At 39.9% G+C, this 72,089-nt stretch overlaps 3 protein-coding genes and 2 long non-coding RNA genes across 5 annotated transcripts; 3 read left to right on the top strand and 2 right to left on the bottom strand.

Moving 5' to 3' along the window:
* Positions 1-8,753: 8,753 nt before the first annotated feature.
* Positions 8,754-9,526, bottom strand: LOC119725305 (eukaryotic translation initiation factor 5B-like). The gene has a single exon (XM_038196681.1). It carries the CDS (start codon positions 9,522-9,524, stop codon positions 8,865-8,867), a length of 660 nt encoding a protein of 219 aa, XP_038052609.1. The 5' UTR covers positions 9,525-9,526; the 3' UTR covers positions 8,754-8,864.
* Positions 9,527-17,036: 7,510 nt separating this feature from the next.
* On the top strand, positions 17,037-19,370 carry LOC119725889. The gene is made up of 3 exons (XR_005270751.1): positions 17,037-17,714; positions 18,208-18,365; positions 18,657-19,370. It is a non-coding gene; the product is annotated as an uncharacterized LOC119725889 (long non-coding RNA).
* Positions 19,371-38,628: 19,258 nt separating this feature from the next.
* On the bottom strand, positions 38,629-41,375 carry LOC119725241. Its single transcript, XR_005270696.1, has 4 exons — positions 41,109-41,375; positions 40,718-40,894; positions 39,407-39,506; positions 38,629-38,726 (listed from the first exon to the last, which is right to left on the bottom strand). It is a non-coding gene; the product is annotated as an uncharacterized LOC119725241 (long non-coding RNA).
* Positions 41,376-50,425: 9,050 nt separating this feature from the next.
* Positions 50,426-51,544, top strand: LOC119725479. Its single transcript, XM_038196887.1, has 3 exons — positions 50,426-50,695; positions 50,955-51,138; positions 51,437-51,544. The coding sequence occupies exons 1-3, from the start codon at positions 50,478-50,480 to the stop codon at positions 51,542-51,544; spliced, it is 510 nt and encodes a 169-aa protein (XP_038052815.1). The 5' UTR covers positions 50,426-50,477.
* A 333-nt stretch (positions 51,545-51,877) lies between these two features.
* LOC119725478 lies at positions 51,878-54,114 on the top strand. Its single transcript, XM_038196886.1, has 5 exons — positions 51,878-52,178; positions 52,381-52,540; positions 52,757-52,934; positions 53,288-53,389; positions 53,827-54,114. The coding sequence occupies exons 1-5, from the start codon at positions 51,878-51,880 to the stop codon at positions 53,974-53,976; spliced, it is 891 nt and encodes a 296-aa protein (XP_038052814.1). The 3' UTR covers positions 53,977-54,114.
* The last annotated feature ends 17,975 nt before the right edge of the window (positions 54,115-72,089 follow it).

Raw genomic sequence — 72,089 nt, 5'->3', positions numbered from 1 at the left:
GCCGAACATGCCACATCTCAGGGTAACCACTGAAATCACAATCCACCAGATTCTCCATGCGACTCACCGATCGAGCGATGTACCTCACATCCCGACTGTGAATGTCAGAACCACTCATATCAAGCTTTGTGAGGTGAATCATCGACTGCAAACTTGGCGCCCATGTATCTGCGTTACCACCCAGGTCCTTATTGCTTGAAAGTTTAAGATCGGTCAAGTTTGGCATCTTCCCAACCGATGTTGCAATATGTGGTATATCTTGTTGATTTATGTCACATGAATGTAAATCAAATGATCTCAGGTGAATCATCGACTTCAAACTAGGCGCCCACGTTACAGCATTACCACCCAACTCCTTATTGCTTGAAAGTTTCAGATCGGCCAAGTTTTGCATCTGTCCAACGGATGACGCAAGATGTGTCATATCGTGTTTATTGATGTTACAAGAAGATAAATCGAGTGATTTCAGGTGAACGATGGTCTGTAAACTACCCGCCCACATTTCTCCATTACCACCCAAGTCCTTGTTTTTGGAAATGTCGAGTTTGGTTAGGTTTGTCATCTTACATCCCGATGATGTAATATGTGTCATATCTTGCGTGTTTAAGTTACATGAAGTGAAGGATAGTTGATCCAGGTGTGTTAGCTTTTGTAAGGTTGGGGCCCATACATTCGCGGTACCACCCAGATTTGGAATGTCATCAAGGATCAACCCGACTAGATCTCTTCGATCACTGAATGAATGTAAAATATCCGCCATAGCCTCGCTGTTTAATGAGAACCCCTCAATGCTCAGTCGTATGCCATCATGCAAAGGCCATACACGCCACTTCGTCGAGACACTACTGAAATCACAATCCACCAGATTCCCCGTGCGACTCACTGATCGAGCGATGAACTTCACATCGCGACTTCGAATGTTACAACCACTCATATCAAGCTTTTTGAGGTGAATCATCGACTGCAAACTAGGCGCCCATGTATCTGCGTTACCACCTAGGTCCTTATTGCTGGAAAGGTTAAGATTGGCCAAGTTTGGCGTCTTGCCAACCGATGACGCAATGTGTGTAATATCTTGCGTGTTTAAGTTACATGACGTGAATGATAGTTGCTCCAGGTGTGTAAGCTTTTGTAAGGTTGGGGTCCATACATTTGCGGAACCACCCAGACTTGGAATATCATCAAAACTCAAACTGACTAAATCTCTTCGATTACTGTATGACTGTAAAATATCCGCCATATCCTCGCCGGTTAGTGAGAACCTCTCAATGCTCAGTTGTATTCCATTACGGCAAGGCTGTACACGCCACATCTCAGGGTAACCACTGAAACCACAATCCACCAGATTCTCCATGCGACTCACTGATCGAGCGATGTATTTCACATCGCTACTGTGAATGTCACAATTTCTCATATCAAGGTTTTTCAGGTGACTTATCGACTTCAAACTAGCCCCCCACGTATCTGCATTACCACCCAAGTTCATATTACTTGAAAGGTCAAGTTTGGTTACGTTTGTCATCTCGCATACTGATGTTGCAATGTGTGTCACATCTTGCGTGTTTAAGTTACACGAAGCGAAAGATAGTACCTCGAGGTTTTGGAAGTCTCGAAGTTTGACAGCCCAGACTTTTGCAGAGCCACCTAAGTCAAATTTAGAGAGCTTTAGTGCAGTCAAGTTGCCTGCAATCTGAAGTGATGATAAAATGTGATCAAATTGGTAGTCTGATAGTTCGCAGTCAGTCAAAAAAAATGAACGCAGACTTTTCATTGTTGTCAATCGCGAAGCTACGACTTCACCTAATCTTGACAGGTCACAACACGTAAATGAAATGTTACGTATTTTGGCGAGGTATCCCGCGAGCTTTGTCCGCTCGGCAACATGCTTCATCAACCACATGAGCGACCTCAATGTGTCTTGACTAATATCATCTATCCACATATATTTAGTCAACCACGACTTGACGATATCTTCTGATATCACGTGTGTTGCTTGACTTTCGAAGTAGCAATGTAAGGCCAATTCCTTCTTTTCCTTGTCTTTAGTAGATTTCCTATGCAGCATCAGCAATATATGTCTGCAGCATTGCTCATTGTCGCCGCAGCAAAAGCGCAACAAATACTGAAAATTACAAGGGTTGTCAATTTGACCTAGAAGCTTCTGAAATTCCTCGGCTGATAAACTCTGGCAGTATTTAGCAGCACAGAATGCTTGCATTGTCTTGTGACTAAACTCTATGCAGTCACTGACAGATTTTTCACCGACGTGAACTCGTCGGCGAAAAAGGAGACCTGCATCTAAGGCCTTTTCGAGAGCTGCTTTCTCAAACTCTTCTTCTTGAAATGTAAACCTTTGCAGGAGGGAAACCAGACCCTCCAATGCAGTCTTACCAAGCGCGACCAGTACTTCGGAAATTTCATCTTGTGACATATCTGCATGTCGTGTGAATATGTATTTCATTGCCCCACTGTATAGACGTGACATTGTATCAGGTAGTGCTAAATGTCTCGACAATGAACACAACAAGGGCATCAGCTTTAAGCTTTTCGCCCAGTCGGAGAGAACAGGATTATCGAAGAAACTTTTTTTCACATCATCTTCAATCTGTACCTGAAAGATCCCTGAAGCTGTCACATGGGTGACAGGCTCCTGGACCGTTGATTTGCTCAGGAATTTGTGCACGTTAGAGGGACGTGTAGTTACAAGTACCCGTATTCCCCTTGCTGTCATTCGATCGAGGAGTTTGAGAACAGAATCAACTTTTTTCTCATCAAAGTTGCTGATTAAATTATCAAATCCTGCCCAGAGAACAAGTACTTTGTGAGGGTTTGTGTCAATAAATAACTCTAAGTCACCTCTGTCAATATCTGTGTCTTGACCCAAAATGTGAGTATAGAGCGAGTCTACAAGGTCAGATTCTTGTTCCATGGCTTCCATTTGCAGGGCAGTAACAAGTTCGAAGTTATTGAGTGTAGGACTGGAGCCGGTTGCCCAATCATACGCAATGTTTTCCAAAATAATGGACTTTTGCTCATCATCTGGTTCAGTCAGAACGGCCAGTTTAATCGGATCGCTCTTATGTGATTTTATCAGGAAAACATCTTCATATGATATTACCCTTTCCTCCGTCACATCGCCAGCCTTAATCAACGTTAGCTTTGGCATTAATATCTTCTTAGTGTCACCATCTACCCATTTGACTATTTGTGAATATGTACCTGTGGTCATATACAATTCCTTCAGTTTTTCTTTACATCTGGCAGCAGCGTGTTCAGCTGGATCGGAACTGTAGGTCGTCGTTGCTTTGCTGGTACCGCTCGAGCCCTCTTTCTCTGCAATAAAGTATTTATCCAGTTTATCAGACATCAGTATAGCGCTAATTGTTCAGCAGTATTTGAGAAAAAAGAACACTTATATTGCAGTTTCCGATTCAAATGAGACTGCTACCTTTCTGCTGGTCTCTTTCCAACTTGTCAAAGATTCTGCAGGCCTGCTCGTAGTCGCTTTGCAGTATAGTCGCCTGGATAGTCAAGTCACTCTTATCTTCGGTTGTCAGTTCATCCGTAATGAATATCTCTGTCAGTTTCTTGGCGAGTTCTCCAGTGGTGCACATATTCTTAAGCTCGTCCAGACCCTCCCGACTCTCGATGCGAAATACGAATGTCACAGATCGAATTTCTATATCGTCAAGAACAAATTTTCCGATAATTTCGAGGAATAGTTTGTAAACGTATTTCAGGCCACGGTCTTGTAATAAGCGGAGCGTGTAAGCTATAAATTGTTTGTCCAAGTCTTCGTCCTCTTCCTCTCCCCTCTTCACTGTTGCGATTACACCCACACGAGGTTGTTCTTCTAAAAAAAGAAAAATACGTTTAATACGTCATTCATGTACTTTTACGAGGCGGCATAGTCATTTTCAAAACTACATCTAAAGGAAACATTGCACAGCTTAAATCTGGCCTATCATTTTTGTGGGGGGGGGGGGGAACGAATCGTTTTATGTCATTTGTTCTGTATAAAGGTATTGGGGAGATTATATACGGCTCAATGAGGACTCAAACCACAGAGTTACATTGACAAGTAACATTCAGCCTGATACTGACGATCTGCGAGGACAAACTACGAATTGTGCTAATAACATTTTTTTATAGAATTATTGTATACCTGCTGGTCCAGTTAATGTATAACTTTTAGGTAGGCAGCAAACATCACATTGATCACAATGGATACAAACATTAATTTACTATTTTTAGTGCGATTGCAAATTTAGCATCACATGCAAAAGATTGTTACCTTTCATGACTGGCCCATCCTTAAAGTCTTCATCAGAAAGAAAATATTTGTTGTAACCTCGTTATTGGAATTGATATTATTAGTATTTGATTCATGCATGAATCAAATTCTATTTCATAGGTCCATCCTTCATGGTTTTATTTGTTTGCTCTTCCTTACCGCTTTACTTACCGGATATACCTGATGTGTCTCGAACCAAGTCGTTCCGACCCGAACGATTCAGAGCCTCATTGAACGTCCACCATGCTTCTGGGTAATCTGTCTGTTTTCTCCACCATGAGCTTAACATCTCAAAGCACTGCCTTACAATATCGTTGGAATAATTAGCCCTAAATATATCAATATCTTCTTTGACAAAATTCAATTTCAAGGCCAATCGGCCCCAGTCTGTTCCAATCTTCTCAGATAGATTCCAAACAGAGTTGTCGTCAGGTAGGGTATCTATGAATGAATAAAATGAAGTTTAAAGCGCATACATTTGGAAACTATAATTAGTGTAAGAATGTATACTTTGGAAAGACTGCTTTTTCATTATGTGGGTGTTTCCCTAAAGATAAAACGGTTGAATTTTACGTTCCAAGAAAGGGGCCTAGCAATATAAAGAGTCACTAAGCGTACCTTTAGATGGTTGTTCTATTAATTATAATTACGAGTATAACCTTAGGGAGACACTTTAACTTCTTAAGTTATACATTATAGGGATACATGTGGAATTAGGTAGACATTTCAATGTCATCCTAATTCTACAGCCCCTACTTAGAGGCACAATTGTATCGTCGCAAATAGGCTACACCGATTGCTAGTGGTCCAAAGTGTAAAAAATGCCGACATTCGTGGGAGGTAAAATAAGGTAAAATTGTGGTTAGGGTCGTTAAGGTTAAAAAATGTACGCAAGAGTCTATGCGAATGTCTCACTAATACCCAATTATTGGTAATTATAATTATTATTATCATCATTGTTATTATTAAACAAAACGAATTAGGTATAGTGGGAAAAGTACAATACGAGCACTGTAAGCTGCTTTACAGCAACCCCCACACATCTGAAGCGTCGGCGTAGAGAACAAAAACCATCAAGAGACAACAATCATGACAAAGAACGAGAAAACATTGAAACGTGTGATCAACTAAAAACTAGACAATAACGAGCAACACTACACTGTATAAACGTTGGTCATTAAAACGTTAGGTAAAGGTAAATTGTCTAGAAGTTGGTCATTTTTTGTTGAAGAATGATGTTTGGAATTTTTCATAATGTTTACCCAACACCGGTTGCTCTATTTGGTGAAAGACATCAAACAAAATTGTTAGACAATTTGACCAGATCACCGTAACTTCCATACCCTAACTGAGTTTTTTTTGGGTCCTCTTAATCGGGTAACATTGGGCATTAAAACCTTGGGTAAAACTGAAATGTTCGGATGTCGGTTCTTTTTAGTGAAGATGTTTTTTTTTTTCATAATAGAGAGGTTGAGATTTCAAAACGTATACGTGTGCGTGTACTTGTGGAAGTGAAGTCGTGCAAGACGTACCCAAATTCTTCGTAGAAACGGTGGCTAACGTATTGAAAACAGGCAGCAAACATACCGGTCCTTTTTCAATCGCTTATGTCACAGCTTCGACTCCAGGGGTGCGTGCTTGTTCCTTACACTAACCCCTGGCCGTGAAGATGATGTAAATGACGCTGAATGGCTATTCCCAGCGTAATGCGCGGGCATTTCGAAGATTGCACGCCGGGCGCGCCCATAATGCGCTCGCGCTCGCGTGCTTAGCTTTGCACGCAACGTCACGTACGAAAAAAAATATGATTCAAAAGTCGCAATGCCTGTACGATATGGATTATGTCAGCCGCGTTTTCCGCTAAAAAAAACCTTGTTTCTGTGGTTGTAAAGGCACGAAAGGGGTACGTACATTTAATACAAATCTTTGCTAATTAACACAACGTCCAAACGTTGTGAGTAAGGATTGATTCTTCAAAATCACAACATTAACATTTTAAAGATGGCGTCGGCACGTAAAACAGATAAACTGCAGCCCTAATTATAATATACCGTATTTCGGTATATTTAAATTACACAATTCCAGGGGTTATGATCGCGCAAGGCATGATGGGAAACAACATGGCGCTGCAATATCGTACCCACGGGGCACGATCAGGTTGCTTACGTCATGTTTAAGCCAAAGCGCGCATGCTCAGTATGACGCAAACAATGGAAAAAGGACCGGTGTGTAATTGCTGCCACAAACATCTCAAGGGGAGCTCCTATTGAATAATCGGTTGTTTCTTCTCTTTTGCTTTTCGAAATGTCCTCATCACAAAATACGCTTTGATTAATACATTAATTGCTGCTTTGAAAGTTTGCTTCAAGGTTCACAAAAAAAAGATGAACACACCCATAACATCTTGCATGCTCAATTTTAAATGTAATTGTATGGACTATTTCAAAGTCTTATTTTTTTTTCATTTTAACCTATGTTTAAAATTGAGGTCTTCAAATTCAACTAGTAAAAGTACAATGTGCATTCCCTTCTCATCACATCAATGGAAAATGGCAGTATATCCATTACGTTGGATGGAGTTAGATCAGGGCAATGGTCATCATTGTTTTGCCAGGATAGGCATGGGCAAACCTTTGTTACAAATTTAAAACAACCATGAACAGCATTTGAGACACACACAATGCATAGGTCTATAGTGATCAGTCAAGCATGTCACTTGCAACGACTTACAAACACGCAAAATGGCTGCGGAGATGCGGTTATTGGGTGCTGTTGCGAACGATGATGAATTGATCCTGCTATCCGAGTAAATGAAACCAGCAGTTCCTAAGATAGTCTTCACAAAGAGGACATTCGATTTATCGTCATTTTCGGAGCACGAATGCCGACAACTTTTTCGATTTCGCAAGGCCGATGTTCGTCGACTGTTCTCGGCATTAGGACTTCCGAATAAAATAATTTGCGCAAACGGTACAGTGGTAGCAGGACTGGAGGGGCTTTGCACTGTATTGAGACGGCTTGCATACCCTAATCGCCTGGAGGACCTTTGCCCGATATTTGGACGTCCAGCATATGAACTCTCACGAGTGATAAATACAGTGATAAGTCTCATTTTTGATGACCATGGTCATCGTTTGTCAAATTTAAATCAATTCTGGCTAAACCATGACAAATTGCGCACATTTTCAGAGTGTATCTCAAATAAAGGAGCACCACTGGTAAACTGTTGGGGATTCATCGATGGAACTGTGAGAGCCATCTGCAGACCAACACGAAATCAACGAATTATGTACAACGGGCACAAACGCATCCACGGCATCAAGTGCCAGTCAGTTGTTACACCAGGTGGAATGATTGCCAACCTCTTTGGACCGATGGAGGGTAAAAGGCATGACTCCGGTATGCTGAGAGAAAGTGAACTGCTTCCACAGCTTGAGCAATACATGACTGATGACAACGGCGTAATATATTCACTGTATGGAGACTCTGCATACCTCCTTCGTCCCCATTTGATAGGACCGTTCAAAGGAGCAGCGCTGTCGCCGGACGAGCAAGAGTTCAACAGATGTATGTCATCTGTTCGCGTGACTGTTGAATGGGCGTTTGGCAAAATCACAACCATATTTGCCTTTCTGGATTTCCGGAAAAATCTGAAGCTGCTACTCCAACCTGTCGGTAAATACTACATGGTTGGAGCACTACTCACGAATTGCCACACATGTTTGTACGGAAGTGAGACTGGGACGTTCTCCGAGGTGGATGCACCGACTTTAGAACAATACTTACACTGACTCGAAGCACTAATTATCGAGTTTGCTATGGTTCTCTTTGGAACAATGGCTGCCCATATTTTTCATATAGATTCACAGCGATTAGAAGTACTGCAACGATTTTTACTTTTATTGTTTAACCAACAATCTTGCATTTTTTCATGTTTTCGTTTTCTTTTCAAATGATATTCAACATATAACGGCCTGACACAAAGATTTAAAAAGTAACAATCATACAGTCTTTGAAGGTAGTACATATTCTTTTAAAACACTCTTGACGATTGCCCCTCTTTTGTGCATCATACTCTAAACAGCAATCGAGATTCATGAAAGTTCTCGACTAAATTGACACAAGCATAAAATTATAAATTTTGCCAATAGTCACAAAATTAAGCGACTGTTATTAAAATGCCCTCACTTTATTTTCAAAATTGCCGTACGATGTATTTAGAATGTAGGCCTAATCATAATGAAGAAAATAGACTGCAAATAATTTTAATGCATTTGGAATAGTCAGATTTCTTTGCTGACATCAAACCATTATTCGCTATATGAACACGCGACTTCTTTTGATCAAGTCATGTAACAAAATGTATATTTTTGCTTCTTTTGACAATTTATTTTGCATCATCTGCACCCATCAAAAGAAACTGAGGGTTTAAATTATAATGCTAAAACAAACACTGCCTGATTGCATTTACATTTACATTGCAACTTGTCCTTTTTTTCTGAAAAACCTTTCGAAAAGTAATTTACCTAAAAGATGGTTAAATTAAACTAAAAGTTTGTTCTTTCCAAATCTAGTCCTTGTTTACGTTATCAATCAGTGCCTGCATCATCTTAAACATCATGGACTTTTCTTTTTTCTCCATTTCTAGTTGTTGGCGACGCTCTTCCTTCTGGAACTCTAATCTTTCTTTCTCCAACTTTAGCTTTTCCTTCTCAAGCTGAAGCTCTTCTTTCCGTAAATCCTGCTCGCTCTGTGCTTTTTCTGAAAGATAAGCAATAACACTTGTTTTGTTGCAAGAGCTTGGTCCCGGTTCCCCCTCAGAAACTTCTGGACGCAGAGTTTCCATGGCTCGCTTTCTCATTTCCTTGGCCTTCGACTCCTCCTTCTCCTTCTTCTTCTTTGCTGTTTCTTTTGCTATTTCCTCCTCAGATGCCAGATCCAATATTTCCTGCAGTAATTCCTCTTTCCCTCCCACTTCTTCATTCGTGCCTGATTTCTTTGCAGCATCGTTGTCACTTTTTTTGAACTGCTCCAGTAACAAGATGGTCCGCTCTCGAACTCTGCGCGTATCAACGTCAAAACCCTGACGATCCACCGTTGATGTCACTTCCATGGCAACTGTCGCCCATTTCCCCTTGTCGCTGAAGGGATTTTGAGCAACCACTTCTCGGAGCAGACATAGGTCATCCTGTGCCGAAAATCGAACCGCTTTCTTTCTCATCGCAGCCATGTCTGCAACTACGGTTAGTCAAAAAGAAAGTGACCGAATCAGACAACCAAATACGTTTGTATTTTCAAAGATATGTGACTCGAGTCATAAGTACATCATAAAATATGTTAAGGGTATTTTTACAAATTTAATACATCTTGAAATTTAGACAAATTTTGTGAATTGTTCTGCCTGCAAATATTTCCCAAATATTTCAAACATTTAAACATAATAGGCTGGCACTTACGGAATAGTAGTGGGCCGGACGTGTTGAATTATCAAAACTGATGTATCAAAACTACCACCAGAGTCATACACAGTATATGCCAACAATTAGCTTGTCTTCATCTCTTTCCTTTCCACCGTCTCCTAATATCCTCGAGGGCGCGTTATAATTGCTTTACTATAGCTGCATGCAGTAGGCCCATTGTGTCAGCAGCGCGAAAGCCCTCTCCTCCGTTCATCAGCAATTTGCACTACCCTGCTTAAAATTCCGCTCGCAAGATTTACACTGTTGATCATGGAAAGTCCAATCTTTCATTAAAAGGTGCTGCCAAGCTTCTTTATTACAAATCTGAGTATGTTTCATTAACTGACTAGTCTGTGTGGCAAAATGGACAGCAATCGATACTGGTGAACAATAGCAATGAATACATGTATTGTATAAACTGCGAGGTATCCAACGTAAAAACGCATCCTAAAGCTACACGTGTCAGTGAACTTATAAAATCACTTACACACGTACGACGTTACTTGTAGGTCTTAAAGGAAGGACACAGCCAGAGTGGAAATAATGACGTCATACATACTGGTATCCTAAGATAAGCGTATTTTTAAAACTGGCGAAAGTTGACGCCGACTAGGTTTTAAAGCATGAAATCGGCCAAATACGCTTAAAATGAAAACTGATAAATCGTGTCTGTCGTTGGCAAACTGACAGGAGGCCTAAACATACACGTATACGTACAAGTACAGGTTCGAAATCTCAACCTCTCTATTATTTATTCAACTCCGGGTGCTCTCATTTGTTTAAGGCATTAAGACAACAATTGTTGTAGAACATTTGAACGTCCTTTGCCCAAGCTGATTTGGGTATTAGTTGTTGTCCTCTAAATCGGGTTACATTTGGCATTGAAACGTTGGGTAAAGCTAAAGTGTCTAGAATTTGGTAATCATAGTGTTACAGTAGAAGCTGGTCATTTTCCATCATATTTACCCAAAACCTAATTTGGTGAAAGGCATTGGACACGAATTGTAGAAAATTTGACCAGATCAACGTAACGTTGGCATTAAAATGTTTGGTTAAGGTATAATGTCCACAAGTTGGTCATTCAGTTTTAGTGTGAGTCGGTTGCCATTTCCTAAACTTTTGGTGCTCAATTACTTGGTGAAAGGCACCAGACAACCAAACCCCATATTGATTTCTGGAGGCCAAGTGTCCGTAGAAAAAAAACCTGTCTACATATCAGAAATAATTGCTTATGAAATCCACACTGCGAAAATTGCTGGATCCGCCCTGTTGGGTATGTTGTCCTCTCAGTCGGCCATGTCACAGGCACATTATTGATGCCACAATATATATTAGTTGGCAACTAATAACAATAAGTGCAAATTTTAAGGCGGACCAAATTATATTTAACCGTGTGGCACAAAGCTCATAAACTGGGCGTAACGTGCTGATTAATACTTTCATAAATTTATGATGCTCGTTTTGACATAATGTGATGTAGGACGTGAGCTTAAGTGATAACTGTGAATTTATATGAGTTTCTCGACAACTACATCACTGTTAAAATGTTGGGTAAAACACTGCTGGGCAATGCAATTTTACCCAACATTGGTTTTTAAAATACCTCATTGTGGGTTGATTCGGGTAACAATTTTCCAACTATTGGGAAATATTTGCCCAAGAGTTTAACCTGTTGATTTGTTGACCAACACTGGTTTACCTACATATCAACTCATTTTGCCCAACGTTTTTACAGTGATGTATTAACAATATGTCTTGTTGCACAATGTGAAAATAAGCCTGACCAATTTTCTTGAAATCATAGTTGACAGTCATATGTGATAATGGACTTCATAAACGTTGGTGAAAAGCCAGCGACCACTTTATGAAAACATAAAAGACATCAATGTTGTTGAAGTATAGTTGACCATTAATTGATTGATTGAGTAATATGTCTTGGTCAAATCCAACTTGCCATAAAATTGTGTAAGATAATTTGACCAATAAAATGGAAATTTATAATTGACCAATTAATTGGGAAAGGCTGTCTGATCATTAGCTGGCAATTTATATTTTACCCATGTTCTGGTCAAAATGGCCTGCCAATGACAGTTGGTCATTAAGTGACCAAAAGTTGGGAATTTGATATTTACACCAATTTAGGGCAAGCAAAATTGCCCAATCTGTTTAACAGTGTAGATATAATTCACTAGACCTCAGATTATTGTTGGCCATTGACTTAAAAGTATGCACACTGCCTGCTATACATGTATAACCAGGAATTCCATAGCTGTACAGCACTGGGCAAGAAACAACGCTGGAACAGGCTGGTGCGACATCTCATCGGCTGCAGAGTAAGCGGATGCAGAGACAATGCAAGCCGAGTATTTCTTGCCGGCACATACAGCTCAGGGTATGAAGCCCGGGAAGGGACAGGGTAGAATTTTGTTTGGCGATTTGCTAATTCGTTCGCACGAATTGCTAATTCGTTCGCGAGAATTGCTAGTTCGTTCGCACGAATTGCTAATTCGTTCGCACAAATTGCTAATTCGCTCCCACGAATTGCTAATTCGTTCGCACGAATTGCTAATTCGTTCCCACGAATTACTAACGCGTTCCCGGATGCACAAGTTAGCAATTCATTCCCACGAAATAGCAGTTCGTGCCAACGAAATAGCAATTCGTGCCAACGAAATAGCAATTCGTGCGAGCGAGTTAGCAATTCGTGCAAACGAATTACGAATTCGTGGGAACGAATTAGGGATTCGTGCGAACGAAATAGGAATTCGTGGGAACAAATTAGCAATTCATGCGAACGAATTAGGAATTCGTGCGAACGAATTAGCAAATTCCCCCCAAAAATTCTACACTGTCCCTTCCCGGGCTTCATATCAGGGAGAGACTCGTTCAGTCGATGAAGCGGATTGGACCGTATCTTGTACGGCATACATACATTCGTTAATGATCTCGCGCTATTTAATCGTAATACATGCACCGTGTTTGATTTTCCCATGGAATTGTTCTTTGGTCGTTCGTTTTGAACTTAATTATTTGTTTTTGTTTTTGCTTCTGCTCCTGTTGCCGCCACCGACCAAAAAAATTACATTGTAAAGGTATAACTCCAGTCGGTTTTTCTAACGTTGAACGGTTAAATTTCACGAGCATTTTACCTGTTGGTGCACCGCCCAGTAGGTCGTCAGTACACAGACGGAGTGAGATGTTCTCGTCCTGATGAATGCCACAGTCCTGAAGTGTCAGCAAGTTACAAAGCTGGCAAAACAAGTGTTAAATCCTCACATAACGCACACTCTTTAGAACGTAGGTTTTTAAAACTACAGTTTGGTGGTTGGGATTACACATCTGTTTTGCCGTGGTGTATTCTTACCGTCAGAGTGAATCAGTGGAGCTAAAACCAAATAGCCTTTTCGATCGTCACGAAGAAACAGAAGAGATTTCGTCACATGATGTCACCGTAAATCTTCATATTAAAACAACAAATCGTTGATCGTTTCTTAAGTGCTAAACAATATTGTATATACCGGCATCAGAAGCTGCTATATTGAAATATACATGTAATATTGAAACGGCAGAGGTTGTCACTAAAACCCCCAATCATGGCCTTTTATCTGATGGGATTTGAATGGTACTTTACATCATATACAATTTCAAGCCATCTTTACCTCAAAGTTACGAAAGTTTCTTCGGATAAACAATCGCTGTTGTCGAGGCTGGACATCAATTTTCTCGTGGATCATATGTTTAAATGTCAAGACGGATGTCTCTGGATAAACTTGCAAACACAGTGTCTTTGGTTTATGTGACATTTTACACTGGATGAAGACTTGAACATATCTGAAACTGTAGGAATGATATACTGCATGTTAAAGCTCATTTAATACTTTGAATTCACATAGTTTAAACCATTGCTATGACGTCACACTATTGTTAAAAGTGTGGATTCGGATCTTCAAATCTCTTACACTGGTCACAAAGTGTGGATTCGGAACGGCGAATCTTTAGTAAAGTGTGGATTCGGAATCACGAATCCACACTTTGAACATGTCGGACAGTTGCTCTCCATAATGAGCATGAATAGGACCGTCTGCGTGAAAATTTGTTTTCCGATAATTACCAATGCATCTTCACTGTCAGATTTTCCGCTTTCACTGCAAAATCTACTTTTAGTCAGAAAGAAATCGTCGTCTGAACTATCCGTTTTGACGTAAGGAGCCTGTGTGTCGATACACATGCTAAACACGTCCTATATTGGCTGAAATATGACAAAAACATGATTTTCCGTTATTAGCGGCACTAATTTGCATATTTCTATGCCACAGACACATGTGGTCACTTCCAGAATAGTTTTATTGTGATCTCTGACCTTGAAAGCATGGGTTTACGCACCTAATTTGTTCAGTTACTTGCAATGTTGGCTGAGATATAGTGAACATAGATTTTTGGGTAATGGCGGCACTAATTTGCATAAAAACAATACGTTGGACATACGTTTTGTAACATAGCAAATCGTTTTTTGTGCATTTTTTTCTGATCTAAAGACGTTGATTAGAAGTTGGTTTTCGAGGGTGCACGATAACCCCTTTTTTCACACTAAACTATAAGTCAACTGAGCCTAATTCTCAATGTAAAACTACCGACGTCTTTCCACAGGGGACGCTGGAGACATGATTTTAACCCTGATCTAGCCTTTGTAAGCCACAATATCGCTTCGCTTAGCAAAAAAGATGGTCCTTTACCCCATCGCCCCATCGGAATCTGAGTGACTGTTGCTGTCTCTCCTGCAACAATTCCATTCTGCTGCCGTTTCAACTTCAGTAAGGCCAACTAGGAAGGTATTGCCAATGAGCTCGAACACCATCCAGCTGACATTGATCCAACTCCCAATAACTATGACCGATTTGTTGATGTAGTGGCTAAGACAGCTCGCAAAAACACTCCAAGGAGCTGTCTCCCAGATTACATCCTAAGCCTAGCATCCCGTAGTTCTGAACTTTACAGGAAATACAAACCCATGTATTGCCGACGTCCGCACAAAATTCCAAAAATGTGTGATGTCACAAATGTTATCTTTGCAAAATATTGTTACAATTATTTGCGATGTCGCATAAATTATCGTCAATATCTTCGCAAATATTCGCGATGTCGCAAATTCTATGGCAAATATATATTAGCAAATATTAGCGATATCGCAACTATCATCGCAAATAGTTGCAAAGCTATTTGTGATAATACTAACTGGTATGTATAGAAACATTTATTAAACACTCAGGACATAACTCTTACCATTGATCCTTTTGAAGGTATCATAATTATCAGAGTTCAATTGTACTTTTTTTTCGAATTACTTAGGTCAACACGAGTCGTATTGCAACCTATTTCTACCTCTCTATGATCTAACCATACGTACATTTGTACGCATGATAAAAAGCGTTTACGTAGTCTATGCGCATCATTGGCAGGTAGCAACCGCAAATACAAACTGCACCCGAATACTCATATATGCACATGTTAATAAAATAGAGGCTGGAACTCAAAAAAACTTAAGACCAAGGTTTCTAGGAAAATAGCCTTGTACAAATATGAAACTATGAGACAAGGTTTCCAATATCGCATATATTTGCCAAGATATTTGCAAATACATTTGCGATAAAATTTGCGACATCGCAAATATTTGCAGAGATATTTGCGACTTGTGATGTCCCTTCAGGGCCACTGTAATAACCTGAATTTAGTAGTAACCTGCTCTTTGGAACAAGCCAGGAGTCATTTAAATTATATTGGTCAACTTGGTTAAACAGTATATTTTGTAGTAAAAATCTGTGGAATAACAGACAAAACAGTTCATCCGAATAATATCACAAAGGAAATTGTGTTATTTATAAAAGAAAGAATCTGTATAGCATTAAGTAAAACGTGGGTAAAAACAAGTTTAGGTTTTGTTATAATTGTATGACTTGAATTTCTTGATGCATCCTGCTGGCAGTAAAAAGTGGTTGTAATACGAAATATAGTTTTGTATATAAGTTGTAAATGATTATTATTGAAACTGTATTTCAAGTGCGGCATCACCTTCTATTTTGTCTCTATGGGTGCTTGTTAGTTAATGTATTGGGATTGCCATTTGTTTGGGTGAGGGCTATTTCCATATTTGTTACATCACGATATCCAAATGTTTACTTAATGCAGTCAACCGACATGAACTTGCCAGGGAAGAACGCTCACAAAATACATATTTTTGTACAGGGCTGGAGTTTTCTTTTAGGTAGATCTTTTGCAAAATCTCTTACCCTTTTTTCGCAGGTTTACTACTGGGTTTGCGGGCAATAAATGATGATGATGTCTTTCTCTCATGAGAGCGGTAATGAGACGACGGTTTCCTGTATGGAAGCACAGAAAGAAACGCCTCCTTCCTACGCCTGCTGACTTTAGTCTTCCTGCTGACGAGTTTGGTGTTGGAGTGGTCGTACACGACGGCTGTTGCCTTAATGTAGGCATCCAACTGCTGAACGGTTTTTTGCGGCATCTTTGTATTTACCGGGTTTGACGGTGAAGAAAAATGTGAAGATTCACTCAGAAAACGTTATATCAACTACAGGTTATCCATGTACTGGCATTCAAAGCACTACTGGGAAGGATTGTATGTAAATCAGCTATACACCCCATAAGTAAACACACTTAACTGTAACCAAGATACGAATAATTCTCGTCTTGGTATAATGATAAGGTAGTACAGACTACACCTGACCAAGGTCTGCTTCTACTCGTTTGTAAATGACGAGGCGAGACACCAGATCATGGGTTAACCTTTGAGGTTTTCAAAACTACGGATTCGTACCAGGCTACGACTTCGTCGTTGACTTCAGAATCATTTGTCACTACCTTTTTAATGTCAAATCGCATAAGAAACTACTTAAAGTGTTGTATTTTTATTATTATAATATTTGATGTTGCTGGATCAGGACAAGGGCCCATACGGAGCTGGATTCCACTAAGTCGGGGCCTCAGTCTCTCATGAAGCCAGAACGGAATGGAAGCCGTGTAATGGAAACCCACTTTTGTTTGGCTTTATCTAGCCAGCAACATCACACTTTGTAAACATTGACACAAATGCCGTAAACACTTCAATATTAGGCCGTCAGCTGGACTGGAAAATTCGTTCGTTTCGCTCCAGCAATCGCGGGTCTAAAAAATTTTAACAGTTGTACCGAAATACACTACCAAAGCTACAAAAGTTCTCCACATTTCGTCCAGCTGTTTTTCGATAATTTGACTCGAAAGAGCGAACTATTTGTCCATTGTGGACGTTCAAAAACGTACCGCGCCTACGTTAAAAAAATCCGCCGCGTATGACGCATCGTACCACGTGACGTGAACTGTCCAATTAGACACCAGATATGAGGTCGCAGGTCATGACATTTAACAAACATGGCGGCGTCCATTGGCAAAAGTGCGTCAACGTAAACATCGACCGGTGCAAAAAAGAAGTGTTTGCACTCATAATCTGTCACGTTTGAGGGGGAAAATGCGAAGGATCTGATGTCCGGTGATAGTAAGTTCATTTCCTGTGCCAAAGAGTGGCTGAATTTCACAATGGCATCGCCGAATATACCCACGATATGTGGGCAGTGGATCTGCTATGTCTGTATCGTACTGTACAGTACTAGTACTACATCATGCACTACCGGCGCATGTAAACAAGGCAGTCCGGCCGGCCGATCTCACCCGTGGCGGTTTTTATAGATAGTTAACGTCTCGGTGCTGCAAGAAAAGGCAAACCAGACACTTCAGCTGAGACCCAGATTTCTTCACCGAAAAAGCTCCGGGCAAAGTTCAATTTTCTTTTAATTGCCTATCTACATAACTGTGTCATGCTGCACACAAACTCAACCAGGATTTTGATTTCGATGAAAACCTCAATTCAAGGACAAGCTGCAACAGTACAACAAGCAGAACTTCCGTTGGAGGTAGGCCTACATGTCATTATAATGAAGGCGATTGTGTATTTATGTGCCCCAAAAAAGAACAAAAAATCCATGTTTGGGTTTAATTGTCTTGAATTAAGGGTAAGGTTAGGTTTTAATTTCTTTGAGGGAAACTGGGGTGACACAATGATAAAAACACAATGCGAAAACAAAGCTGGTGGTCACCACGATGCAAGTCAATGAAGAAAAATCTCTTCAATGACAAATAGATCTTATTTGAAAAACCCAGTAAAAAAGGGGGTTTTTTTTAGTTCCATGATTCAAACCCAGTACCTCTGGCACTGAAAATAAATGTCTAACGTTAAGATGCCAAAGTACAACGGGTACTGCACAAAATCCCATAATAAAATGTTGTGCAGTCTCTTTCTCCATTGTTGAAGGATACTTTTATGGAGGTGTGAGGGTAGTCTTTCCCTTTGTATAAAATAGCAAAATAGCTTTTTATAGAATTTACTATTTGATTCTCTACATATAGGCCTAAGGGATGAACGTCAGGAAAAGGGAGATGTTCTGCGACTGACTGTTCAACCCCGATCAACAACTAAGTTTCATGAGAATGTCCCAGCTTGCTGAACTGTTGGAATCATGAAATGATTTAGAAGCCGAAGGAACTGGCCTTGGATCTTTATATCGGTAAGATATTTTGATTGTTATTTAGAGTTCAAACAGAAATAAACTTTAATAGAATATTCAAAATGAAAACTTCTTGATATTGCTTTGGAAGCTGAAAAGGTTGGTTCTCAATAGCTACCAATGTTTACATATTTACAGTGGAAGGCAAAACGATCGGGCACGTGATCTTTCTAGTAATTTAACTCTAGATTGAACAAGTTGTTTTCTTTCTTTTAAAGCACATCCACAGTAATCATTGTTTTTGATCATCAGATACTAAACCTGTGTATATTTTACTATTTTTTTTTACAGAACTAATAAGTTGACCTATCGGCTTAGAAGAGAATATCCACAGGTCTCTTTCCTTGAATATATGCGACATCATCTACACCGCTACTTTATCTGCTGGATGTGTGGTTGAATCTCTGGCGACTTCAGAGGAGGATTCAAAACTGAAACTTTGGCTTAGAAAGCAAGACATACGCTCCACCCTGTTGTTATGCTGTTACTGCACAAGATTTGATGAGAACTTTGATGTAGTGATAACATTTACTTGAAGTTGTATCAGCACGACTAGTTAGCATTTGACATTATAATGAAAATAATGAGTAACTCTAGATTTCAAAACTACATAATTGTATCCTTCTGTTCATTAGTGTTGGTTTAATTCATTTTAATTCTTTTTAATTATTCAAAATTAGTTCCAGTAGAAAGGCAAATTCTGTGAATTTTAACAGTGAGACTAGCCACATATGACAAGCCAAATCACTCTCTTTAATGTGTAAGCATACAAAATAGCATGAGTTATGGTTTTGTTTTCTTTTTATTGATATACATGCAAACATTTTTCGGTGCTAATCAATGTGTCAATAAATAAAAAGCTGAAATTTTCTTTGACAAAAGACTGATCTTAAGCCTTTTCTCCAAACCAAGATGGCTGTTTTGATGAGATAGCAAATAAATGTACAATGGTTGATTTTTGAAATTATTAAACCAGACTCTGACTTCTATCTGATGGTCCTTTGATTTATAATTGTATTTAAAGCCTGTTTCATTCCAAAAAAAAAGGTGGTCTTTCTTACAAGTAGAAGGTTCTTTAAGTGACGTACCTGGTTCACCACAGCAGATCCAGAGGGTTTGGGGGGCATAGCACCCTTTTTTTATATGCGTTAGTTTGCTTTGTTTAAAGGGAATGTCTTGTCTGCTTTCCTGTTTCTTCTGCTGGTTACATGTACAGGTATTTATTTACTCTAAAGACACCTCCATTTTGGGCACCCCCCTCACTTTCATTAATGATGAGCCTGTTCCACCACTGCATTATAGACCTTCAAAATAATTGCATTGTTGTATGCTGCCAAATAAATTAGAGTGAAATATTTTTTGGAAGAGGGACTGTGGTGATGTCTACCAGATGAGAAAACAAAAGGTCATGTTCTGTGTGACCCAATTGCCAATGTACATAAAAGATATTTTTTAATCTCCTGGGTCAGATTGACCCAGAATCTGAATCCAAATTTGCTCAGTCCTTTTCTGGGTAAAAAAATACACATTTCAGTCAAAATGACCGAGAAACATGTCTTTTTTTTTTACTCCAAAGGGGTTACTTATGACTCCAAAAGGGGTCAATTTTTGACCCGAAAAAGGACTGAGCAGACTGAGTCTGACCCAGGAGTTTCTATAGTGTAGGATGTGACAAGCTATAGTGCTGTACGTGCGTAGTTTTGAAATTGGAAGTGCCAACGCAAGGCCTCAAACCGGAAAATGTGGGTTTTTAGCATACATACATGTACATAACATTGGCAAACTTTGATGAAGTGTAAAAAAAAAAAACTGCAGCATATTTGCTGGAGAACTTTTGACATAGTGTTTGTGATGTACTGAACCCCACATATGTGCATTAAAAAAGTAGACCCAGTGTTGCTGGAACGGAACTCATTTTACAGCCGGTTTTTGAGTTTCAGCTGATGGCCTATATTGGACTTTTGGAACATTGCGTGAATAGATATGCGGCCATTACAAAAAGCACTGCCACCGTCAGAAGGCATGGTGCCCGCATGAACGATAACTAGTACAGTCACCATACAAACCATGAACTACATGTATCTGGATTTCGGTAGGGAAACAAATGTCCTTCTAGCAATTAATTAAATCAAAAGAAACTGAAGATAGAACGGCCTCTAAACTGTATCGATACTGGTTATGCGTACAAGGCATGCAGTATCCGGGGGGGGGGGGGGCTCCTCTTTGCTTGAAGGCAGCCATTGTGGGTTTTGTTGTCAGTAAGAGGCCGCAGCAAAATCAAAAAGTGTATGGGTTGAGACCAACTGACTATTGGGGGCACTCTTCACAGCGGGCGATCTGGACAACTTTCCAGCAAGGTGCAGTTCGCTCTTCTTTCAGTGGTATTTGTCTGAGGACGCGGGGAAACAATGCAAATAAATCGTGGGGCTATTGTTGATGGGGCGTAGCGAAATGTGCCCTCAAAAACGCAAATAAGTTGTGTAAGCAAAATGTTAAGCACTAATGCCCAACATAAATTTAGCCTAATTTACCGCTTAACATACAGACATAACTGAGCTACCATACCCAAAGAGTCGACGGAAACAATGATAATCGTAAAATCTGGGACGTTTACGCAAACTGTCTGGATCCCGCCCATTTTGTTACTAACCAAAGCTTTATCAAATCAGTAAGAATCAGTGGAAGCGTCAAGTTATTCGACATGAATATTGTTTGTAAACATTGAGCGTCATTTTGCATGGGCTGCCGCATGCGCATAAATTGAAGCCGTCGTTGGTTACTTATTCCCCCCCCCCCCAAAAAAAATCCTTACAACACCCCTTATGGCCAAAATATGTCTCCTGATTCTGGTATGCGCGCGCGTCGCCGTAGCCATGCGCGTCGGCAAAATGATTTTTTTTTTCAATGTAAGATGATGTCTCAAAACCGCCAAACTCACTGGTTTGACAGGAATCCTGCTGCTGCAAAATTTTGACGTGTTCTTAGATGGGGTTACGATTGAGCATAAGTTTTATGTGGCCTCCCTGGACTCCCATATATTTTGCACTAAATTTAGTCTGGCACCGTTAGCAGTCATCAGCTGACATTTGAAGAAAAAAAAGGGAAAAAAAAGCCGCGTCGCTGCACCACTTTTGGGGCAAGCTCTATACCTATTATACAAATAATTATTGAATAGTGTTTTGTTACTTTCAAATAATATTCGGGTAATCATTAACTACTGTTCTTCATTTTTTGAAGTATTGGACATTCCAAAGTTTGGTAACCCGTGGTTTGCAAAATGTACCAACCATTGAAAGCATTTCAAACTATTGAAAGCATTTAAAATTGACTAAAATAATCTTCCGTTTTTGAAAATAAAACAAAGTTACAACAAAATTTGCTTCGACCAATCTAATTTGCATGCAATGAATTCTCTCACGGCGCGGCCCTCTTCAATAGCGAAACTATTTTGGTATTGCTCAGATAATCTGTCCTGTGGCAGTTACTTTGTACAATAGACTTTCGTTTATTGGTAAACAATTGAGGGCCATTTGGAATGGACTGCCACAAACGGGGGGGGGGGGTGATATAAGGGGTGGTTGAGTCTAATTCGGACCAAAACACTTCCCTTTAGGGAGTCTCGGTGCATGCTCGCGGGAAAAAAAAGATGTACGATGATGTTACCTGCATTCTAAAGCAATTCAAGAGTTAAATAAGAAACTTAAGAATTCTAATTTGTTTGCTCCATTTTACTAGTCCGTTCATTAGTAAGCGGCTTAACGGGAAGTTCGTGCAAACATCCCCATTTGCTACTGATTGAAGCCGTGATGGCCAAAGATCTTACAAAAAATTGCACAATATTCCTAAGTTTGCAAGAAAAAGGCATGTTTAATACTTTGTAATGTCAAATCTTATTAAAAACTACTTCGTGTTTTTTTGTTATTATTATAATATTTGATATTGCTGGAGCAGGACAAGGGCCCATACAGAGTGGATTCCTTAAAATTATGGCCTAAATCTAGCCAGCAACATCACACTTTGTAAACATTGACACAAATGCCGTAAACACTTATTGGACTTTTGGAACATTGAGTGAATAGATATGCGGCCATTCAAAAAAGCACTGCCACGGCACGTATGGTGCCAACATGAACGATAACTAGTACAGTCACTATACAAACCATGAACAAGATGTATCAGGATTTCGGTAGAAAACAAATGTCCTGCTAGCAATTAATTACATAAAAAGAAACTAAAGATAGAACGGCCTCTCAACTGTATCGATATTGGTTATGCGTACAAGGCATGCAGTATCCAGGGGGGGGCTCCTCTTTGCTGGAAGGCAGCCATTGTGGGTTTTGTTGTCGGTAAGAAGCCGCAGCAAGCAGTGTGTGGGTTGAGACCATCTGACTATAGGGGGCGCTGTTCACAACGGACGATCTGGAAAACTTTCTAGCAAGGTGCAGTTCGCTCTTCTTTCAGTGGTATTTGTCGGGAAAACATTCAAATAAATCGTGGGGCTATTGTTGATGGGGCCTAGCGCAATGTGCCGACAAACACGCAGATGTTTGTGTAAGCAATATTTTGAGTACTCAACATAAATACGCCCAACATAAATAATAGCCCTTTCTACCGCTCAACATACATAAATAACCGAGCTACCTTACCTGAGGGTCGAAAAGTCCTTATAACACCCACATTATATAATGAAGTATTAAATAGTGATTGATACTAATTTTGTATTTTTCAAAAATTAAATAATATTTGGGGTAATCATTAATAACTTCTCTTCATTTCTGTAGTGATTGACATTCTACAGTTTTGGCAACCTGTGGTTAGTAAAATGTGCCAACCATTGTGCCACAAGGACAGAAATTTACATGGGCGGATCTAGTTATCAGGAGAGGGGATTGATATGGGGGGGGGGGGGTTGAGTCTAATTCGGGCCAAAGCACGTCCCTTTAGGGAGTCTCGGTGAATACTCTCGGGGGAACAATGAAATGTACCTGGATGTACCCTGGAAACTCAAAGGCAATGCAAGAATTAATTAGAGAACTTAAGAATTCTATTTGTTTTGCCCCATTTCAATAATTCCGTTCATTAGCGGCTGAACGAGGGTTACAGCCCGATATTCCAAAGGTTCGATAGTCCGAAGGGTCATTAGTCCAAAGGGTCATTAGTCCGAAGGTTCGTTAGTCTGAAGGTTCAATAGTCCGAAAGTTCGATAATCCGAAGGTTCGATAGTCCGAATAGACGATATGGTTCGATAGTCCGAATCGACAATAAGGTTCGATAGTCCGAAAAGAAGATAAGGTTCGATAGTCTGAATATACGGTAGGGTTCGATAGTCCGAAATGACAATAAGGTTCGATAGTATGAATTGAGAATAAGGTTCGGTAGTCCGAATGGGCAGTACGGTTCGTCAGAATGACACTTTGGACTATTGGACCTTACTGTTGATTCGGACTATCAGACCTTATTGTAGATTCGGACTATCGGACCTTATTGTCATTTCGGACTATCGAACCTTATAGTTTTTTTTCCGGACTATCGAACCTTATTGTCAATTCGGAATAATGACCCTTCGGGCTACTGAACCTTATTTTCGTTTCGGACTATTGAACCTTCGGACTGATTAATTTTATATTAAATTTGGACTATCGAACCTTCGGATAAATGAACCTTTGGACTTATGAACCTTCGGATTAATGAACCTAAGGATAATATCGGGCCCAATTCGCGGCAAAGTTAAAATGTAAAAACAGTATTAGGCCCCGAGATTTTTCTCATCGGTTCCGAAATCTAGAACCGTGTATCCCCGAACGTGTCCTTAAACAATATATGAGACTCAATTACGCGGGTCCCATATTAGACCGCAATATTGCATTATGGAAAACTCCGTTAAAGATTGAAAAAAAAACCCACAGTTTTTTTGATCACTTGCTGGTTTTGCTCTTACGAAAATTATTATCGATATTATCGATAATTTTAGGTTTTAGATCGTCTCTCTGTCGCAGGTCACCCCTCATGATATATGCATTTTAATTGACCTCAATGTAAAACTGGAACATGCGCACAACTTCATGTCGCTTTACACACTGGCCTAAACAGCGGTGGTGTGACCAAGAGAAGCCCCCTTAGTCTCCCTTAAAATATTGTGTGACTTTTATTTTTGGCGGCATTACAGCACGATGTATACCACGCTACAATAAAATTTCTGCACATATCTTGCCTCCGTTTACACAATGTTCGTAAACAATTTTAAGAATTGTTACAGATATTATTTTTGTGAAGTATTTAATTAATTTTCTTAGTTTTTTGTGTGAAAATTTAAATTTGGTATTTTATGGGAAACTTAGAGGGCTCCTTTTTGGTGAATCTTCCAGGGACATACCGACCAACCGACCGACCGACCAACCACGAAGTGACAAGTAGAAGCCCATGCCAGAGCTTAAAAAGCTTTGTTTGTTCTGCCGTGTCTCAGATATTTCTGAAAGATTTTGGCATTGAAATGTAAAAAGGTAAACAATCTGAATATTTCGATGATGTGGTGTAACCAAAGGTCAATTTTCAATAAGCGCTGATCAGAAGTATTAGACGTCTGGTGGGAGCGCAATAAAGAAGGCGGAGGAATAGATTGAAAGTCCCATGACATTTGTAAGTGTTTTAAACAATAATGCCATGCACATGACATAAGGCAGAACAGTTATAGGACAAAGCAGGGTGTTATCTGCAATGCTGCCTTGCTGACTGAATAGCGGGTCTTGTGTTGGTAACCCCATTTATATTTGCAGTAGGCCTATACACTAACTGCTCTGTGTGAGTTAAGTTATAAATAACAATGAACACGATCGTGTGCTCTGTACATATATAATTTTCCGGTCGCATGCCTATTTAATTTTGATTCCAATTAATAATTTCATATCGGACAATTTATTTTTTTCTCCACGAAATGTATACAACCTGTTTAGAGATTGTCGATGAACACCACCAGTGTATTATTCACAAAATGATCAAACACTTCTTTGGTAATTTGTTTTGCAGAGTACAAATTCTTGATTTAATTTACTTTTGTCGAATGGATTGGCAGTATAACTACAAATAAATCAGAATTCGTACTATAGTTATGAAATAATCTTCAATTTGTTTTATTCCAAGTGTATATAAATATCTTTAATCGATTTTTCCCCAGAAATTCTTATTCATTGTTCATTCTTCTCTTTCTTAACATACAAGCAATTAACGTACAAGCAATGTATAAAGCAAATACAGACCTCAATTCTAATAATAAATAAATTGACCTTGGCCTAATATCAATAATTGGTCCCATTTCTGATAAAATTTGAAGCTGACTCTTTTAGTGTAAAAATATTTTTTTCCATTGAATAATAGTGCATCACATCTCTTTTTAAAACCCAAAAGTGAGGGGCGTTTCTCATTCATTTTCATTTTGTACACATGGAATCTACAAAATCAACAATATCAAATAAATCATTTTGCTGTTAACATTGGTGTTACCAAATAAATGAACTTCATTATCCACTGCAATAGAAACATTGGTCTTCTCCTTAATCCATTACGATACTGAGGACCAGAATGAAATAGTATGAGGACAGGTGCAGAAAAGGTGGACTAATATCTCCTCTTCATTATTACATTTTCCCCAAGGATCCGATGAATTAATCTGAACTGAAACCATCTTAGTTTTATATCAACAGTACACAAATAAGGAATTTTGAAAATTGAAGACCACTTCGATATTTCAAAGTCAATATTAAGTTTGACGTTCCACTTGTCCACTTTCCAATTGATTTATAGACAAAAATGGATACACCATTACAATATGTCAATATTGAAACCAACTACTTCTAAAACGTGTCACATGTCAACATGAGATGGAAACCCTACGTCTCCATTTTGGAGAAAAAATTAACATTTTTTAGCAAATACAGAAATCAATGATGCCCTTATCTTATACTTACATTATACCGTATTCGTTATGGCGGAGTCAGAGGGCAGTAGTTATGTTTATCTGGAACAGCATGATTAATTTCTGTTGTGCAGTCATTGACAAAAATAAGGGCCCATTTTAGTGTTTTTAATGCAATCCCTCAAAATGCACCCTTGTGTTCCGTTTAACCTTATATTTTCATTTTTTTTCTATTTGTCATTGTCAAGTGCATTTTGGTGTTTTCTATTTCTTTTTAGGCTAATTTATAATTCAAAAGCAAAACAGTGATGTCATTCGGGACAGAAAACTCAATGTTGCAGCTATTTCAGCACACTTTCTGGAATTTTGGATATGTTTTTCTTTCGTCATTCGTTGGTTTGTAAATACATGGCAGTAAACCAACGAGCAACCCTTTCTCATGATGTTCTGAATAAGTACATTTTTGGTTCAAAATTTGGGCCAAAAAAGCTTAAGAGTGTCTTCCTGGAAAGACATCGCAGCAACACCTCCCTCAATTGTACAGAAAATAAATGAAAATATTAAAGATATAAAAGAATGCACTTGTCAATGACATTTACCAAAAAGGGATTTCAAAAAATGTTCATACGTTTCAGAGGAGTAAAAATTCGCACAAAAGGTGTTTTAAAGAAAACAAAAAGTCGTCGCGTGGCCCGTTTTTAACATTACTAAGAGCACCCAACAGAAAAATACGTCTGATTTGACGGTAACTCAACGAAGTGCCATCTTTTCAATGTTACCCTGCGTTTTTTTTTTTTTTTTTTGGTGTAATCGAGGACAGAAACCGAATCGAGGACTCCTCGGTTGGAAAACGTGTATAAAACCAATGAGTACAAACAAAGTACAAACAAAGGAAAAGGGAAGGGGAACAGAAGAAAATCCCCGATTTACACCGTAAACAAACATGTGTGATATTATGTCTGTGGCCACGGATGACTGAGCATCCTTTGTTGTTGTGTCAATAGTCAAAACCTTCCCTGAGCCTAATTTGTGCAAAATGGTAACTGGTTTAATCTAAAAATAGAAGACATCATTTTCTTACAATTGTAATCAATTTTCACACTGTGTTTTAATCACTGTTAGTGTTGAAACTAACACCTCACGACCCTATGACTATAAGAGGGCCACCGCCTCTTTCCCTCCAAAGTTCTGCACGAAGTCTAGTGCATTACATTATTAAACCTTTTCATAACAAACCAGCCAACAATCTTAGCCAATTAAATGTTGGCCCAGCATGTGCATTGTGACACATTATTGTGTGTGCTAATTTTAAGTAATTACTAAAAATGGATCAGCGACTGTAGTTTAATAAGGTATAAGTAGGCCTTCTTATAATAATAATTTGGGAGGCTAATCATCCTTACTGGCAGCTGGGATGCTAAATTGCGAAGGACGCGGCTAAAACGTGATCAGGTCGCTGGCACGTAAAGGCGCCTTTGGCTTTTCGCCGGCCTTTCGTCGAAGTAATTTTGACACGATGGTGGTTTGTGTCTCACCCATCACTCTATTTGTACAATGAGTGACATTTTGCAGATGTTGTTGGTGAGTTTTGATGGGACCCATTAGAGTGTGCCATATGAGGACAGCAGTGACATTATCCATCTCCTTAAGTTTCCTTCGAGTTATGTCAATATGTAATTCAACATTTTGAAATATAATTAAAGCTCAGTGATTCAATTGAGATGATTAGTACAGGGTTTTACATTCAGTTCAATCATTATTCTGTATAAGTATGTGATCCAACTTAATTACATGATGGATCTGAAACATACATGTAGTGGCCACAAGAGGGCACTTGATTTATTTTTTTTGCCCAGTTTCGTCAAAAACAGTATTTTTTTCACAGGTTTTACATTTTTTCATTTGAATGCATTTCAATTTGGTAGAACAATTCTTGGTATCAATATTCGTCCAATTTATTTGGCATTATTGGATTCCCAGCAAGCATTGTAGTTGGTCACGTGATCATGTATTTTCGTCACAAGTCAATCTTGTTTGGGTGTTAATAAAGAAAAACAGGGTTTGGGCTCCTAAAAAAAAAAAAAATGCCAATTTTGTTTTTCACAAAACGACATAATTTCTTACCAAACATAAAAGCTTGGATAACTCGCCAGTTTCATGTATATCAGCAAGGGCATGTTGGAACTATTGCAAAAACATTGGAAAACATTCTGACAACCCCGGACCGTAAAGACCTTACTTTCCCACCGACCAATATAGAAAAAAATCAAAGTCGTATGATAATTAACAAGCGATTTTGGGCTTGAATGGCCTGTTTCAGCAAAAAAAAATCGCACGTGGTAGAGTGGTATGTAACAACTGACTGTACATCAAAATATCGTAATCAGACTGGAGCCAGCTTCTACTGGTTAAAACTTAAGTTCCTTAAGGTCAAAGTGAAATCAGATTTCTTCCCAAAACCTGGATTCATACCACTCCCAGTATTCAGACTCGGAATCATACCAAAAATCAGACTCGGAATCAGACACAAAATCAGACTCAGAATCAGACCCAGAATTAACCTCAAGCTCAGAATTTATATCCCAGTCTTGAGACCCGAAAATAACACCTTTTGGTCTGGCTTCTGCAACAAATTGCTGATCTTCTTCTGTCAGTGAACAGTTTCCCAAATGAAGTATTCTAACACGTGTTAGATACTTTAGACGAGGAGACCATGTTTTTGCTGTTCCACTTAGAGAGGTATTACCTTCCAAACTGAAGTACTCCGCCTTCGGCATTTGGCTTACTGAATCAACAATGTGTTCGATATCTTGACTTTCCAATGAGCAGTCACTTATTTCGATGGACTCAATTTGCGGAAATGACTGTAAGTATGGGGCCCACACATACGCAGAACCACTCAGGTTACTAATGCCATGAAGAATCAATTGATCTACATCCAGGCGATTACCAACGGACTGTAAAATTTCTGCCATGTCCTTGCCTGTTGAGGAACAGTTGTCCAGGAGTAGCCGTATACCATCGATACATGGCACAAAACGGAATTTTCCGTTACCAGCAAACGTGCATTTCTTCAGCTGCATCATAGAGCCAACTGATGCAGCTAAATATTTGAAATCTACTCCGTTGAAATCACAACCCCACATTTCAAGCTCCTCAATGTGAGCCAAGCCGTACAAGTAAGAGGCCCACAGATGTGAAGACCCGCCTAGATTTCCATTATACGAAAGGTCCAGTTGTCTCAGCTTTGACATGCTTCTCAGGGATGATAACATGTCCTTTAAGGCATTGCCCGTTAAGGAACAGTATATTAGTTCCAATCTTGAAAGATTGGCCATCCTTCTGAAAGAAGAAGCTAAATCTGCACTGAGCCTCGAAAGATCAGACGTGGCTACTGTCAGTGTTAATACATCGGCAAGGTAATCATGCCTTCCCAGGTTGGTCTGATTAGCAGTGTGCTTCAAAAACCACACGAATGACATCGGATAATCGATGCAGAAATCTGCTATCAACAGACTCCCTCCGGAAAAAAATGACCTCGTAAAATCTGTCGACAGTTGACGCACTGACTGGCTCTCAAAATAACACCTCAGAGCCAACTGCAACGTTTGTCTGTCCTCGATATGTTCGTGACACAGCTGCAAAATAACCTCTGTGCACAGATCATTGTCACCACAACAGAAGCGCAACATATAGTCAAAATCACAGAGTGTGCCAATCTTATCAAGAATGTTTTGAAATTCATTGAAATCTTTTCCCGATACACGTTGGCAATAAAGTGCAGCACAGAAATATTGGAATGTCTTATGAACAAATTGTACACGTGATATTTGCCCCATTGGGACTCTTTGGCGAACAAGGAGACCTGCATCAAGGGCTTTTTGGAGAGTCTGTTTCTGAAACTCTTCATCTTGAAATGTAAACCTTTGCTGAGGGGAAACCAGACCCTCCAATGCAGTCTTACCAAGGGCAATCAGTACTTCCGATATTTCATCCTGCGACATATCTGCCTGTCTTGTGAATATGCATTTCATTGCCCCACTGTATAGGCGTGATATTGTATCAGGTATTGCTGAATGTTTTGATAATACACACAACAAGGGCATCAGATTTAAGCTCTTGGCCCAGTCAGAGAGTACCTGTGAGGATTTGATCATGTCAATCAGATCATCAGCTTGACCAGGTGTATCGAAGACAAATGTGTTCACATAATCTTCAATCTGTACCTGAGTGATCTCTGAAGCTGTCACATGAGTGAAAGGTTCGTGGAACTTTGATTTGCTCTGAAATAAGTGTATGTTAGAGGGAGATGAGGTTACAAGTACCTGTATTCCCTTTTCTGCCATCCGATTGATGAGTTTGAGAACAGAACCAACTTTTTCCTCATCAAGGTTGATGATGAACTTATCAAACCCATCCCAGAGGACAAGTACTTTGTGAGGGTTGGTGTCAATAAATGACTTCAAGTCACCTCTGTCAATATCTGTGTATTGACCCAACAGTTGAGCATAGATCGAGTCAATAAGGTCAGACTCTTGTTCCATGGCTTCCAGTTGCAGGACCGTAACAATTTTGAAGTTATTGAGTGTGGGACTGGAGCTGGTTGCCCAATCATACGCAATGTTTTCCAAAATAATGGACTTTTGCTCATCATCTGGTCCAGTCAGAATGGCCAGATTAATCTGATCGCCCTCTTGAGTTTTCGCGAGAAAAATATCGTCATATGATATTACCCTTCCATCTGCCTTATTGCCAGCTTGAAACAACTTTAGCGTTGGCATTAATATCTTCTTAGTGTCGCCATCTACCCGTTTAACCATTTGTGAATATTTACCTGTGGTCATATACAATGTTTTCAGGTTTTCTTCACATCTGTCAGCAGCGAGTTCAGCTGGATCAGAACTGCTAGATAACGTTGCTGCGCTGCTTTCTCCCGGTTGTTTATGCTGTACCTCTGTCATTTTGCTTGAGTCCTCTTCTTCTGTAAAAATAAGGTATTTGTCCAACAAGGTAAGCATTAATTGTTCAGCAAAACTTAGGAGAAAAGCATTTTCTTTTCAAACAAGACTTGTCATTGGATATAGGATTGGAAGTTTAAAAAACCTGTGTTAACAGGTGTTTTCAAAAGGACTAATGTATTGGCTTTATCTTAACTACAGGATTCTGATTTTGTAGGAGGAAAATAACATCTCTGGTTTTCATTGATGGATTGTCTTGACATTCTTACCAAATATAAACAAGCCCGGTATTTAAAATAATATAAAATTTGATTAGCTAGTATGATCTCCTTTTGAGCCAATCAGCGACTTCTTCATGCACATTTTTTTTATTGGGACACGCTGCATTACATTACATATGTCCACTCAAAGAAATACAGGTTGAATCCCCCAAAAGTTGTGCAAGCAGATTTCGTTGATATATATTGTTTTTGGTTCAATAAAGTAACTACCATGAGTATCTCATTTTGATGGAGCATATTAACCCTCCGACGCAGAAACTCGCCCTTTTGGGGACCCAATTTGGTTGATAACCTTAATAATAAAAAAAAATTCCAACCAATTCTGGTGATCTTCCATCTAATCCTAGCCAGAGACACCCACTACGGATATATGCAGTCACCTTTAGTGTGTGACCACGGGTCAGGCATATCTGAGCCTGACAACCTTGGCTGCCCATATACACGTGCACAAAACAAAGTCACTTGCGGGTAGCCAAGAGCACGACTTGACCACAGACTATGTATACAACATCTGTTTCCTGTCAAGGACCTCCTTATTTATAGTCTACAGACATGTCGAGATTGTATACATGTAGATACAGTGTTGTGTAGCCTCAAACCAAGGCGCTAAATATCTGGGTCCCCGGAGGGACTCCTTACTGTAAGCGTGTTAGTAAATGGGCTTTCTGCGTCGGAGGGTTAAAAGTATACTTGTGTATACTAATCAGTGAAAATGAAATGGAAACCCATTCATGTAAACCAGAGCTGTAACTGATTATAAAAGGATATGTGGTTTTTCAACCATTCCAATGGGAATTACAATATCTCATTCATTAACTGTGTGAATCTCATTGGAACGGATGGAAAGCGCATTGCCATTTATAATCTGTTGTATCTCTGGTTTGCATGAAAGGATATTCATAAAATATTTGCTGTGATAATACACAAGAGTACAAAAACAATATACTCCATCAACATGAAATGCTCAGTACTTTTTGAGATATTTAAAAATGTCTGTCTGCACAACTTTTTTGGGGGTCAGCCTGTACATAAATGATTAGTCCATTTTAATCCTTGAAACTTTTCGCAGTCATTTAGAATCAGTCGCATACAACAAACCAAGTTCATGATAAGTACTTTTGATAACACCATACCGGTATATAACGTTCAGTTCAATTTCTCATACAAAGTTTGGTTAAGCAAAGACATGTACAAAATGTAAACAATATTAGACATTTTGAAGATAAATCCTAAGATTTCTAACTGATTGAATGATGTCATACTCGCACTTTCCACATTATAATTATGAAATGCATGTATTCAATCTGTAGCAAAGTCTATATACCATGGCTAATTCGTACAACTATTTGAAAAGAGAAATATGTGCTCAGTTTACTGCGAATACCATATAGTTACCTATTATTTCTATAGTTGGAATTTGGGTAGCTTGCTGACAAGTGATTTAGTTTTAACCCTAAAGGGGCTGGGTTATTTTGACCATCTCTCAGCCGGGGGGGGGGGGGCGGATTCCCACCCCCCCCCCCCTAAGATCTCGGCCTTCGAGTGACGAAAAATTTTCAAACTCAGCACATGCATAGAGCAACTCTTCCTTAACATACCCAAGAAATTTCATGACTTTAGGTGAAAGGGTTTTGGAATTATGGCTAATTAATTATTCATATGTACGAATGGCAATTTTGCTCTGTGTACACGACGTATATTCGAAAATTCAGTTTTCACGGCGCGTAGCCCCTGAAAATTTTTCGCTACGCGGCAACTCGTGGTCCGATTTTTATGTTTTTGGTATCAAAAGATGCGCAAAGCTCGAGGCTAAAAAGTCATAACAGCTCGGGTCGCGAAAAAAAATTTGTTAGAGGCTATCACGGAAAATGTTGAGGGGGGGGGGGGCGGATTCCCCCGGCCCCTTTAGGGTTAAGTTAATGGATAAATAATGGGTCATTTCTCAGAAAATTTCCCGCGTATTTCTATTATCGTGTGATATCGTTCATAGAAAATGACTGGATTTAAAAGAATGTTCCGTTTCCTACGTTTCTCACAAAAAGTGGTGACTTTGAGATTGACTCGAACAAAATGACATAAACATTGCATCACATAATTGAATGCGCATCATTACATATCTCAGCGCAGACCCACATGTGAGATCTTGTCATCTTTACGAGACTCAAAGGAGACCCCATGCCTCAGATGTGCATTTTCTTATCTCCTTCTGTCAATGCACATCCACCCAATTTCAGGCTACCAACGTATTTCAGTTGTTATAGACTGGGAGCCAATAATTTTGCACAACCACTCAAAGAATCTTTTCCCGCCAGGCTGAGGGATCCTACTCTTGGCATTTCACTTTCTGATGCAGCAATGTGTACAGTGTCATGTAACTGAAATGAGCAGTTAGGTAATCAACTCCTTCAGGTGCGTTAGGTTTTGTAACGATGGGGCCCAAAAGTTCGCAAAAAACTTAAACCACCAACGCCACCAACGATCAAAGTGACAACAATCTCTCCTATTACTAAATGACTGTAAGCATTCCGCCAAATCATCATAGCCGGTTAATTTGTGTGAGAGCTTCTTAATGATCAGTCGTATGCCATTACCACATGGCTGTACGCGCATCTCCTCGTTGTAACCACGGAAATCAAAATGCACCAGATTCCCCATGACACCTACTGATCTGACGATGTATTTAAAATCGTAAGTGATCTGCGTCAGACTATTACAGTATGCCATAACACCTTTTTGAGGTGAATCATCAATGGTAAACTAGCCACTCACGTTTGTGCTCGGCCAAATTTTGCATTTCCCCAACTAATGAAGCAATATGTTGTATATCTTGTTCATTGATGCCACATTCCGATAAATCGAGTGATTTTAGGTAAATTATCATTTTTAAACAAGCCGCCCACGTTCCAGCGTTACCACCCAAGACTGGATAATGGGAAAGGTTAAAATTGGCAAGGCTCGGCATTTGCCATGATGCTACAGCAAGGTGTTCAATATCAATGATATGCAATGAGCAATTTCGTAAACCCAACTCCCGAAGCCCCGCCAGGTTTTGTAAGGGTACGGTCTAGGTACCTGCAGAACCACCGATACCATGAATGTCGTCAAGTGTGAAACTGACTAAGTCTTTCCGATTACTGAATGACTCTAAAATACACAGTCCTCGCCGGTAAGTGATAACCGCTTAATGCTTAGTTGCATGTCACTGTCGTATGGATGTACACAAAACACATCCAAAGAACCACCGAATACACTTTTTTTTCTAGATTTCCAATGCGACTCACTGATTAAGAGATATATTTTACATCGTGACCTTGAATGTTACACATTGTCATATTGAGCTTTTTTTAGGTGAGTCATCGACTGCAAACTAGCCGCCCACGTTCCGGCGTTACCACCCAATCCCTCAAGGCCTGAAAGGCTAAGATTGGCAAGGTTTGGTATCTTCACGACCGATGACGCAATATGCGGTATATCTTCCGCGTTCAAGTTACATAATTGTGTCTCGAATCTTTTGAGACATTGCAATTTGACAGCCCAAACGTTTGCAGTGCCACCTAAATCAATGTCAGAAGGCGTTAGATGAGTCGAATTGCCTGCCCTTTGAAGTGACAACATAAATGTCTGCATTTATCCAAACTCAATGAAGACAGATTTGTCATGGTTGTTAAACGCCAAGCTGCGACGTCACATAATCTTGACAGGTCACACCGAAAAAATGAAACCTCTTGAATTACAGCGAGGTATCGCGAGAGCCCTGTCTGCCCGGCAACATGCTGCAGCAACCACATGCGCGACTTCAATGTATGATCACTTATGGACAGAAAACTACATTCAGCCAACCACGATTTAATGACATCTTCTGATGTCACATGTGTCCCCTGACTTTCAAAGTAGCAATCTAAGGCCAGTTTCTTAAAAGACTTTCTGTGAAGCCTCAGCAAAATATGTGTGCAGCATTGTTTATTGTCGCCGCAGCAGAAGCGCAACAAATATTGGAAAATACACGGGTCGTCAATTCGATCAAGAAGCTTCTGAAACTCCTCGTCCGATAAACTCTTGCAGTATTTAGCAGCACAGCATGGTTGCATTGTCTTGTGACTAACCTCTATGCAGTCGCTGACATATTTGTGACCAACAGGGAATCGTCTGCGAATAAGAAGACCTGCATTTTGGGCCTTCTCGATCGCCGCTTTCCCAAACTCTTCTTTTTGAAATGTGAACCTTTGCTGAGGGGAAACCAGACCCTCCAATGCAGTCTCACCAAGCGCGATCAGTACTTCGGATATTTCATCTTGTGACATATCTGCTTGTCTTGTGAATATGTATTTCATTCCTCTACTCCATAGGCGTGACATTGTATCAGGTAGTGCTGAATGTCTCGACAATGAACACAGCAAAGACATCAGGTTTAAGCTTTTTGCCCAGTCGGAGAGAATATCTGAAGATTTGATTCTGTCAATGAGATCCTCAGCCTGACCAGGTGTATCAAAGAAAAATGTTTTCACTTAATCTTGAATCTCTACCTGAGCAATCTCTGAAGCTGTAACACAAATAACCGTTTCCTGGACCGTTGATTTGCTCAGGAATTTGTGTAGGTTAAGGGGATGTGTGGTTACAAGCACCCGTATACCCCTTGCTGCCATCCGATCGAGGAGCTTGAGAACAGAACCAACTTTGTTCTCATGAAGGTTGCTGATTAACTTATCAAATCAGAACGGCCGATTTAATAGAATCGCCTTTTGGTGTTTTCTCGAGGAAAATTTCTTGGTATAGTAATTGTTTCTTTGTCTTATCGTGAACTTTGAATTACGTCAGCTTTGCCGTTATAATCTTCTTGTCACCATCTACCAATTTAACCATTTGTGAATATATATACCTGTGGTCATATACAACGCCTTCAACTTGTCTTGACATCTATCGGCATCGTGTTCAGCTGGAGCGCTACTGTAAGCCGTTGTTGGTGTGCTCCTTTCTCCAAGTTTCGTATGATTTTCCTCTGCAATGCCGGACAGGTCCTCTTCATCTGTTAAACACACAACGGACGCATTAATGTTTGAAAAGAATTTTTGAAAGCAGAGGTACTTTAATTGTACCTTTAGTTTTAATTTTACAGCATTGTGCTACCTTTCTGCTTGTCTTTTTCCAACTCGTCAAAGAATCCACAGGCCTGTTCGTAGTCGCTTTGCAGTATAGTCGCTTGGATAGCCAAGTCACTCTTATCTTCTGTTGTCAGTTCGTTCGTGATGAGAATCTCCGTCATTTTCTTGGCGAGTTCTCCAGTGGTGTACATACTCCACAGCTTGTCTAAACCTTCTCGACTCTTGATACGAACAACAAATGTCACAGACCCAGATTTCACTCGTTCAAGCTCTCCGTCACATGAGTTTAGGAAAGCTGAAAATTGCTCAAGGATAAAATCCTTTCCCTTCGTTTGATGTAGGGTAGTCATGGCTAGCCAAAGCATTTCAGTCATGGCATCGTTCCTTGTCCCCTCTTTTGTGACGTCCGTCTCAATTGGCAAGTGTGGAAACCCTGAAAATAAATTATCACAGTGACATATCAACAATACTAGCATGTCAATTTTGCAATGGCTACTAAAAATGCCTAGACAGACAGTATCACTTGATTTGTAATATTATGTCCTCTTTTATGAGCGTGCCGCTGCCACTGCATTCACTTACTTGGACTTCTTTCTGTGACAGTAACATTTTGAATGAAGTTGATAGTTGTGCCGCTAACATCTGCAAGAAAGGTAGGATTGTAGCTTCCGCCAACATTGAGGTCTACTGAAACTTGTTTTGAAGCGTTGGACCCATATTTTTGTACCGCAGATACTGACGATGTACTTCTCTTAGGTGCTGAAGCTAAGCTTCCTGAACCTGAGCTTGATACCCGATCGTCTTTAATTTGCTCACATAGTACCAAATTCCTCTCGCTTGCCAATTGCTGTTTCTGAGACTGATATCCGGCTGCATCGTCAGTCTCCTGTCTAAGTCTCTCTTGTTCAGGTGATGACATCACATGGCGATTGTTTGGTTCCATTTCATCTCCTACTCGTGTCGTCAAAGGCTGAGTTCTTCGCACAACCGACTCCTGTAGTCTGTGCCAAGGCAGTATCGTCGCCCGCTGTTTATGACTGTGTATATGTGAATCATCCCCTTGCTCTAACTCGGGAGTTGCATGGGTCCTTGCCATATGCTTTTCCTCTGAGCAAGATTGTAATTCAGCAGAATCTATCATCCGTTCTGATGATGTTGATACAGTGACGTCCACCAGCTGCTGTTCCACTGGTTGGGCACCAATCTGCTCCTCTCCGAGTACCAGTTGATCCAATGATGCTGCTGATGGGGGCTTGCTGCTTGGATCTTTGAACTCACCCACTGGACGTGTCTCAGGCTGGGACATATCTGGTTTGCCAGTCTCCTGTTCCATTCTGGTTCTATCCGGTAATGTCTTCTCAACTGCTTTCATCTCTGTGACTTCTTGCTCCTCTTGCTTAGATGTCTTATGATCTGCAGCCGCTGTCGCTGACGTGGCAATATCGTCACTCCCTTTGTTGCCTTGATCTTGATATGAATTGTCAATTGAATCTGAGGAGAGTAACATCAAAACTAAATTTGGCTAATGGGAGCGTCTATAGTGTGTCGAAATAAAATATTTTGCGTTTAGGAGTTGAGCAATAGCTAAAAGCAGTGAATGAAGATTGTAATAACTGTTGAGTATTGACCTTATTCGGGGAACATTAGTCATTGGTCACGAGTCTCTGTAAACAGAAATAAAAAGGTAATCGTGTGTATTGTGGCAAAGATATAACTTTGTTACCGGTCGTATAATATGTTACTTGTAATTGGACAAATAATGGACTCGACTTTAACACTGTTAGTGAACGGTAATCCAAATGAAACTTGATTTCTGTTGGTATTCATTTATAGCAATTGCTAATTTATATTACCTGGTACTTTCAGCGCCAAATGAGCCAAACCTAAGGCCTCCAATGCTTCTCTCAGCTTCTGAGATGCTTTCCTGCTCTTCTTCTGCTTGCTCCACCAAGTAAACAGCATCGCCATGCTCTGTTTGCTGGAGTCATTTTCGTTCTTAGCTTGAATTTTACCAATGTCTGCTTCTTCAAATCCGAGGTTTTTGGCCACTTCCTTCCAAGTCGACTCAATTTTTGTGGCGATATCCCAGAGAAACTGATCAAATTGTGCCCTTTCTGCCAAAAAAAATGTCGTAATTTCTTTCCTGTCAAGTAACTAACAAGTTGGACTCAGGAAAGAAATAACAATCCGATGTACACTCTAAACAGTCCCGAGGCAGATGAGTCGAAATCCGGCTTCTATTTGGCCTGACACATTTCATGGTCAAAATTGACATATTTAGGGGTCAAAATTATACTTTTGCCAAGGTTCCTGGGTCAAATTGACCCCGCAAACAAGACAGAAAAGTGCAAATATTGACCCTGAAAAGTGTCAAGCCACAAAGAAGCCGGACCCCGGCTGGTCAATCTGATGCGGGACTTTTTAGAGTGCACCGATATAGGCATTGTGCAGTATATGAAGCGTGAGTCCCAGTTTCTTGGTATTGTCCGACACTTCTTGTCCTTGAGTTATTTAATGTTTCTTTTTTTTTATTCCGCTTTACATTACAACAAAATACACACCTGTATTAGTCTATATTAAATATGATCTAATAGCTTTAAGACAGGGGCACTTACATTCCATCAAAACACAAAGATTTTAACAAAGCAATTTATATATGTATTTAATGTTACCGTAGGTCAGCGGAAATCGCCGGACAGTGTAATACACGTGCTTTATCGTGGCACAATTACTTAAGGTCATTAATGGTCCATTTGCATGATTGAACCACTCATTTCATTCTGTTAGACTTTACCTTTTGGTCCACCGCCTAGTAAACCATCAAAGGATAGACGGAGTGAGATGTTCTCGTCTTTCTCGATGCCATTATCTTCAAGCGTCAACAAGTCACAAAGCTGTAAAAGATGTAGCAGAAAAAGAAATGACTACTGATTTTGTTATATTTTCCTTTGGATTTGTTTGGATTGTATACATAATGTATGTTGAAACATTCCAAGTTTTATTGCGCATATATTTGAAACCTGAAACTATTTAATACTCAGTGTTTGTGTGACTAATTTCCTCACCATTCATTCTGTTCTGTTGAATAAACCGTACTCTTCAGTACTGAAACTGAAAATATCTCAAAAGAATGTATCTTACAAGTCCCGTTTATTTCAGTCATGAAAACAAAAATGGAAACGACCAGCTAATCAACATAATCCCATTATCAAGGTTAGTTCTGCATGCATCGGCGTAGCCAGCGGGGGGGGGGGGGGGGGGGGGGGGGGGGGGGGGGGGGGGGGGGGGGGGGGGGGGTGATGATATCCCCCCCCCCAATATTTTGTAACGACTGCCTTTTTCCATTCAAATGCCCTTTTTTTCAACGGGCTTACCCCCCAAAAATTTTTAAAGAGTGCCCTTTTTTCCGAAGTGCCCTTTTTTTCTGAACAAGACAAGTGCCCTTTCAAAAAAACAAGATTTGCCCTTTTGTTGCATCTGCCGTTTTGGGTACCTTTTTAGAATTTTGCACATGTATCGCCCTAAAAAGCACCATAAATTGGCCCTTTGTGTGCATAATTGTCGGTTTTGAACAGCGCCCCCATCGACAGATGGTCCCCCCACACTTTTTGATTTTACGGAGGCCAAGTGTCCGGAGAAAAAAACCTGTCTACCTTTCAAAACGGATGTACAAGTGCCCTTTTCCAAAAAAAAAAAAATAATAATAATAAAATTGACCGTGCTACGCCCCTGGCATGTGCGCACAATATAAGGCCAGGGGAAAAAAACATCCGGAATAAAGGAGGATTTTGGAATATGGAATAAAGGAGGATTTTCAAGATGACGGAAAAGATTCGTTCATTTTCTTGTCTGATTTGCTGATATTTTGTGTCTAAAGGAGCCGTGCATCGTTCTGTGTATCAGATTGTTTACATAGGTACATTGTGCTGGAAATATATATGACATGAAATTACTTCAAACAAAACAAAAGAAAGAGCAATGTATAAAGGAAGCTGGTAAGAAAACAGAAGCAGACAGGGATGGGAAACTGTTCAATGCTTCTACTTGGCCTATGAAGCGCGAACGAGGCTGTGTATTTGAAAATGTTGCGTAGAATAACTTGTACCTGAAAGTTTCTCCTGATGTACAGACGCTGATATCGTGCCTCAACACCGATCTTCTTTTGTATCCATTCTTTTAAACTTGAGATGGAAGTCCCTGGATCGAGACGGAAGCAAAGCGTCTTCGGTGTATGTAAGAGGGGGTCCGGACAAAGACTTGCAGCTTCTGTTTCCCGGCATGGCTGTAAAAATAGAATAGGGAAAATGCTTGTGTAGGTTAGGAAAATATTTGTCCTTGAAAAGGATTAATGAGGGGAATTCAAGTTGCGCTTAGTCAAAGAAACAGCCAATATTTATATTCATTAGCTCTATTGAAATTGATGCACGAGATTCAATTTGTAATATCCCTTATTACTGCAATATCGTCTATTGAATAAATGCATCGTTGATGCTTACCTTCGGCCTTTATTTGGGTACCTCAATTGTCGTGAAATCCGTCGTTTTGATGGTTTACTCTTTGCACAGCAATCATCCGAAGACGTTTTCCCGTAATTCAGTACGGACAGGAAAGCTTGTTTCCTCCTTGCTTTGACTTTAGTCTTCCTGCTAATGAGTTTGGTGTTGGTGTGGTCGTACACGACAGCTGTTCCCTTAATGTATGCATTCAACTGCCGAATCGTCTTTCGCGGCATCTTCGTAGCATTCAGTTTGTTGAACGATAATACACTCTTCTAAGGAAGAAATACAGTAAACTGCAGCAAATTAATTTATCCTTCGTAGCTGAGCACACGACATTACATTCTAAAATGCCTCTGGTCAAAATGACCAAGAATCCTGATAATATTTGGCCAATTACTTTTCAGGGTCAACAATGACATAATGCACATACCATATCACTTTGTTCTAAAATATACAATTCTGAACATGGAAGATATTTTCAATGCTCAATTTGCATTTACTACTTTCATTATATTAGCAATCTGCTAACGAATAAATTAAGTTCTCCTTCATATTTTCCTGTAAATCCGGATTTTCACTAGAAGACAAGATAATGTTATCCGTACTTCTGATATTTGTAAAGTGGATGTTGTCTTTTCCAATTATCATAAACAAATTTCTAAAATTGTTTACTCCTTTCCTGTCAGTCTGAGAAATGAATTTACCAGTGTATCATTTTGCTTAGTCATCTTCATATGAAACCGTAACAAAAAACATTTTTTTTAATGTTCCTTTACTAGTGGGATAACCAGTACCGTTGAATCAATTAAATGTCTGCCTACTTAAACAAGTGGCAATATTTGTAAGTAAAAACGTGTTGTAGATTAATAACATTGTTTGCCAATTAAAGAATCCCACACGATAGGACCAAGGAAAAATTGCAAAGGGGGGGGGGGGGGGGTTGACCCGTGAGATTTGTTTGTGTTATGTCCCTGAGGCGTCACAAAGAAAAATGTTTTGGGGGTCAACAGTTTGTGAAAATCACTGCTAAAATTTTGGAGTTTTCCTCCATCCGGACACTTGGCCTCCTTAAAGTCAAAATGATGGGATGGGGGGGGGGGGGTTGGCTGGGTGGTACCATATTCCAATGGGGGCCTAGGTTTCTTCAAAAAGGTGGATCATGCGCAATATTGAACAAGAGTGTGCATGCGAACACCCGGCACCATACTCCCCCCCCCCCCCCAAACCCATCACCCGGCTACGCTTCTCTGTCCGATTATGGCGGACAGGCGGACACAGGTAATTATTCTTACCATTGCTGTCATCATCTTTTCTTCTAGAATGTCATCTGATCTGGGGGGGGGGGGGGGCCTTCCCCACCTCAAAAGTGGGAAATACATTTACTGCCTAAAATATGACCGATCGGATCACACAAAAGGGACGTACTGTTTTGTTCGTACTGATAAAAGCTTCATCAGTATCTGGTAATAAAAAAAAACAGTACCTAACCCTCAATTTAACATCATGCTTAATTATTTATTATTCAAAGCAACACGCTATTTAAAGGGAAACAAATCGTTCAAGTGCATTTTGTCCCCCCCCCCCCGGAACTGGAATACCTCTAATTAGGTGTTGGGCCTGAGCCCAACACCTATTGTTATTGTAAGAGTTTACTATTATTGGTTTTTTTTTGTTCTTCTCAGTAAAATTCTTCCCCAGAACTGTTTGTCAACATGAAAAGTGATATGAACTTCAATTGTCAATACATGAAAACACAACCCACTGAAGATATATTTTTTGCAATTACGTCATCATGACGTCATCATTGGTCACGTGACGTCACTTCAAAAAATAATAAATTTAATCTTTGAAATTCAATATAAAACCAACCTTGAGATGATAATACATGATCTTCAATTTATCTTGTGCGTGCAAAATCACGTGACCCTTCCTTCCCGTCGAAACCGGAAGTGCCTAATAATTTGAACATCAACATCAACAATCAACATTAACATCAAGAATCAACATCAACATCAAAAATCAACATCAAGAATCAAAATCAAGAATCAACATCAACAATCAACAATCAACATCAACTATCAACAATTAACATCAACAATCTGACATTCAACATCAATAACCAACATCAGTAATCAATATCAACAGTCACCATCAACAATCAACAATTAACATCAACAATCATTAACAAAAAAAACATCAACAATCAACATCAACATTAACAATCAACATTAACATCAAGAATCAACATCAACATCAAGAATCAACATCAAGAATCAACATCAAGAATCAACATCAACAATCAACAATCAACATCAACTATCAACAATTAACATCAACAATCTGACATTCAACATCAATAACCAACATCAGTAATCAATATCAACAATCACCATCAACAATCAACAATTAACATCAACAATCATTAACAAAAAAACATCAACAATCAACAATCAACAATCAACATCAACAATCAACATCACGATCAACAATCAACATTAACATCAACAATCAAGATCAAAAATCGTCATCAACAATCACCATCAACAATCAACAATCAACATCAACAATCTACATCAATAATTGTTAATCATTATCAACAATCAATTATCAACAATCAACAATCGACATCAACATGAACAACTACCATCAACTATAATCAACAATCAACATCAACAACAAAAATTAACAATCAACATCAACAACCAACAACAATAATCAACAATACGAACAAGCCAAACCTCTAGCCCAACACCGTGTGTTTTTCCTCAAACTCTAGTGATTTTCGTTATCTCTCTTAACGGTCAGCTTCTCGTCAATACTGCACTCTGTACTGTGTAACGACAAGGCCTCATCAACTCGGGCAACATTTCATCTCCTTTCTACCTGATATCAGACTTGGTGAACTTACCTCATCCACTTCACATTATTCACAGGAGACATATATCCACATTTTGTTGATCAAGACTGCGTGATGGGGACCGAAGAAGGGAAGAAACAGTCCAGGGAAAATCAGGGAATCGGTGCCGATTTGCACCCAGTTTCATACTTCCGCAAACCGATTTGGGAATTCCCCTTAACAGTTGATCCAACATCACAGTGCGCATGCGCTGTTCCGCCATGTCAATTAGACTGGTTCTCAGTCCCTCCATCATCGATGACTTCAAATGTAGATTATATCGGGTCGGGTCGGGGGAACCTCCCGGTTTATGCTATATTAATACACTGTGGACTCTATTTCTTTGTTCCATAAATTATAATGAATATTTCATTATTTTTATACGATTTTATTTTAATAAATAAACTCCAATTTTTGTTTACTACGTGTATTGTTGGCGTTGCAAGCGCTATGACTTTCGGCGTGATACCTGGCCACAGGTTCCAACCCCGATCCAGTCATAATTCTGCAATATTTTTTAGGTGTTGGGCCTTGAGCCCAACACCTATTGTTATTGTAAGAATTCAATATTCTTTGTTTTATTCAAGAAAGATTCTTCTCCGGAACTGTTTGTCAAAATGAAAACATATATTAACTTCAATTGTCAATACACGAATGCCCAACCCACTGCAGATGTATTTTTTTGTAATTACGTCATCATGACGTCATCATGTGTCACGTGACGTCACTTCAAAATACATTAAATTTAATCTTTGGAATTCAATATAAAATCAACCGTGAGAGACCGGAACTTGAGTTTTGCGGGAATCGACATGATAATACATGCTCTTCCTTTTATCCTGTGCGCGTAAAATCACATGACCCTTCCTTCCGGTCGAAACGGGAAGTGCCTAATAATTTGAGAGTGGACAAAGATATGAACTTGCTTTCAACGGTGTTGGTGTCTGCCTTGATTGACCTTTCAAAAGAAAAATGGGTGACGCCATGAAGAGTTGGAGCGCCACCTAGTGGCAGGTTAAAAACGCGAAAAACGTATTTTCACTTGATGTCTGTGGTGAAGTTTGGTATTCGCTTCAAAATTCATGTACATGATGACCTTAATGCAGACAAGACCTATGCGCGAAAAAAAATTGAATACGTCATCAGATCGGAAGTAACAATAAAAAGACCTTTAAACCTTCAAAAATTGCTATAATCAAGATTCGGCTATATATAGCTTAGTTAAAATAGCTCTTGAAGTTTCTGGTAATGACGTCAAAATGACGTCATCAAGTATCATATTACAAGCAATCAAAGATTTCTAGATTTAATCTTTGAAAATCAATATAAAATCAATTGCTACAGATTTGATTTTGTTTTTTATGGCAATCGATACAATATTTCAGGGTCTTTATTTTTGATGTTAAGTGCAAAATCACGTGACCCTTCCTTCCGGTCGAAACCGGAAGTGCCTTATTATTTGAAATTGGCAGAAGATGCGAACTTGCTTTCAACGAAATGAGTGTCTGCCTAGACAGTACGTGTACACAAGTTTTACAGGTGACGTCATCAAATGTTAGAGCACCCTCTGGCGGCATGTTGAAAAGGTCAAACATGGATTTAAACATGCATATTTTGAGTTGATGTGTGTGGCAAAGTTTGCGGTAATCCATGGCCCAACACCGTGTGGTTGTTCCTACAACCTCTATTTTTTTATATTTGTTTTAATTTTTTTTTTAAATAATGCATCTAGTCAGTGCCCCAATGTGGTTCATCTGGAAATAAATTAATTTGTTTAATTTCTCTTCATTTTACTAACCATAATTGGTTCGGGTGGAGGGGGGCACCCGCACCTCGATTCAGCCGCTGATTTGTTACTTAAAACGGAGCTAAATACAATACATGTAAAAAAGTTTATAGTTTGCCTTAAAACGCAGGGGAAGGCATTGTAGATTTCATAACTTTGCGAGGTCATGCCTACGGACAACCTCCCCTCTCAATTAACAAGCCAATTAAGCCTGCCGAAGGCACGCCTCACTCAACTGCACCCCCCTTTCTAATGTTAACACCCCAATTTCAGAACGCTAGACCCGCCCCTGGAATAAAACGCAATAACCATGTTAGCATATATATCACATTATACGCAATAATAGTTAAATAATTTTTTAACAAAAGAAGTACACAAAAGCAAGACGATAACAGAGGTTGGTGTGATTGCACTGTTACAAATGCAAGTAAATTTACGGACTCCGTATAAAGTAAAACATTCCGTATTTTTGGCGTAATTATACGGACTTTCCATAAATGCAAATATAAATTATGCTAATTAGCGTGATTACAATCAACCACATCGGCCCAAACACCTTCACATAATATAGTCCATCTAAGTATTGTTATTTCACCCACAACCGTGTACACATGTCCAAACTCATGTTAAGGGTATGTTTATTTTACGGAATGAAAAAACTTTTCCGGAAAATTAGCTGCAGGAAAACTGAACGCTATTTTCTTTCTGGCAGCAAAATTTCCGGAAAAGTTTTGCGTGATGCGTGCGTGCTGCGTGCGCCCAAACCTCGAACTGTAGCTTATTCACACATTGTCTTGCAAAATATTTTATTTCAACTCTAGCGTGCCACGGGAAAACTTTAAGAATGCAAAACACAACTAGCACATCCAAACAGCTCGAATTTATGGGGTCGTAAAAGTGGACCCCGAAATTCGTAATACAGGAATAACACAAAAACACCCAGTTTTGAAAGAATAGTTGTGTGGATGTTTATATCCTACTTTTAAATATTATTTCCGATTAACATCATCTCGTTCAAAGCGCGTTTTGTAGCCCAATTGCATGGGCTGTTCCATCACTCAGTGTCCCTTTGAAAGCTAGAGTAAATAGAGGGCGTTATGGCGTCACAGGCCGGGTCTATATCTGTGTCCTGTTTTAGTATATGCTTTTATGTACCTACGAAATTGAAAACACTAAGCCAGTCCATGTTCTTCCTTTAATTTAAACGCAAGCGATTTCGGTGCAAGATTCGCCGGCGAAACGGCAGAAAACAAATAGAATGCGCGTTCTTACATGTATCTTTTTTTTTATTCCAAGACTGGCTTTCAACATCAGGAATCTACGGATACGCAAGTTTCATGCCTTATCTCAATCATTCTGACTCAACAGACAAGTTACTTAATTAGTGCTTTGCTTTTCTCGAACAACTTGACTCGGCACATATTTGATCGTTTCTACTCGGCTACTCGGCTTAATTCACATAGCCTTACTTGATTTCTCTTTCCTGCGCGTGTATTTTCCGCTTTTCTGTTTTTATTGGATGTCAGAAAAGTTTCATTTCCTGACAGTTATATTTTCCTACCTTAACGGTTGGAAAATATAGCAAGACACTTGTTCGACCCAAATTAGAGTACTGCATCAACATATGGGACCCAGACAAACAGACCCACATAGAAACAATTGTGAAAGTTCAACGCATACGGGCACGCTTTGTCGCCAAAGATTATAGACGTGAAACCAGCGTCACCCAGCTTCTTCAACAACTTGATCGAGAACGACTTGATGTTAGACGTTTGAAATCTCGCCTAACCATCATCTTCAAAGAATTGAACCATCTATAGCTCTATCTAACATTGACCACTTCAAGTTCACAAAGGAGGAAACAACCCAAAACAGCTAGACAATCCAGAAATAATCATCCAAATAACTTGAAAAGAATATCAGTTGACAAAGATTGCTACAAGTTCTCACTCTACCCATACACTAATACACCGGGATGGAATCGTCTACCAGCTGCCATGAAAGAGACAACCGACTAGAAGTACCTCAAAATCAGACTTAATGCCATCGGCCTAGTGGACTTGACCCAAAAAGCTCATTTTAAAATGTAGAAAGCCTGCCGCATGCATGACGTACTGTATGTTTAGAAAGCCACTCGATCCATGCGTTTTCATACAGTTAAATTTCTGAAGGTTCTGAAGGTAGTCCACTAGCCAAATGCGAGTGAATACTGCGGTGGGCTAGTCAATATAATTATTCTCTACAGTGCTTGACAAGTTTTACGAAAGTACTTTTTCTGCTCTGTGAAATACGAGCAATTTCTTCATCATTTGAGCTGGCCGGATTGCAGTATCAAGTTCACAACTGTACTAATGTAAACACGTAGGGTTAACAGTCCATGACCTGTACCCTACATGTACTTCTTGTGTGTGTGCCAATTCGTACTCACAAAAGCGACACTTTTGTTGACACAACCATTCGTCCGTGCAATCAGTCCAAGAGTAACAACCATACAATACAGTGAATGCTAAACAGGGGACTAGTGTAGAACCAGCCTAGTTGACAGGGTGTAATTGGTAAAACGCATGCGCACTGTGCCGTACGTTGCCCCTAATTGTTCACTATTAATAGTAGTATTGCATCAGCGGACTTCCCAAATCGGTAGGCGGCACTGCGGCAGTATGAAACTGGGTGCAACTCGGCTTGCAACGTAGGATTTCGTAATTTTCCCACGACTGTTTCGTCAATTCTTGGATCTCCATCATGCAGCCTTGATGAGCAAATGTTTCTTCTGAATATCGGGAAGTGAATGAAGTTAACTCGCCAACTGTGGTACATATAGAATGGAGATGGAACTTAACATGATTTCATGAGGATTTATCGTTACCGTATAGTGTAGAGTACAGCATTGTCGTGACACTGACCGTAAGAGAAAAAAACAGGTAAATGTAAACACACATGATCATGTCACTGCAGTTTCCTCGGGTGGGGTGGGGTGGGGGTCGGGGGGGGGGGCTGGACAGTTCGCTCTTTCAGGAGTTTGTTTCTATTCCTCTATGGGTCTTCTGAAGTATGACTGGGACAGCACTGGGGATACAATACCAAGGATATGACCATGGGTGTCGCCAGGATTGTTTTCTGGGGGGGGGGGGGGGGGTGGGGGGAGCAAAGCACACTTTTCCCCAACATCCCTATTTTTCCTGCATTTTCCCGATTAATCAGTTTTGGAGGGTGGGCAGGGAGATTTGCCCCCCCCCCCCAACTCATTAAATTAACAACAATATGATTTCATCCCCCTTGCCCCCACCCCCGCCTCGCGACACCCATAGATATAACGCCAGTGCAGGGTAACAACCAATGTTGAATTTTCTGAATCATGTGCAGTTTGAAATTAAAGTATAATTCTGTATTTTTATGCAATTGTATTGTATGCCTAAAATATTCAAAGACACACATGTGACTGATATCAATTCATGTTTAATTTTAACTTGGCAGGTTTATTTTGTTGAGTTTTTGATTTACACAATAATACAAGTTTGCATATTTATGAGCAAAACCGTGATGTCGTTAAGCATAGGGGCAACCTCGTCCCTATGATGTCACACAATGCTTAGGCCTAATCAATTAGACACATTAGCAACATTTTGGGTTGATAGTTTGTGTACATTAATCCCTAAACCGCTTATCAGGCTATGCTCTTAAATGACAGTAACGGCGCCCTCAACTGACAGCAATAAAAAAATGCACTTATAAAAGTAATAAAACAAACACAACCCCTACGCTATTTTGCAGTGTGAATTTCAATATGTGTGTATACATTTGTTTCTATTTCTTTTCAAGTGCACCCTCATGTAAAAAAAAATGGTTTAGTTACTTTTTTTGAAAAAGAAAGATTTTCATGATGGCACTCTTTCGAGTGTGATTCGAGAAGTCGTCGATTTGACAGACAATGTATTACTCCTTTCAACACGGAGAACCATATAAGAAAGACAGTGCTCTCCAATACTGTCGTTTTATTTTCGAACCCGTCGGGATTAAACTATTTTGTTTTTCACAGCAAATCTGTTACATTGAATATTCCTACAAAGGCAAAAATAGTAATAATGTTAATCACGGGCAAATCACTAATCGCATGTCATGGTTACAACAATATAAATGGTTTTAGGAAAAATTTCTTTAGTTGCTTGGTATATCATCTTTTGATTTGGCATGGTAATTTGTCTCATGCAGGGTCCCCAAAAAATATATTGGTTTCTGCTGAAATGAAAGACCCCTGAGATTTTTACATGAGCCACAAAGCTGACAAAATCCTTTCAAATGGACAGCGTTGTCTGGGGGGGGGGGGGGGGCAACAATAACAAAAATGGAGAAAAAGGAGGGAAAAGAGGTGCGAAGTCATATTGCTGTTATTTTAATGCAGATTTAACAAAATGGGCGTCCGCAGGGGTGTCAACGGGGGTGAGTTTGGCAAATGTCCCCCAACCCAACCTCCACAATTGATAAATTGAGAATATGCTGGAGAAAGTGCAATGATTTTGAAAGGGAAAAATGTGCTTTGTCCCCCCCCCCCTTGAGAGTCCTGGCGACGCCCATGGCAACGGCTATTTGGTCCATATAGTCTTATAGGGTTGTACTGGTTTTAACAACGACTTTTCGTTGTGTTCTTTTAATTAGGATACTTTAAATCGACCTGATTATTACCAAGATGCCGCAAAAGACCATTCAGCAATTAAATGCATACATCAAGGCAACAGCCGTCGTGTACGACCACTCCAACGCCAAAGTCATCAGCAGGAAGACTAAAGTCAAACCAAGGAGGAAACAAGCTTTCCTGTCTGTACTGCATTACAGGAAAACGTCTTCGGATGATTGCTATGCAAAGAGGAAACCATCGAAACAACGGATTAAATATGAAAGTCAGAGGTAACAACAATGACATTCATTCAATTAAGATGAAGCTGAAGATTCTCAATTTTGAAGGAAACATTTAAGCTTTTACTCTTTGCAGATACTTGTGTAAAAGTTGAGCGAACTTGTGCAACACTTATATTAGACTCATGAAAGTGACGATGGACTCCGATTAGATTGTAGTTTCAACACGAATGGTTAACTGATTGCGTTCTGTTGTAAAATTAATGCATTTTTCTAAAACTACACATAATTTCTCCCCTTTTTTTCATAGTAATACCAGAGACGAGCAACAGAAACTGCAGGTCTTTGTCCGGACTCCCCCCTCACATAAACCCAAGACACTATATTTCGAACTCCATCCAGAGACATCCGTGTCATCTTTCAAAGAAGTAATCCAAAAGAGGATCGGTGTGGAGGCACGATATCAACGTCTGTACATCAGGGAAACCTTCCATGTAGGTGTACTTTTAATTTATTATACATATACATGAATGTAATTAATTGTTCAATTAAAATTATCCTGAAGGTTAACATATATTGTTTCGTGTCGTAGGGTGTAAAATGCCTCATATCTCATTGCCATTTTCAAGCAAATAATTGTGCATTTATGACACACCGCCCACAATCACAGTAAATACCTTCCAACTAAGGGTTAAACTAACTTAATTCGCTACACGATAAAAAAAACCTAAATCCACTTTGTTTCTCCCTAATCCTGTAACTTATACTCTCTATCATTATTCACTTTGGTAGCTCTCTGACTTGCTCACACTTGAGAATCATGGTGTCGACAAGAATGACATCATCACACTCCGTCTATCTAAAGATGATGAGGATAACGACGACGTACCAAAAGGTTAATGACGAATTTTGGAAAAAATGTGCAAGTAAATAAACAATTTAAAGTTAAGCTATTAATAAAGAACAAAAAAAACACCCTACATTTGCCGTAGCCGTAGTTCATACGTTAAAGGAAATATAGGCCTACATCATTTGCTTTTGCTGTAATTTTCAGAAATGGATGGAATTGGGGGGTTGGAAATATATAGACTTTTTTGAGGTTTTGGGTTCGAAAATGCTATAAAAACCAAGAGATTTTTTAATCATTTGCTTAGCCCTTCCAAGATAACAAAGCATGTTTTCGTTGCAGCTGTCGTTAACAAGTTAACCATTACGTTCATAACTTATTCGGTAATGGGTGAACTTGTTTCACTGTTGAACATTCTTTTGACAGACAAAGTCAGCATTGATGATGAGTACCTCAACCACTTGTCATCGAAAATTGAATCATCATGGAAGGAATTGGCCAAACACCTAGGATTTGAAGAAGTGGAAATTGCAGACATCCAAACCACCAACGAAGGCAGCACTGTAGAGAGCCGCCACATGCTACTCACTTGGTGGGAAAAGACGACAGATCGCGACGAAGCTGCTCAGACGCTGAGACGAGCATTGGAGGCCATCGGGTTGACTGATTTGGCTCAAAATGTACTGGGTGAGCTAAAATGTGAACAAGCACATATGTTAGATTTTCGGGGGGGGATTATATGGTACCCTGCTCTCTTACAGAACTCTATATACAAATAAGAAATTATAAATAAAATCGCCTCGTTAATTGAAAAAAAAAGGAAAGACATTTGAAAAACAATTGGTAAACTATACAATTATGATGTATTCTGCTTTCAAACTCGCGTCAGTGACGAGCAAATCGAGAGACGAAGCAGCTGGACCCGAGCCAGAAAGGCGTCAAGATGCAGGAGTTGACAAGGAGAGCAAACAAAACGGGGCGGCATCAACCAAGGAAGAGAAACTGAAAAAGGAACATGTTTGTGATCAAGACAAACCTCGGATTATCTGGTAAATCACGATTTAATGCTGCTATTCATGTTTGATCATGTTTGAAGAATTACCATTATGTGGATAATCCAACTCCTTTGAAAAACAATCTTTTCCCACTTGAGCAATATTGCAGAGAATAGTTACAATAATGATTGATGGGCTTTACCTTAATACTTCTACTTTCAACTCAAACATTTAAAAGAACCTCTTTCTTTCTTTTTTCTTTTTTTTAAGTTTCAGACATGTGCAAGTCTTCATCAGAAGTCACATCCGTCATAAACCAACGACGCTTTGTCTCCAAATAGATCCAGAGTCATCTGTCTTGGCCTTAAAACAAATAATACAGGAGAAAATCAGTGTCCAGCCTGAACAACAGCGACTGTTCATCCAAAGAAACCTTCGTAATTTTGAGGTAAGGAAGGCTCCATATTTTTAAATTACCATGATAAAAAGTACCAATGACTATTCCATCGAATTAAAGGTCATGCAATGTGGGTTTTAGTGGCAACCTCTTCTGATTCAACTTTTACAACAGTTGTGTATATTGAAATAGTTCTACCTCTGATGCCTGTGTAATGGTGATTTAGCAATAATGTTTGCTGGTTTAAGTACCCACCGATTAGGTCCTCAGATGAAAAAGCACCACGGAAAAATATTCTGATTTATTTTTACCCGTGTTTTGTTATCCCAACTACCAAGATATTTTTTAATCTTGAGTTCAAATAGTGTTTTTTTTTTAAACGACAATCTTTATTTTTTTTTCAGCTCTGTAACTTGCTGACACTTCACGACTGTGAAATTCATCAGGACGAGAACATCTCACTCCGTCTGTGTACTATAATGGCCTACTGGGCGGTGGACCAAAAGGTAAATGCTTATGGGGAACATTATCTTTCTAGATTTGGGTAAAATCAGCAGACTTTACCCCGTAACACTTTAGCTTGGGATCATGTCACTAGATTAATTCATATAAGGGGAACAAAAGGTTTAAACAACCTCTCCAAATGCCTCCTTGAAAGTGCAATTATGAAAACAGGATGGATGCTCTAGCTTTTTCTTGTTGGCATTATGAGTATCTGTTGAACAATTTCTTGTAGTTAAAGAGTGATCTAAGTTAATGTGTTTTACCGCCTCCTTTGCTGTAATGTCTCAGAATTTCCCAGGATTTGCCACTCATTTCTAAAAGGATAAACAATTCAATAAAAAATTGCACTGATATTTATAAACGTCGCCAACCAAAGTCTAAACTTCATTGCCTTTCAATCACATACATATATACTTCCAACTTATGTTTTGTTTGGCAGACAAACGCTCTGGTGATGATCAATTCTTCCGGGACTTGGCTTCGAAAATTCAATCATCCTGGGAAGAATTGGCAAAATCGCTTGGATTTGCAGAAGCAGAAATCAGGCAAATCCAAACCACCTTCCAGGGAAACAAAGAAAGGAGCCTAAAGATGCTGCTTTCTTGGTGGAGAAAACAAACAAATCGCGAGGAAGGATTTCAGAGTTTGAAAGTTTCGTTAAATACAATTGGGCATGCTGAGCTTATCTCAGTAATACCATCAGAAGAGCGACAGAGGATAAAACAAGAGGAAACTTGGTCAGCGAGACAAACCTCAACCATTGGTACAAGAGGGAGGAGCTAAACAGTCGCCCAAGGAGAAAGAAACTACATTACAAAAGGGACATAGACCGACACAGCAAGAAGTTCGTTATCGAGACAACCCTCAATTAGGGGCTCAAGTGGGAGGGGCTGAAGGTCAGAGCCCACAGAAAGGGACTACATCATCTGACGAGGAGAGACCGAGACAGGAGGAATTTGAAAACCGAGACATACCTAAACCTGAGTTGCAAGTAGAAGGGGCTAAGGTACAGAGTAAGCAGAGAGGGGCTATATCACCTGAGGAACAAAGGCTGGTACACGAAAAAGTATCTGAGCAAAACAAGCCTCAGTTACATGAACAAAGGGTTGTTGTTGAAGAACAGGACAAGCACAAACGCGCAAGACTGTCAATTGAGGAACACAGACTGAGTCAAGAGCTTCCACAGAAAAAGCAGAAACTGGGAGAATTCGAGAGCGCACAAGAGGGGATGACGTCTATAAAAGAACATGGACCTAAGCATGGGCAATTAGAGAGTCATCGAGATAAATCTCAAAAAGAAAATCAAGTGGGAGGGGCTACACAACAGAGTAAACGGAAAGAAACAACATTATGTGAGGAACAGATACCGCGTCTGAAGGAGGAAGTCGCTCAACGAGACAAAACTGAACCAGAGGTTAAGGTAGGAGGGGCTGAAGAACTTAGCAAGGAGAAATGGACTACTTCATCTGAGGACCAGAGACCAAGACAGATGGAAGTTGCTCCTCGAGACGAATCCGAACCAAAAGTTCAAGTGGGAGTGGCTCAAGAACATAGCAAGCTGAAAGGAACTTCATCATCTGAGCTACAGAAACCGAGAGGAGAAGTTCACGCTAGGGTTACTGAGAGCGAAAGCAGATCAGGTAAAGATTTATACAATTAATTATAATTTCAATATTTGTGGGTTTTTTTTTCGAGCTCGCGGTTTCTTTAATTTTCACCCTCCTATTATGATATATGAAATTGTTTTTAAAATGGGTTTAAAAGGTTTTTGTCCGAACAAGTTTTCAAATTCTAAGTTTTGGCTGAAAATCTCCCTAAAATGCACTGTTTTGGGGTTCCTTTTTCGCATAAACGTATCCGATCTGCGGGTAGACTTGCTTCTGCATGGTACCTTCCTCATCGAGACTGGAATGTGGCGGGAAACAAAGTTGTCTTCTGCAAACTAGTATCGAGTGCGTAAAAAAAGTCACGTGATTGAATCAATATAGCATGATTTGAAGTACTTTCATATAGTTTTGAGTCCACCGCAAACACCTTGGCATCATTTCGGCAACTGCCCGGTCAGGGGTCGCATAATTGGAATTTCCAGACTTGTGTGACTAAGACTCGGACTCGACCTTTGTGGCTCGTGACTCGGACTCGGACTCGAACTTTGTGACTCGTGACCCAAACTCGGACTCGACCTGCATGACTTGGGACTCGGTAGTGGTGACTCAAACTCGGACTCGAGGTTTGGTGACTCGAATGATGTAGGCCTATGAGTGATATATGAAGGCCTACTTATCGATGAAATGAATTTTACATTTTTCCTGAAAGTTGAATTTAGATATTTTGTTTTGATTGAAAGGTGAAGTCCCACAACCATTCAGTTAACAACTGACGCATGCACATTATGACTAACAATTTGCTTATAATTAAAAGTAATTATTTTTTTAATTATAAGTTGATTTTTTTTATGATTCGTTCCAAAGTAAAAGTAAACATTTTTTTATTGCTGGAAAATAGATTTTTGGAAATAATAACTAGAACATATATTACACTAGAAAATATTAATTAGGCAACAAAACCCGACAGAGACGCAACTTTATGCCACAAACTAAATTAAAAATTCCACGGGAAAACAATATAAAATTTGGTACGATCGCATAACTTTAATTTGAAGTTTGTTTTTTTATTTTTAATGTACAAAGCTTCTAGTATTTGGTTGTTAATCACAAAGTATTATGTTTTAGTACAATAAGTATTATTTTTGTTTAAATCATATATGATGTTCACATGTACAATTCAGTTCTTAAGTGCGAGACATGTTTTTAATAAACCCTTATATTTCTTGTTTTTGATTGTAGATTGCCCACAAAGAGGTGGAGCCAGCATAGGAAGCATCGGCACAATCAGTGGTAGCCACAACCCTATCATTGTTGGTTCAAGTCAAGTTCATATCAATTACAACTTGACGTCGGAGAGACCAGGTAAATATAATCTTGTTCGATACAATGAAGTAGTTTGATATCTTAAATCAAGTGTTAATGAATCGGGGGGGGGGGGGGCAGGGGGAGGGTGGTAGACTGTTTGGGCATATTATGTTTTGAACATAGTTCCATTACTTACTTAGCTGTTCTTGTCGTTCTCCAGATACAGGACATTAAAATATGATAACGTATCAAGACCCATGATGACGAAGTCATGACATCACCAATTATTTCGGTCTGTTACACGTCCATATAATATGTACACGCCAAGTTCAAACCCAATCGGACTTACAGTTTTCTAAATATAAAATACAGATATAGTTTTTGAAAAATTGCATTTTTTAAGATGTCATCATGATGTCAAAATTGTGTGCATGCATCTATTACCTTGTAAACCCCACACAACAACACATTTTGAATTCAGCATGTTAGGTTTAAGAGATATCACGATAATCTTCCAAATTCAAAACTCTGCATAAAACCACTTCAATGATTACCAATAACACATCCCGGTTTACCAACATACCAAGTTTCACCTAATTGGATGTACAGTTCAGTAGATATGGGACCCTAAAATGTGCACTTTTAAGATGACGACACGTGACCCATTGTGACGTCGTTATGACGTATTTCCTCTGTATAGGTGCTACCTATAAGGTCGTTGCCTCTATTAAGTTTCGGTGGAAGATGTCTTTGTTTAAAGTCAAAAGTGGGGCCATAATAAACGGTTCATGGGATTTGGGATAGAACTAAGAGAGGAAAAAGGAAAACAAAATCGGAACAACAACAATGTATTTTCCAGTTTAAAGCGGAAAGCGAATTACCAATAACATTTGGTGAGAAACTGTACAAGTTTTAATGTTGAACAATGTTGAACTGAGTTTGCAAAATCGCAAAAAAAAACATTTGTTTTTCTCAATGTCGCGCCCTGTATGACTACTTGATATAAAAATCATATTAGGCCGATATTTTTATTACAGAAATGTCCCGTTTTCTTCGTTTTTTTTTTATTTTTTTTTTTTACTTTTTACAATTGATATTGAGTTCCCTTTCACTTTTAATTAGTTGAAATGGAAAAAAAAGATACAGTCCGCGAGATGCTTCTAGTTAGCGCTAGAAATATTTCACAAACAAACTAAACAGATTATTTGCATATCAGCCATCTTGGGATGCATTAATGTCTTTCTCACATGTACAGGGTGAAGATCTCTTGGTTATTGTTACTGACTAAAGTATAGCACACAGACAAGTGGGTGCAAATCTCAATCGTTTCCGTTACCCTCCTAGTAGCCCTGTTTATTATTGTGTAGATGATATCCAATTGAGAACTCACACCCAATTCGTGGATCCAATGGTCCTTTAACGCTCACCGTCCGCCACTTAACGACCATAATATGGTTGTCATGCAAAGGGTCGATACATACAGTTGCATGACCAAAACGTCTGTGTTCTTTCATCTTTTTACCAGAAGACAAAGTTCTTTAGACAAAAATGCAAACCCACTTCTAAGTATAGACCAGATTTGCTAAATTACCATGCACAATTACTGATCAGAATGAAATATATACCGAGACCACTTTTCGGAAGGACGTCACAGTCATAACATTTTACCAGAGACCTTCAACCAAAAATGACGTTTCACTGAAAAGAAAAATCATTCCATTCAAATACTGAGAAGAAACTTCGGCATGAAAGAAAATAGTTGGCATTTTTCGCAAGTGTTACTGCAAAATACAAATCTAAGGTTGCCTCTTTTCTTTTAACAGCCGAGATGGGGAGAGCGATGTCCAGATCGAGTGATGATGCTGCTGATCAGTGCAGGAGTGAATTAAAAGACCGGTATACCGAAATTTTTCTCTAAAAAGCTTGATATCGCTGAGGGACTTCTTGATAGGATTCAGTCATCAAATGTTTTGTCAGATTTAGCAAGGAGTCCCATGTTGCTTCTGCTTATGTGTTTATTATGGAGGGAAGAGGCAAGACTATCCAACATTTTATCAAGATTGTTCAGAGAGGCAATTAGATACATATTTCGAAGAAAGATGCCTGACCTATCAAAAGACGCAATATCGGAAGTAGTGATTGCAATCGGCAAAAATGCTTTTGAAGGGCTTGTTTTCCCAGAGCAAAGGCTTTCATTTCAAGAGAGAGAATTTGAGAAGAGTGTTCTTGACAAAGCATTACAAGCAGGCATTCTCACTAGCCAGAGAGTCATTAAGTGGCTTGACACGCACAATAACGTGCAGTTTATTCATAAGACAGTTCAGGAGTACTGCGCAGCTATGTACTGTCAGAATCAAATCAACGGTGATATGGTATGTCAGAGGATTTTTGACATCCCTGACGATCCTCGGAAATTTGAATACATGTTGCGCTTCGGCTGCGGCGACAATCAACAGTTTACGAAGCTAATACTGGGGATGCGGAAAGTGAAAAGTGCGCCGGAATTGGCAGTTAATTACTACTTTGAATGTCAGCCAAGAGACTTGTTATCAGTTGATTTCATCGAGTCGTTTTTGAATACAACTATGTGGATAGGTCCCTATTATAGCAAGGACTCATTGAACTCCCTCTTGTGGTTACTGCAGCATGTTGCTAAGCAGACAAAGCCATCAGCAGTAGATTACCTCGCTAAAGTACATCGCGTTGACTTCAGTGGGTGGGACTTGTCAATGTTGAGTGAAGTCCTACCTTTCTGTTTGACCTCAATGAAAAATTTGCTTAGATTGCATTTCAATGGATGCACACGAACTGGTATCAATGATGATAAATTGTTATCATCATTGCAAAATGCAGGTAGCTTGAATACAATTTTCCTCTTACTAACTAATTTGAGCGGCTCCGTACAAGGCTGGGCGGTCCAGTTTCGAGGGATAAAATCCCTCACGACACTCCATCTAGTGGAATGTAGCTTAAACCCATTCGATGTGTCAGACGTTGTATCCTGGGTGAAGGAGATGCCAAACCTGGTCCATCTTGACCTCGAACGCAATAAGGGCTTGGGTGGTAACGCCGGGACGTGGGCGGCTAGTTTGCAGTCGATGATTCACCTCAAAAAACTTTCTTTGAGAGATTGTAATATGAACAGTCGCGATTTGAAACACATCGCTGCATCAGTAAGTCGCATGGAGAATCTGGTAGCTTGTGATCTCGGTAGTCCCAATTATGAGTTCAGTGTTGCGCCTTGCAATAACGGCATACAACTGAGATTAAGGTGTGTCTTACTAGCCGGCGAGGATATGGCAGACATTTTACAGTCATTTAGTAGTCGAAGAGATTTTGTCGGGTTGATCCTTGGTGATATTCGTGGTCTGGATAGATGGGCACCATCCTTAGAAAACCTAACGCACCTGAAGAAGTTAGAAATTACTAGCCGCTCACTGCAAAGCAATGACATTGAACACATCGCTACAGCTGTAAGTCGCATGCCAACAGTGGAATCCCTCAGCCTTGAGGGAAATTGTTCTTTGAGTGGCTCTGCACAAACATGGGCTCCCATTCTGAAAAAAAATAAAACATGTCAGTAGCCTGAAATTAGGCGATTGTGATCTAACAGAAGAAGATAAGAAACACATATATGACGCTCGGGCAAGTGGAGTTGAATATGATGTACAAGACTGGTTTGACAAGTACAGTGAACTGTGCGCTGAGATATATGCGATGCACTGATCCAAGTACATGTATACAAGATCTAGTGAGCACATTTGGGTCGAGTCAGTATCAAAGTCACAGGTGGTTGAAAGAAACCGAGAAAAAGGATCACTGTATTGAATGCAGTCATTATGTAAATGCACGCAGTGTATTGCACATTAATCGAAACACGCGGGGAAGCATGCTGATGCTGAGAAAGGACGCAATAGTCGTTCATTCACTTAAAACTAAACGATTTGTAATCAAGCTACCCTATTTCGACTATATAAATAAAAGGGAAATATTATATTCGCGGTAAACTAAACATCTTTCTCTTTTCCAATAGTTTAACGAATTTCGATAATATGGGTATAGTTTCTCAAATTTGATTTTAAAACTTTATCACTGTATAGCAACCTGCAACTAATAATCAGTCAAAATATTGAAGCCAGTCTGCAACAGAAGTCACATTTTTCAGATGAGGAATGTTACTTTGCAAGATTTGTTTTGGACCCTAAGGGGAGGAATGATTTCTGTCTCAAAGACTTATGAAAATAACTCAAATACACTTGAAACGGCTGAAGAATAAATATTTGAGAATAATAATCTGCGGAACAATGAGAGTATGACATGCAATTAGTTGGACAGGTCAAGGTTTTTTTGTGTTTTAACCTATGCATATAGTTGCTTAGCCCAACTTTGTAAGATAAGTTGAACAGAACGTTTGAAAGTGTACATACATTTCTTTTAAAACATTCTTAATGATTGAGGAAAGTCTATCAATTATGGAAATGTTTACATACTATTGAAATTGTGTATTTGATTAAGAGGGGAAAGCCAACCTGTTCAATGCGACCGGTCTTCAAAGCCATTACTTGTAATGCGGCAACTTCCACCACACGTGATGCTTAGGTAGACAACGCTAAGAAAAGTTAGATCAGATATATGGTTTTGGGTTTTTTTTTATTACGTTAAATTGTGACTTAGAGGAAACACGAGCAATTGAAATTTTCTCGAATGTCCCTTGCCTTGAGACACCTATTATCCGTAATACTTGATATAAGAACCACAACTTATTCTGCAGTGCGGATTCTAGTTGTCTGTAGTTTCTAAAAAAAAAAAAATAAGCATAAATGTCCAGAAAAACATCGCGACTTTTTGACCCCCGCATTTCAAAAAAAAAAGAGTTGTAATTTTTGTTCAATTTTTCGGTTGTTTTGAAAAGGAATCGTACCGTTCTCCACTAAAGGAACGATTGCAAGATTGAAAAGAACAAAAACAATGTCATAACAACAATAGACCGATTCATTGATCCCCGCCCATTGCACATGTGGTCAAAACTACACCTTCCCAATGCCACACCGATTGGTCAATACACGCGTGTACGCGTGTCGGACTGTAATAACAGCTGTGATTGGTCAAAGCGTGATAAGTCAAAACGTCATGGGCGGGGCTTCATGGGTCGGTCTGTTGTCATTTAATGTTTGCGTTGTGAGAAAGCTTGTCTTTCAAATGAAGTTTAGGTTAACTTTATTCATAAAGAACTGAGTATTGAGATAGTGTTTATTTTAATCCCGATGGAAACAAGAGATTTGATACATTTGAAGTAATGTACGTGTAAGTTAATCATTTGGACTTGTCTGAAATAAACAATTTTAAAAGAAAGGCGTGGATGGAAGAAGAGAATAATGTCTACTCGTGTCATTATTTTAAGGACGGATTAAAAAAATCAAAAACAGTTGAAGAGTGCATACCAATCAAAAAATTATCATAGTGGCCACACAAATATATTCAAAACGATTGGTATAGAGCATGCTGACATCAAATAATTTGATTTACCCGAGGTTTTGTTTGTTTGGTTGTTTTTTTTCTTATTGGTGTTAGGGGACCACTAGCATCTAGATGATATTACCCACCTAAGTTAACCACACTTAAAAGTAATGAATGTCATCGCTAGTTTTAGAAAAACTCCATAGACCCTTCTACGGATAGCCGCCAGACCGGAAATGTGCAGGGGGGGGGGGTGGGGTATATTCATCCTGCGCTGCATTGTGGGTCATTTTGGCGCCGCGCAAAATCCCCGTTCGTTGCGCAGCCTATCCCAGGATGAAACGCTTTCGTTCTATCCGTAGACGGGACCATTGAAAACGAAGCAAATTTGGGCCTGGTTTAGATATTCGACCTTTAATCCCTTCAAACCCTGTATGCAAGGGTTCTGTCCAAGCCAAGGGCGCCGGTAAGTTTTGATTTGTAATGTATATCGCCACCACGTGTAAAGAAAAAAAGTAGGCCGGTAAAATGGTGGCGAAATATCATAGCAATGTCATTGGAATGGTGTAGCGGCTCTTTCTCTGAGAAGTTATTGAATAGCATGTCGGGAAGAGAGTGGTTTTTATATACAGCCGAGAGAAATTGACCCAACTTGATCTCAGAATTTCATGGACCGAGTTTTTTGACATTTTGTATTATAATTAAAGTCATAACATGAAAAGACTCATTTGGACAAAATGAGGGCGTTGTACAGAGGCACATTCCAATACATGTACACGAAACGGGGCACGTGATCACTGTACACCGAAGAGGGACCCATTCAATGAGGGAAGCATTGCGAAAGCTACACACGTTTTCTTTGTCATCCCGTGGATGCCAAACTATAAAAAAAAGGTCAACGAATCATCTTTACATGATACACAATTGTATTGAATTAATGAAAACACAATACATGTAATAGCCAACAGACGGCATTACAGCACAGCGTGCATCCAGAAACATCCGACATGCGTGCACGCGAGCACCATGCACGCACTTGGAACACGCCGTGTGTCTACCGGCAAATACCCTGCAAAGAAGAGCAGACGGCACCTTGCCTGAAAGTGTCCAAGTTGTCCCGTGTGAACGCGTCCACAGTGGCCAGATGGTCTCCACACCCCTACCTCCCCTCCATCATTTTGTTTTTATTTTGCTGCGGCCTCTTATTGGAAACTATAAAGCCCGGGAAACGACAGGTTGGAATTTTATTTGTAATTTGCTTATTCATTCCCACGAATTACTAATTCGTTAGCACGAATTGCTAAGTCGTTCGCACGAATCGCTAATTCGTTCCCACGAATCGCTAATTCGTTCCCACGAATTGCGAACGCCCTTCCGGATGCACAAGTTAGCAATTCGTTCCCACGAATTGGGAAATCGTGCGAACGAAATGGCAATTCGTGCGAACGAAATAGCAATTCGTGCGAAAGAAATAGCAATTCGTGCGCACGAATTAACAATTCGTGCGCACTAGCAACTTCGGAACGAATTAGCAAATAACACAAAAAAATACACCTTGTCCCTTCCCGGGCTTCATAGGAAACAAATATTCTGGCTGCATTATTACAAGGAGGAGGGCTCCTCCCACCCCGCCAATACTGCATGTCTGGTGGTCACAACCAGTATTGGTACAGGTATTTAGAGACCGTTTTATCTACATTTTTTCCTACACGACTGCACTGCAGATACATGTAGTTTCTGCTTGGCATGCTTGTCTGTACTACACATAATTATATTTCATGTGGACATCATACAAGCATTGTGACAGTGGAATTTTTTTTTAATGGGCACTTATCTATTTACACAAAGTTCCAAAAGTCCAATGCTGAAGTGTTTACGGCATTTATGTGAATGTGAACAAAGTCTGATGCCGCTGACTAGAAGTGGGTTTCAGTTCGCGCACGGTTTCTGATCCGTTTTCAAAGATAACCCCAATGAACTGGTGTCCCACCTAAACGCGTACAAAACAGTTGAAGCAATTGATTTACACAACAAAATATTCACATCACGAGTAATTGTGTGTACTAATTTGAAGGGTATGTGCATTGATTGGATACAATTTCCGATTTTTGCTGGTGAATTTTCATAATTTGGGATTGCATATTTAGGACAATGATTTGATTGTGTGTCCTTTATGAAGGCTGGCTTCATAATTTATACTCAAGTGGAAGGCCAACCGTCTGTGTTTTAAATACATTCATGTGAAACAAGACACCACAGTCCATTGTGATGTTATGTTAAAATAAATGTGAAAGATGCAGTATGAAATCAACTGTTTTTACTTTCATTTTGAATGTACAGTGGTAAGTATATCTACTATTATAGTGGATATTCAGGATATTTTGTTTATTAAACAAGACACAAATGCCCCGATCCTAACCATGCAGGAACCCAATACCCAATAAAATCACTTCTATAGTCCATTAATGCTTATTGCAATTTTCAAGTAAAATGTCGACATACAAGATTCCTTATATTTATTCTGAGAGTTCGAAAATTTGATTTAAACCTAAAAGGACTAAGGTGGAATCGGCCAACCCCCCCCCCCCCCGACTTTTTGAGCGATACCCCCGCTAAAAAAAAACGCTACCCGAGCTTTCCTGACTTTTAGCCTCGAGTCTTGCGCATCTTTGCCAACAAAATTTCCGGCGCTGCGCGCCATGAAAACTGTCCTCATATGTATTGTATACACAAAGCAGAATTACCATTGGTGCATACAAATAATTAATTAACCGATACTTTCTAAACCCTTTAACCTATCGTCAACATGACAATGGTATGTTCATGTTCAGTTGTTCTATGCATGCGCCGAGTTTCATAATGTTTCGTCACTCAATGACCGAGATCTGAGGGGAGAGAGCGGAAACATCCCTCCACCCCCACCCCCACCCCACCCTCGGCTGTGAGATGGTCAAACTACCCCGGCTCCTTTAGAGATGCACCCCTTCATTAAACTTCCCATAGACACTATAGTGCTAAATGTCCATCCTTAAAAATTTTTTTTACAAATACTTATAACTCTCACATGTATTTAAGCTGCGCAGAAAAAAAACCATGATCAACATGTCATCATCTTTCATTTTCTTTTCATTTTTTTGGGTAGGTTGACCATTGAATTTTCGATAAATGTTCACCCAGAGAAGTCGAACCCAAGCTTTCCAAAGCGGAAAAATAGCAACTTGAAAAACGATCCCTCCACAACTTGGCAAAATAGCGTTCGCATGTAATAAAAATCCACTATATAGGATTTAAAAAAAAAAACACTGCAGTCTGGAATCAAGGAACAGGCCTGAACAAGGTATGCGCAAAGGTACTGAGCATGTTCATGCAGTTTTGCGACATTGAAATAATAACACTATAGTTGGATTGAATTTTGTATTTTCGAGCAATTTTAAAAATTAATTTCGAACGATTACAGTTGCAATTGTCCTCCGATAGAAAAGAAAGAAAATAAAACAAAAAGTTATGTGGCGATGGCCAAGTCTTCAGGAGTCGGACTTATGACCCTAACTCAATGAGCCCCTTACCGACTTCCAATATAGAACTCTTCTGGGACTCGGTACCCGGCCGCGATTTTTTTTTTACACAACTATCTGGGGTGCTTTGTGCGCTTTCCTATGGGGCTTGGTTTTTATAACCAGGCTTGAGTGGAGGCTACTATTTTTCAACTTAGCACGGATTTCGGACTTTATTTCCCTTTTTTTCAAAAATCCTCCAGAGCCTCAGATCAGGAAAAGAAAAAGGAATTTGCTGCTATACAAGTAGTATCCGACTGAAAAATAACGTTTTTAAGATACAATCCTATAACCTTGATTCAAGTCGCCTGAAAAATGGGTACCCCAGATAGTTGTGTAAAAAAGAAAATCGCTACCCGGCCCACCACACCTCCTTCCCTGTCCATCCATGTAACTCGAAAGTCAGGCACCATAAAGGGAGGAAACAAGGTGGCACCCTAAGCCTTGCTGCCGAGTCAGCAAAAGAACCCCGTACCTATACGCAGATGCCAACCTGGACTTCGCAGACAGTCCCAACTTGTGAGTCAGCTTACCGACCGACCGAGCGAACTGCTGTTGGTAAATGACAACGGGAAATTAATACTCTTAAATGACAGAACTGCGGGCATTGAAACCCAAAAAATGACACCAAGCGGGCTCGAACCCCTAACCCTGGGTCTGCTGTCAGACAGCTTAGCAACTGGGCTGTTTCAGTAAGTGCTTTTCTCTTTGCGTTTACAACGCAATACTTATTTCCGCAGTGCACGGGGGAGCTACTTTGTGTAACACACTGTTACGTAACTATTTTCTACAATCATTCCTATGTACCGAGCAGTTGACTATTGAGAGTCCCACTTCGAGCAATTAACCTTACCAAGCTCGTCCTTATTCTGTCTCATCAATTGATTCGCGTCACACGTCTTTCGGCCGGCACTGACATATCGCGCTGATTGAGTGAAATTCTAGCAAGTTTCCCCTACCTCATTATATTTATATCAAACTACTGACCCGTTTACATAATTTTTACGAGGGAAATTTGTATGTCTGATTCTAATTTAGCTCCCCTAGCTACTTTGGGAAAATTCATCATTTCTCGTACTTACGCTAAGTCTAAATCTATTTCAAGGCATGGAAAAAGAAGGAACGTGAAGGTTTAATACACTTCTTCTGAGTTTGTATTCCTTTCACCCCTTTTTAAAATAAAATCAAGCCCCGCCCCCAAATCGGCAGGTTTCAAGGTGGGTCCACCTCTTAAAATAATTCTCAGACCGTTTTGGATCTGCACGTTGTATTTCCTGCTCTCATCACAAATTTGGGCACGGTTTGGGCAAAAATAATGGGCCTAAGGAGCTCCGCTATTGACCACAATACATACGTGTACATTTGTATGCAGTATATATAGAAACATATATATATATATTACAATATTGAAATCATTCTTAAGTAACTTCATCCGACTTTTCTCCATTCGTAAGTAGCATTTTTGGTATCAGGGGGTCAATCTCAACACTTAAGTTCGTCTAGAGGCTAGACGTTGTTATTGTTTGTACGCGATAACCCGCCGCGCCGCCGCGATAACCGGCCGCCGCGATAACCGGCCGCTATCACCACCAACCAATATCGCCCACGATCCCGTCAGAACAACGTCTAGATCACTTTGCTCGTACCCCCGCCCTGCACCGCTCTGCAAACAGGGCGCTGGTAAGGGCTGATGAGCTTCACAGAATCTTGTGAAGGAAGTACAGATTGACCTTCGCATGCAGCTATCGCGCTACGCATGATGGGCACCGGAAGCTAGTTTGTGTGACGGGTTTGTCACAGGTCACGAAAATCAATCCAATGAGAGCTCAAATGACGTCAGCCCTGACCAGGGTCCTGTTTGCAGGGCGGGGGATAGGTCTGAGCGAACTAGATCACTTGCTAAAATCTCCCCCTGAAAAATGGGGGAAATGAGTACGCATGCGTGCGTATAACTACTATGATTTTTTTTTTTTAAATTGGGCGCTGCATATATTAGGCTAAACAGGTGCGCGCGCCTTACACAACCAATAGCAAGTGGTCTAGACGTTGTTCTGACGGGTTCGCGGGCGATATTGGTTTGTCGTGATAGCGCCCTCGTGCGGCGGCCGATTATCGCGGTGGCGCGGCGGGCTAACGCCTAGCCTCTTGACTACACTTATAAGTCCAAAAACGGCGCTTGTGTGCGACATGTTATTTAAACTCGAAATTTTGGACACTTGACCATGGTCCCTTGACCCCCATCCGACCTTAGTAGGGCATCTTAAGAATGGCCATTTAAATAAACTCGACCTATCATCTAGACTAATACAGTCAGACCGGTGAAGTCAGAGGTCAGAGAACGGTGAGAGTGCGATGAGTCGGACGCTAGGTCGGACTCCAAGAATCTTAAAGCATAAGGAGCATGTTGTAGGCCCTTCCCAGCTGTTAATGCCCCCCCCCCCCGAGGTTTACAGTGATCAAAGTGAGGTCACCGACACGGCCAAGGTATGAGAGCAATTTTGTTTCGGTGTGAATCTCAAAAATAACAGGAACAAGTAAGTAAGTAAGTAATCTTGCTTTTGAACGGAGTTTCGCTAATTGAGGCCTAGCTCTTTTCTCTTGAGTTACATTATTTTGTGACAACTGCGTGACGTATGTTTCGAAACTGCACACTGCCACGTTCATCAAGCACTTACTTTTGTGGTTGATACTTCCTGCAGACAAGGCAACGAACTATCAGTAAAGGAGAATACACGAGAAAGTGTGGATTTGTATTTCGAGACTTCACGAGGCGTGAAGCGCCGACTGAATTCGTATAATTAAGAATACACACTTGCTAGTGTATTCTTCAACTTAAAACATTGCTTCAATAAAGGTCATTCGTTGCAAAAATGATGATAAAACATGAATCTTGGACTGAAAAATGTTTCCAATTTTGTTAGGAAATACTTGAAATGACTCTCCATTGACTTTGTACACACGCGCGGAAGTGGCGATTTTTTTTCCTAGCGTGTTTAGCATGTGTATCGTCTCACCCGTACACACCAGTCATTTTGTGTGTATAGGCTCCTTACGTCATAATGGATAGTTCAGACGACGATTTCTTTCTCACTAAAAGTAGATTTTGCAATGATGGCGGAGAATCTGACAGTGAAGATACATTGGTAATTTTCGGAAAGCAAATTTTCACGCAGACGGTCCTATTCATGCTCATTATGTAGAACAAGAATATTGTTTGACGTGTTTTAAGTGTGGATTCGTGATTCCGAATTCACACTTTACTTAAGATTCGTCGTTTCCGAATTTACACTTTGTGACCAGTGTAAGAGATTCGTAGATCCGAATCCACACTTTTAACAAAAGTGTTACGTCATTGCAACGGTTTAAGTTGTCAGAGCATCTGGCTGCTCGCAAGTCGATCTGTGCCGGAGACGCGAACGATTGCCCAGGCATAACAGAGGAAGCCTTTTATGCAGGTCCAGGGCACTACAACGCTTGCCATTTTCCTCGTTGCATCAATTATTGTACAGGACGGCAGATTAGAGTCGTTTACGAATGTAAGAATAGTTTCGCCCCACAAGAGCTGCTTTGCAAGGGATTCATTGTGTCTTCTGGGTCCCCCCTCCGCTTCATTCACGCCCCACTTGTTCCATTACAGATTACTGGAAACACTGACATGAATGCATTTCTATTCTCTTCGTCCGTATAATCTGTATAAACATGCGAAAACTATTGAGATTAGAACTGAAACCGAAGCTCTCAAAGCTTAGCCATCAATAGTGGAATGTGTTTTCCTTTTTAAATCTCTCAGGGTTTTGTTATCTTTAATCTTCTCATCAACAGTGAGCAGCGAGATTCTAGGTGCGCGTCTATCTCCATATAAGGAGTTGTTTACGACTTCTCTGGAAGGGTTTCGATAAACATGAAGTAAACTTTTTGACTTGTTTTTTACTTTTGACTTAACAGTTTGGATTTGTTTGTGCCTGAAAAAGGTATTTATGAATGAACAAAAATGTGCTTGGCCGTATTAACCGCTATATTTAAGACTGGTTGGAGTCTGATTGCTAATAAAGATCATCGCCTTCAGGGTCATTATGGGAATCCACACTCCAACCGGTCTTTACCCTAAAAGCACCGGAGCGCAATCCACCCCCCCCCCCCTCAATTTTTCCCCGAATCCCTTGCACTGATTGTTTTCCACAGCTGACCTTTCCAGCCTCGGGTCTTGCGCGTCTTTTGAAAACAAAACCAAAAAAAAAAAACATGGGTTATACGCGCAGCGAACCCCGCCCCCCCCCCCCACGAATTTCCCATATGGAGTGTACACAAAGCAGAATGACCAATTAATTAGCTGATAATTCCCAACCCTGTAACCCTATAGTCATTAAATTTCTTGGGTATGTTTATATTAAGTTTATCTTTGCATGCACCGAGTTTCATAATTTTCGAAACTCAACGGCCGAGATCTGGGGGAGGGGCAATTTAGCTAATAGATACATTTCTTTTGTACAGAATAATTGTTTGTACTGGAAAGGTTAAAGTTCAGACCCCAAAAAATCATAGCAGTATTCCCCCATTCCAGCATTTCGTGCCGAAATCAATATGCCTGTGCTGCTAAGGCCAGTGACCTTTGCATAGCAACTGCCACCGTGCGGGTCAATGGACTGTACCATTATTCGTAATATGGGATTTAACTTGGACAATAAACAATTCCCCTTAAGTTGTTTAAACACTATTTTCAATTCGACCCTTATTTAAAAAAACAACATTTGTGTGTGTGTATAGAATACATCAGTTAAAATCGATCGTGGAATTGAAATATGTGTTTTCAGCAAGAACTCACCAAACAGCGGAGAGTTCAGTCTAACCATGTTCCTCCATGCATGGTTTAACATAAGTAAAATATAGGCTGACGATGCAGCGTTTTCGGCGACTAATTAGAGATCTAATACAAAAACCGGTTGCTTGTAGGAGCAAATAGGCCTATGCTTGTACTGTTGGTAAACTTAACAATTATTCAGGCAAGAATAATTCAGCTAAAAACTTCCAAAGAGAAAAAAACACAATACTCCCGATCCCCAGCACTCACATCCCCAGTGTTCACACCCCGCACATAGAAGCGACCCAGCCAACAAAGACAATCTCGAACGGACAGCTTGGTCTATACTTCAGGCCACAAAAAGTAATTGTACGGGCGCACTATGAGTTATGCTATACAGACTGAGTGCGTTCGATTACTTCCCCAGCTTACTCGCGCGACTTCTCGCACGATGACGGACATGCGCAGTGGAGCCAAATAAACGAACGGTTTCGGTTAAAGTTTCGTGCAAGAGCTGGAAAGATGAACTTTGACATGACACAGGCTGCTTCCGAATAAACTGTCTAAAGCTAAGTCTAGGTCCACGCAGCCATGTTTATTGCATGGCCTTATGGGATACTTCCCCAAGTAACCGGCTCGCGGAGAGTCGGTTACTTGGGCCTAAGAGCGAGAAGTCACGTGAGAGGTAAATCGAACGCTGTCGCGCTTGCACGAGTAAGCGCGGGGGAAGTAATCGAACGCACTCACTATTGATATAGACGACGTCCGTCTCAGTGACAAAGGTGATCGGAGATTTGACAAGAAAAGTGTACTTTCTTCTCCTTGACCAATGAAGCATAATCTGAGATAGAATGGAAGCTTATTTTGCTCCACTTCCTTATCCAGTGCGAGATATTATCCATATGCAATCTTGGTGACGAGTTAACCGTTCATTTTAGTGGGGCATCCCCTGCAAATTCATCGAAATATGCCTCGACCTCCATAGACTGAGTGAAATTCTGACTCTCTTCTACACTTTTCTGGAAAAAAAGTGCCCCTTCGACAGGTAAAAAAAACGTAAAAATGGTGTCAATACAAAGAGGAAAACGTATACTTTACTATTCTGTGTGAGGCAATAAGTTAGACATTGAGATTTTTTTCGCGGGAGGACGATAGTTTGTGGAGAGTGCTATTAGATTTGCAGCAAAATTCCGTGCTAAACAGTGACCTTTGGAGGTAAGTTCTCGTCGGGCGGGCGGGTGGGCGGCGGCGGCGGGCCGCCGCGAGTTGGTACTTTGGCCCTCTTTATGATCAGGGCTGGCGACGGGCGTGGTTGGGTGAATGATGGGTTTTTTTTTAACTATGAACCCCGAGTATTTTCATTATCTTATCACAATAATAAAAATCAGAAATTGAGAGGGAAACCCAGGGCACATGAGAACATTGGCACCTATCTATACAAGGAGTATCAAACTGTGTAAAGATGAATGCATGCGTGAACAATGTGAGCGAGGATGGTGTACTTCCATGGACCAAATTGGACCCATTAAGGAAGATTAATTATCGACAACATTATAAGGGCTTGTCATCTCTGCAGGTAAAAATCATCTAGAAGTCATCTAGAAGTCATCAGTTACAATACCCACTCCCTAATGTCACCCCCTCCCACCGAGTACGCCTTCGATTAACCCCACCCCTCCTCCCCATTTAAGTCTTTGGGAGATGTCCCACCATATTCTCTAGTGTGGTGTCCAAAGCACTAGTAGTCATGTTTTCGCAGGATGGTCGCTGTGAACGAACGCCATTTCCGCTAACAAAAATGCATAAGGGCTCGCCTCCGAAATTGTGCCTTGAAAATGAAAATCAATCAGACACGGACAAAGCATTTTGACACACAAATAATAGTTATTTTATAACTGCGATGTTTCTTTATCATTACAAAAAAAAATAACATAGACATATAACATAACTGCCAGGATTATCATCATGAAGGAACCGAAAA

Source organism: Patiria miniata, unplaced genomic scaffold (assembly GCF_015706575.1).
Source record: "Patiria miniata isolate m_02_andy unplaced genomic scaffold, ASM1570657v1 HiC_scaffold_19, whole genome shotgun sequence".
Taxonomy (NCBI): Eukaryota; Metazoa; Echinodermata; class Asteroidea; order Valvatida; family Asterinidae; genus Patiria; species Patiria miniata.
Note: the sequence above shows the minus strand (reverse complement) of the source record. Positions and strands in the feature narration are given on the sequence as shown.

Excerpts from the sequence above, each read along its gene's own strand:
- LOC119725305 (XM_038196681.1), bottom strand. The coding sequence starts at position 9,524 with ATGGCTGCGATGAGAAAGAAAGCGGTTCGATTTTCGGCACAGGATGAC.
- LOC119725479 (XM_038196887.1), top strand. The coding sequence starts at position 50,478 with ATGCCGCAAAAGACCATTCAGCAATTAAATGCATACATCAAGGCAACA. Across the intron at positions 50,696-50,954 it reads ATTAAATATGAAAGTCAGAG|TAATACCAGAGACGAGCAAC; the intron begins GTAACAACAATG and ends TTTTTTTCATAG. Across the intron at positions 51,139-51,436 it reads ACATCAGGGAAACCTTCCAT|CTCTCTGACTTGCTCACACT; the intron begins GTAGGTGTACTT and ends TCACTTTGGTAG.
- LOC119725478 (XM_038196886.1), top strand. The coding sequence starts at position 51,878 with ATGGGTGAACTTGTTTCACTGTTGAACATTCTTTTGACAGACAAAGTC. Across the intron at positions 52,541-52,756 it reads GACAAACCTCGGATTATCTG|TTTCAGACATGTGCAAGTCT; the intron begins GTAAATCACGAT and ends CTTTTTTTTAAG. Across the intron at positions 52,935-53,287 it reads GAAACCTTCGTAATTTTGAG|CTCTGTAACTTGCTGACACT; the intron begins GTAAGGAAGGCT and ends TTTTTTTTTCAG.